We start from the raw sequence: 69,828 nt of genomic DNA, 5'->3' as shown, positions 1-69,828 counted from the left end.
GATCAGTCTGTGGTCTCAACTGCCGCTGCTTTGTCTTTTGAGCAGCAAAAGGAGTTGTTACTCTTACAAATGGAGAAAGACCGTGTAAGGTATTCTTTAGAAAAGGAAAAGTTGGAGTTAGAGCAGTATCGGTTAGACCTAATCAAAGCGGGCAAGTTATCAGGTGGTGTTGAGGCTAAAGAGTCTTCTCCACAAGGAGTTGAAACTTTTGATGTCGTGCGTAATTTGCGCTTGGTGCCGAAATTTGATGAAAGAGAGCCAGATGCCTTTTTCTCCCTTTTTGAACGCATTGCTGATTTGAGAGGATGGCCAGCAGCTGACTGTGTGATTATGTTACAGTCTGTGTTGACTGGAAAGGCTCAGGAAGCTTATTCAGCACTCAGTGCAGTTGATTGTCAGAGTTTTGCTACTGTTAAAGATGCAGTTCTGAAGGCATATGAGTTGGTACCAGAAGCTTACCGTCAACGTTTCAGATCATGGAGGAAGTCTGATAAGCAGTCGCATATAGAGTTTGCGAGGGATTTAACTAAACACTTCAACAGATGGTGTTCGGCACTGGGAGTGACAACTTTCCAGGATTTATGTGAGTTGATGGTATTGGAGCAGTTTAAAGAGTGTGTTCCTCCTGTGGTTGCCACTTATATTGCCGAACGGGAAGTGACAACCGTTTCTGACGCTGCTAAATTGGCAGATGAATATGTCTTGGCACATAAGGGGCAGGTTGGTAGAAACTGTTTTCCAGTTGGTGCTCCCGCTAGAGCTTTTTGTCAAACTAAGTTTATGTCATCGGACCCTGCGAAGGCCATTGGTGGTGTGAAGCCCAGTAAGTTTGGTCAAGCATGCAACTACTGCCATGGCGATGGACACTGGAAAGCAGAATGTCCCTTGTTGAAAAGCAAGTTGGCACGTACAGGTAAACAGGTTAAGCCTGCGGCTCTTACCATTCCTGCTCGGGAAATTTCAGTAGTCTCTCGGGAGACGCCAGTTTCGACTAAGTCTGACTCAGAGAGCTATTCGGGGTTTGAGGATTTTGTGTCAGATGGGTTTGTATCACTCCCGGGTGATGATCATAAAGTTCCTGTAAAGATTTTGCGTGACACAGGCGCGAAGGATTCTTTTATCTTAGCCTCCGTGTTGCCATTTTCACAGGTTACTGATACTGGTGAGTGTGTGCTTGTTCAAGGCATGGGTTTAACCACTATCTGTGCCCCATTGCATAAAGTCAGGCTGTCATGCAGTTTTGTGGATGATGATATCTGCCTTGGTGTTCGTCCTGCTTTGCCACTTGAGGGTGTACATGTGATTTTGGGGAATGATTTGGCTGGAAATCGAGTCTGGGCTGACAATTCTTTACCTGTTAAATCTAGAGTTCTGAATGAGTCCCATGAGTGTGAACAGGGTTTTTCTGACTTTGCAGCTTGTGCTGTTACGAGGGCTGCAGCTAAAAGGGATGCAGAGCCTGTAACTCAAGCAGAAGAGTGTCAGGTTGAACCAGATTTGATTGTTCCTGAACATTTGTCAGTTTCCCAGCAAGAGTTAATTCACGCACAGCGTGCTGATGCTTCACTGACTGAGCTGTTTCACAAAGTGCAACCTAGTGATGACGCTAGAAGTGCGGCCTCTGGTTATTTTCTGCAGAAGGAGGTGCTAGTCCGTAGGTGGATTCCGCAAGGGTTGGACTGTGTTGGGAGTCCAGTTGTCCAGATTGTGGTTCCAACTAAATACCGTGACGAGGTGTTGAAGTGTTCTCATGACAAATCTGGGCATTTGGGAGTGACGAAGACTTATAATTACATCTTGCGCTACTTCTTTTGGCCACGTCTTAAGCGTGATGTTTCAGCTTACATTAAGACCTGCCATACTTGCCAAATTGTAGGTAAGCCAAATCAGTCTATTAAACCTGTTCCACTTTGTCCCATCCCTGCTGTGAGTAACCCATTTGAACATTTGATCATTGACTGTGTGGGCCCTCTTCCTCGATCAAAATCTGGTTCGGAGTATCTGTTAACTGTAATGTGCCAGGTTACGCGTTATCCTGCTGCATATCCGTTGCGTACCATCACAGCTAAGTCTGTGGTGAAGGCTTTGGCACAGTTTATTTCTGTATTTGGCATACCGAAGATTATTCAGAGTGACCAGGGATCAAACTTTTCGTCACATCTTTTTGCACACGTTCTTAAGCTGTTGAATATTGTGCATAATAAAGCCTCTCCTTATCATCCACAGAGCCAAGGTGCTTTAGAGCGCTTCCACCAAACACTGAAGTCCTTGTTACGTGCCTATTGCACCGAAATGAGGAGTGACTGGGAGGAAGGTTTACCGTGGCTTCTGTTGGCAGCGCGTGAAGTGTGCCAGGAGAGTACTGGGTTTAGCCCAAATGACTTGGTCTTTGGTCACAAAGTTCGGGGACCGTTGACAGCGCTGTGCGATAAGTGGTTGTCAGGTGAACCACCAGTGAACTTGATAGATTATGTTAATGGTTTTCGGCACAGACTGTATGTGGCAGGTCAGTTGGCCAAACAAAACCTTAAAAAGGCTCAGGTCAAGATGAAATATTTTTATGACCGGCGTTCGGGAGAGCAGCAGTTTAGTACAGGTGACCAGGTTTTGGCTTTACTGCCGATTGCAGGGTCACCGTTCCAGGCACGGTTTGCTGGGCCTTACACTGTGGTACAAAAACTGTCTGAACAGAATTATCTGATTGATACCCCGGATCGCCGGAAAAGAAATCAACTTTGCCATATTAATTTGTTGAAACCCTATCATGTTCGTCCCTTATCCGTCGGTCTGTCGGGCTCTTTCGTTTCTCCTTCTACATCGAGTCCAGGGTTGTCGGCTTGTACAGTGGCGAAGTCAGTTTGTGGGGGGGAGGATGTGGCAGCACCTGATGATCCCTTATTGCTTGGCCGTCTGAAGAATTCAGAATCTCTTCAGAACTTGGATGTGCTATTGGGCCATTTGCCTGCTGACAAATGTGCAGAATTGTCTGCATTAATTACAAGGTATCCAACCTTGTTTGGAGACACACCTTCTAAAACAACTTTGATAGAGCATGATATTGATGTGGGTGATGCAAAACCAATACGGCAGAGGTTCTACAGGGTCTCTGAGGAAAAGAGGAAAATAATTGATAAGGAAGTTCATTACATGTTGGACAACAACATTGCAGTGCCGTCGTCATCAAGCTGGGCTTCCCCTTGTTTGTTGGTCATAAAAGCTTTACTGTGCTCAGAACCTGTGCTCTTAGTACCTCGTCTGGATCAGCCCTTCAAGCTGTATGTGGACGCAAGCCACATTGGTGCAGGTGCTGTTCTAGTCCAAGCTGACAAGCAAGGTACGGAACATCCAGTTGGTTTCTATTCCAAGAAGTTCAACTCCCATCAGCTGAATTATTCGGTCATTGAGAAGGAAGCTTTGGCATTAGTCTTGGCCTTGCAGCATTTTAGGGTATATTTAGATTCTGCTCGGCCAATTGAGGTATTTTCTGACCATAACCCTCTCACTTTCTTGAACACATTGCAGAACCCAAATCAGAGGCTCATGCGGTGGGCTCTCTTTCTGCAGCCTTACAATTTGGATATCCAGCACATTAAGGGCAAAGATAATGTCTTGGCAGATGCTTTGTCCCGTGCCCCTTTGTAACCAGCAGCTTCACTCCTCATATGCTTGAAGTATGTCCTCTCCAGTATCGTTTTCCTTCCTCTTAAATTGCTCCTAGGTACCAAGGTTGCTGAGGTTGGAGTTGAACTGAAGATGATTTTTGAGCATACAAAAGGTGTTGAAAGTGAGGGTGCGTGTGTGTGTGTGTATATGTTATGAATTTAAAATATGTTAGTTCTTCTAGCTGCAAATTCATAATGTAAATGTGTTTGCCAATTCAGGGTGAGACGCTGTTCTTTGGGGGGAAGTGTGACGGCCAGTGGGCTGGCCTTGTGTTTTTCTTTTTCCTTTTCCTGTTTCTTGCAGGTAGGTGGAGCTGACCCAATTATTGATGCAGCACACCTGAGAGGCCAGTCCCAGTGTATATAAAGACACCTTGACTGAACCAGGGTGGCTGGCTTTTTGGCTCTCTCTGGCACGTGTTATGTTTATTTGGAAGTTTCAGTTATGGCTGTTATGTCCTTTAACTTGTGTTTAAGTTGCTTTACCTTATTTTCATTAAATGTGTCTTACAGTCTTTAAAAGCCTGTGTGTGGTCTCCCATTTGTTTGTCACTTCCTATGAGCCGGGTTGTGACACCACGCATCTGGGACTCTCCTCAGCTCTCTCTGGGATAGTGGCGCGTTTGCCCCTCTGTTGGTTTTCCTTGGTCTCTTGTGTTCTGAGGGCCTCTGGATGTCTGGAGTCTTGATCTCCTCCATACCTGCTTCATGCCCTGGAGGACGGGGCTGTGGCCCCCCCACACCCTCTAGCAGATCATTACATGAAGGAACCTTTTAAAAACAAGCGCGTCCATGCTCACAGGTGTACACACGGGTGATCACACCCACAAACTACACCCTTTTTGGCTCCTACCTCAAAGCACACTGTGTGCTGTCGATATTATGTGCTGCACAATAATGTTTAATATTTAGTATTTACTGTTATATTCCCATATATCATTGTGATGTTGTTTATTGTATTGCTCTCATTTTCTTCTGCTTGTTTTCTTTTTTCTTTCTCAACAGGTGATCCAGGTGATTGATATATGTATTTTTTGTCTGCTTATTTAGTTGGTTTTTGTTTTCTTGCCCTTTATCCCCGTCCCTCTTCTCCGCAGTTTTTTCCCCCCTTCCTTTCTCCCTTTTCTTTTCCTCATTCACGTCTGTCCCGTATCTAGCAAGCAAAAATAAAAAATAAATAAAAGAAACAAGAAAAGGTGAATCAAATAGACCATCACGGCAAGACTGGGATGGTCAATTTGGTAAAGTAAATCGGTTGAGCATCTTTCTTCGCCTTTAGACAATAATTCTGATGGCAAAAGAACCAAACGGGACAGGCAAAAAAAAAAAAAAAAAAAAAAAAAGAATAAAAAAGAATAAAAAACATGCAAATTAAGAAAATATCTTTAAAACTTTGGTAAATAATAAATGCTATTCTATATAAAAAAAAAATAGAGGTTCCTGACAAAGTCAAAAAGCCTTGATACAATAAACACATTTATGTGATTCTTTTATGCATTTAAAATTTAAAACGGGTCAGTGCCGACCCTAACACAAGAGGAAGGGTAAATGTAGTACAATGTAAAACTGTAGCTCTTTCTCTGTCCACTAGGTGGAGATGTGGGCTCAATTTCATCACCCACTATGTTAAAAACAGGTGGTGATCAGGTGGTAATCAGCCACCTGTTTTTCTCTGCGAAAAAATGCGGCTGAGTGAAAGAGCAACTAGACACTTCAAAATAGTGTACGTGAGTGCTGATGAGAAGAAAGCATTGATACCTCAAACCAAAGTTCTTTTTTGGCTGATTATGTGTTTGTTTATTAAATATTTTTTGTGTTATCCTGATATATCATATCACGTTGTTTAAGCATTACACATGCTGTATGCTTTATAGTTTTGTTGATCTTTTTTGATTAACCTCAGATGTGAGGTTTTTATACTTTTTTAAACACCTGGATCACCTGTTGAGAAAAAAAAAGAAAACAAGCAGAAGAAAACGAGAGTAATAGAATAAACAACATCACAATGATATATGAGAATATGACAGTAAATACTAAGTCTTAAACATTATTGTGCAGCACGTAATATCAACAGCACACAGTGTGCTTTAAGGTAGGAGCCAAAAAGGGTGTAGTTTGTGTGTGTGATCACCCGTGTGTACACCTGTGAGCATGGACGTGCTTGTTTTTTTCAAAAGGTTCCTTCATGTAATTTGGTAAAGTAGCCGCGCCACTGTCCTAGAAAGAGCTGAGGAGAGTCCCAGATGAGGGGTCACTCAGCAGCCGCAGAGCAGAAGCCGGGGGGGGGGGTGCATTTAAAACCCAGGAGGGCATGGAGCTACCTGCCAGATAGCAGCAGATAAGCGCATGGTCCCTCCTGCTAGCCCTCAATGTCTACGTGTATTTAAAATTGAGAGGTGGGCAACGACGCCAGGGGTGAGGTGTACACCCTGATGGTAATTTGGATTCCGTGTTTCGTGCCCACCCCCAAGATCCTATATGTATGTGTAATGAGAGTGTGGGTAATGTGGATGTCTAAGTTGTGGGATAAAATTGAGGCAGAGGCGGCCAGAAGGGGACAGAGGGGGGGATGCCTCCTCTGCACCCTGGTGACACACCTTTACTCCAAGGCCCTGCATGTGTGGGTGGTTGTGGTGGAGCGGGAAGAGGGAGGCAGCTGGAGATGGGGAGGGAAGGAAGGGAGGGGCAAGTGACCCCTCCCTGGGGCCATCTCCCCCGCTGACCCCAGTAGGCACCCCCATACTCCGCGACCCGCCAGATGGGCCTGGGCCCAGTGCAGCAGCGCCTCCCGGCCCCACAGAGCCCGGGACAGTCCACCCAACCCCACCACAGAGAAAACTGCACCCACCCCATCATCCACTCATCTTCCAGACTACATAAGACAATAGACGCCCAGGCTGAGATCTTCCTCCACCTCTCCTGTATCTCCCCCTCCTGCAGAGAGAGTTCCTGAAGAGAGGAAAGCTCCTGCAAGATGTGACAACCTCCCTCACCAGTTGAAGAGCCCCCCAGGTGGCTCGACGCACCGGCGGCACCCTGCGCCAGGGCTGGGCCCCCATACACCCACCCGCCTACAACCCCGGCAACACACCAACCAAGACCAAAGCCCCCAAGGCCCAGCCAGGGGCTTTTTTAAACTCTGAATTCACAAAGAGATTCAGTCCAGCACATTTTTTCCCCTCAGAGTGATGTTTACAATAAATAAAGTCCCAGACTGAGAATCAGTTTTAAGCATAGTAAGCAAGCAAGATCAAAAGATTTGTTGTCATTGTAATGATGCATGAACACATGTTATGTATGCCACAAAATGGCCTCTGTGAGATGCACTTCACCCACGTACACACACACACACACACACACACAAACACAGTTTGTTACTGCCAGATGCAACGTTTATTCTGAGTTTTTATTCGTTTTGACAGTCCACCGTCTGGACAGCTCCCGTCTCAGCTGATCCCCACTTCCCCTCCGCTCCTCTCCCGTCTCACAAAAAAGGAGAAGGAAACCGTCATCAGCCCAAACTCCATCAACTGTGTTCTCACCTGCTTCTCCAGCACCACCCTGTTGAGCTCACTGCACCACTCCTTCCCTGCAGCCGCGCCCAGGGCCACACCTCCGCCACAGCCTCCTTACAAGAATGTGTTAAGTTCTAATAGTGACCAGTAGGAAACCACCACACACACTGAAAATGGAGTAACGCAAGGTTTATTTTTCCTCTAAAGCAGACTAGTGGCTGAAGACAAAGTTCTGGACTGCAATCAAAGGCCCAAAGCTGCCATGGTTAGAAATGTTAGACTGGCTACACACAGGAAAAAGTGGTACGTCAAGGGAAAGAGCAGCCAAACACATATCAATCTTGCATTTTTCTGAGAAAGGCTTTCCATCCACCTTATCAGGGCTTCTGTTATTAAGGAGTAGGTTTCCACACCAGATCCTGGGACTTCAGCTCTCAAACTTCAGAAGTTTGAGAGCTGAAGTCTTTACCAACTTCCTCTCATTGGTTCCTTTTTAATTCCAGAGTAGGCTATTCCTCCATGAACTCAGCACACCGAGCATCTCCACTCCAGTAATTTTATCACAGCAAATCCACAGGAATCCTGATTAAAACGAGTCCTCCCTCCAGTGTCATTTGATTATTTTAAAAGCAAAAACTTCCAGGTTAGGTTAAAAATAATTTCCTTTGAAATGTGCACTTTTCTCATGTCTCATGTCAACTGGCTTCCATGCTGTAACAGTGCACTCCAAAGAGCTGGCAGCTGGACTAGAGTAGAATCTCCACTCCACATGGTTGTGGCCCACACCTCACAGCTCACACAAAAACACAGCATGCGATTATTAAAATGAAAAATAATACCAACCCAATGCTTAGTGGGGGATTTTCTCAATTTTCCACCATGCCACATTCTGCAACACACACAAATCAAGTGAATCCACCCTAAAGATTGTTCATTAGCTCAGCAACCCTCTGCTGAGGTTTCATTGAAATGAATTACACTGAATTATAAGTGTGGTTGGGTGGGTTGTGCTCTCTGCTTTGATTCTTCTCTCTCCTTCTCTGGAGGATGATGTTAGCTGTCAGTAGTTTGTGGTGGTAAACTCAGGTGGTTTGATTGTGTTTCACAACAGCTACAGGTAAGCTGCATGTCTGCACCTTATTGTAGGTTACCCACAGTTTGGTTTATAGTGTAACCGCCTCTTAATTCCAGCTGCTGTGTAGGAAACATCATTCCTACAGTTGCAATCATTAAATGCAGAATAATAGGACTATTTTATTTTTAGCACTCTGTCTCCAGTGGCAGCTGGTGTTGATGCCTTTTGGCATTCTGGCCACACTTAAAATTAAGAGTTTACAACCTGCAGCGGTCTGTTCTCAGATCTGCTGTCTTGCCTGCATTGTCCTCTCTGGAAAAGAGCAGCTAGGGGTGGGACTTTTCTCCCAGAGATTTCCTGGGGCCTGGGTTCTGGTTGCCATTTTCTATTATAGAGTGATTGTTTTGCCAGAGCTATCGCGGGTGAAACTGATGCTACACAGTTCAGGTGGCAGCCTTGTAGGGTTTTATTTCTCACCTCTGAGCCCCTGTTGGACAGCACAGCATGGCGAAGATGATGTCACATCCTATGGTGTGATCATGTCAGTTTTTATAGCCATTTTAATGACATTCCAGAAGCTGAGAAATATTAAAATATACAAAGGGAGATGAAAAGAGGAAAAAAAGATTCTTCTCCTGCTATATCAGCGCTTATGTGGTGGTACTCTCTGAGTGGCAACACCTATCGTTCAGGAGAATATTGTAGTGGCTATTCAGCTCTCTTGGTTGCTGTGGGCGGCCGGCGTCTCCTTTAGTACATTCTGCTACTAACACTCACACACATCCTCTCTCTCTCTCTGTCTGTAACGCTCTCTCTCTCTCTCTCTCTCTCTCTCTCTCTCTCTCACACACACACACACACACACACACAGCAAAATTGTATATTTGTCTACAGAAAGTATACGGTGCTCCTTTAGGGAAACCAAATATGTCTGGCACAACAAAACATTCAGACCATAATTTTGCCTGTTACAACTGGCAGGACATGTTTAAACAAACAAACAAACAAACAAACAAACAAACAAACAAACAAGCAAGCAAGCAAGCAAGCAAGCAAGCAAACAAACAAACAAACAAACAAACAAACCTGTGTGGCCTTTGGATATTTTAGCTTGTGGATATGGACAATACTTTTATTTTTATTGCACAAAAGGATGAGAGTATGAAGTGGAGACTGCTCCAGGACAGAAACAACTGCAGTATACTGTTAACACAACTTTGGCTTCTCGCCTCCACTTGCTAATGCTAAGTTAGCCAAGAACCCAGAATTATTTTGTTTTGTAAAAGTTGTAAAGGTGAAATATTCTTTTTGGGAAGACCAGAGAGCAGGGCATTACAGTAATCAATGCGACTGGTAATAAAAGCATGCATCAGCATCTCCGTGTTGGCCCGAGAGAGAATAGGGTGGACTCTGGCTATATTTTTTAGATGATAAAATCCAAATTTGGTTACATGTTTAATATGTGGGATAAAACCAAGCTCAGAGTCGAAAATAACACCCAGGCATTTTCACTTGTAGTGAAGGACATAGTGAAAATGCCTGTAATTTAGACAAGAGTTTCTCTTTCTGAGCCTCAGGACCGATGATTAAAATTTCAGTTTTTGCCCTGGTTAAGCTGCAAAAAGTTTTCTGCCATTTTATATCTAGAATACAGTTAATACAGTGTTGAATACAGTGTTGTCGGCTTTGTTTTCATACCTAAGTACTAAGAGAAAAATCATGTGTGTCCTCATTATTATAGGGATTTGTGTTGTTGTGTGGGGCTGGAGCCTCAGGTATATACTGTCAAATAGTAATTATGAGTGTGGTTCAGGTTTTTTGTTTTTTTTAAGCAATATGAAAGTAATGTAACAGGTAGTATAATGAATGTCTTTCTCCTGGGTGTAATTAAGTGCATTACTTTTAAGAAAAATGTTTTGTGTAGGAACCTTTTTACTTTACTTTACTGAGTAATGTCCCAACACTGATCGCAACAAAGAGGGACATACCTCCAACATGCACAAATATTTGACCACACAGAATTAATTTGCATGAATGTAAGTAATGTCTTTGATATTCTGCTTAGTGGTGGTGGTGACTCTCAAAGTGGAGTCAGTGAGAATCAATAAGGAATCCAGTCGATAAATGATATCAATAATGGAATCAGAATCGCTAAATTCTTATTAATTTCGTCCTTACTGCTAGTATTTACTAATATCTTAGGACTCCACGCCTTCATCTAAATATGACAAAAGCAATCTGCAATAAAACGAGGATTTTGACTGGGTCAGTGTTTATATTCCATCTTTTACATACAGAAAACAGTTCAGAAAGAGATCAAATTATCATCATTTATGTCAGGCAAGCTTAAAAATCAGTTGATATAAACAGGGCCTAAGTATAGTTCACACAGAAAAATAACATAGTAAGCTCCTTCTTCACCCTTTAAATCATGTATTCACAGGCAGAAATTTCTAAGAATTTTAAATGAAACATCATAAAGTTATGCATTCATGTCTGTCTATATCTGTGTTAAATCTCTATGATCTCTAAAAATGATATAGATAGCTATTAATTTTCCTATTTCAAAGTAGGTACACTTTTTATGGATTCATGCAATACACTGCAATAAGACAAAAATATTGATTATATAAAGCTTGTATTGAAACAAAATTGAGAATTAAAAACCAGAGAAGTGCAAAGGAGACCTTATTTCTTAAAGCCCTTCTCACCCTAGCAGCTTTCTATCTACGTATTTACCTTTTCATTATCAAAGAGAGAAACAGCTTTAAAATTATGATTAAAAAAGTAGAAATCATTATAAATCAGAAACACTCTTTCCACTGATATATTTTCTAATTATGAAACATAAAACCTGAAACATAAAACCTGGTCATTGTATTAACTCAGAAGAATATTTTAGAAATTGCTGGTAAACTAAAGTTAAATCAATAGAATGAGTTTCAGGCAGAGCTCAAACTTCACTTTCTTTTCTGTTTTTGTTACTGAACTAAAGGAAGAGAAGCTGCCTTCTAATATTCAAATGGACACACTGTTTTCAGTCACGTCAGGATCCAAGTATGTGTATGGCAGGTCCAACACTGAGTTTCTGGCTTTGATCTCTGCACTCAGCCTTTTGAGCTCTACTTGGAAATCCTTTATTTTTTGGCAGGGAACCTCCTCAGTGAAATGCTCCTCTGGGTACTGGCCAAGAAAGATCTGATGAGATAGATATGAGATCACTGGCATGTTTTGCTTCTTCCACTCAAAATGCATAGTTGTATGACTTTTGAATTTGACATTTTGATGTACATTACATAACTTGAACACTTACAGAGTCAGAGGACTGCTTGCTGAGTAGCCACATGACGGCCATGCCATGAACTGTTGTTTGAATATTGGGGAATGTATCTATCATGCTTTTTTCACTTGCTTTCCCCTTTTTAGTTGGTGGGGGAAGCTGCAAGGTGACAGGACTATTGGGCATCCAGGCCCCAAAGTCGTACTGTATTGAAGGAGTAAAGGAAAGGTCATTAATAGGCTCTGAAGCACATAGCAGTGTGATATTGGTGTTTGGTCAAGCCTGGAGAGTCAAGGGGTGTAATACACATTAGGCTCTAACTTGATTAAGGACAAACATGAAGGAAAAGAGTGCATCCTTAAATTGCTGACCCAAAAACTAGAAATATTTGATGAAGAGATCTTTAAGAGCTTGAATGAAGGTGACTGGACTAGAAAGGGATCTCAAGATTGCATTGTAGGTAGCCAACACCACCCCTGTTTATTGGTCATTCAGTGGACATTGATGGCTTCTTTCACTCCTCTTTCAAACCATCTCTGTCTTCTCTGTCCAAAATGTGAATACCATCAACCCTAACTCTTTTGATCTCTACAGCCACTTCATAAACACATGGGACAACATAGAAGAGTCACGTCGACAGGCAAGACGTTCAAGATGTTCCTCTGCATCTGAACAACAAAGGTCACTCTTTTGAGGATGCCAATGTTCGCATTTTGGACAGAGAAGACAGATGAGTAATGAAAGAATTCATCTTTGTCCACTGTGGATGATCATCCTTGAACAGAGGTGGTGGTTTATGACACCAACTGTCTGCCATCTATAATCCAATTTTGAGATTCCTTCCCAGACACTTTAACCATCTTAAATTGGTCAGAGTGGGCACGCTCCATTTTGCTTAACTATTTTTAAATCCCTGTAGAACTGGAAACACGTAAGCTACCGCAAAATTTTTTTTTTGCATATGAAACCGGAGGAGTTGTGCTTACATTTTATGCCATCAGCTTGTCCTAGGTTACGATTTCCTTCCACATATAGCAAACGCTCTGTGTCCACACTACCGTTTTCAGTAGTTTTCAAAGAGTTGTGCATCCACATTGAAATGGCCAAAAACGCCTATATTCAAGCACAAAAGCGAGTGAGAATTAAACAATTTGAAGAAAAGCTATCTGGAGCATGTAAATACTGATATTAATCTTTAATAGGGCTGTTAAAATTGAGAGCAATCAAAACAACTGCTGTATAATGCCCTTTGTTCAATTGGTCACATGACTGCATTACATGACTAAAATGCGTCATCGTTTTAGAAAGTCTGCGTTTTCCAGCGCCCACACTGCGACAGGACACCTCCAGTTTGAAATGTATCCATTTTCGAGAGCATTTCCAAAACACTGTGTTTTTCCTTGAGGAAAATGCCGGCTCAGTCTGGAAAACGATGCATTTTCGTTTGAAAACGCATTCGTGTGGACATAGCCTTAGGTCAAATGGCCCAGGATGTGAGTGGGCACTGGTTCTTATGTAGCACTTGCTACTCTCCTGGAGACTCAAAGCACATTTTCCTATGTCTCCATAAGTGCTTTCTAACATTCACACTCCACTGGATGCATCATAGAGTTACTTAGGGTTAGCATCTTGCCCAAGGATATTTGGCATACAAACTCGAACTCGACAGGGTTTGAACCACCAAAATTCCAACTAGTACGGAGCCTGCTCTACCACCTGAGCTTCAGCCATCACTAAAAATTTAATGTGAAAAGCAAGATGGACCTGAGATCATCAGTCAAGCCAGACTCTAAAATTAATATTCTCTTAGGACTTAAGTATACTTACCTTTTATAAATTATCCTGCCACTAACAAAGGAACACTTGTTAACTGAAGTGTTTTCCCAAATTGAGAGAAAAGTATTCATGGAGTTGGCAATAATTTATTTTGCTAACTAAACAATGCTCCTTTGCCTTTAATGTCTTGAATAATGCTATATCATCCAGGTAAGTAAATTGAGGTTGATTCTGTTCATCTAGATGTAGCATTTTCAGTGGAAGAAACATTTCGTCACTCATCCAAGTGACTTCTTCAGTCTCAGCTGACTGCAGGTTTCCCCAACCTTTACGCAATTACTGACACTAGTGCAACTGAAAGGGATGTGAGGTCAGTTCGTTTATCATGAATATGCAAACTGTCATGACCTTTGATCAAAGGCAACTTTTCAAAGCCCACTGATCTAAGACCATTGATCAATGGCCATGAGCACTATTTAATGAGAGTTGGGGAATGGCTTCAATCACAGCATTGTAAGGCGGTGAAAGATGTACCCTTAGGCCTCCTTCTCGATTCAGAGATGTTTTTTCCCTTCTTGTGTAAATGGCCTCCTTGACTCCCTGTGTTCCTCCCTGTCCAGGATGTGTTCAGGTAGCGGAGACTGAAGTCACTTGGAGTAGTGACGTTTCTCCACTGAAAACTTTACGTCCAGATGAACAGAATGAACCTTTTGGGGCTTAGCAATTGAAATTTGTAAAGTGATTGTAGTTTATTTCTGATATATTGTAAGGTGGTTAATCTTACCACTTTAAGGTCTTGAAGGTTCTTGCATGGCCTTAAACTATTACAACCTAAATAAATGAAATTAAATGATGTTAGAAGGTTTCACCTGCCCAGAGTTGACAGCTGAGTGCTGGGCAGAGCAAGTGAAGATCACCATGGTGACGAACTTGACCATCTCATCCACAGTGCTGAATTTCTGTGGAATTCCTGATGATCAGAACAAAAAGAAATGGCATTACTTCAATACACTGGGGAAACCAAAGTAAAGTTGTATCAAAATTACAATATTGTAGGTGCACATAAAGTTCTATTATCATAATAAAGTCTCACATCATGCTTTGGTCAGTGTATATAATATATAGGTAGTCCAAATATGCCAAAAACTTTAAACTGCTCTAAATGCTCAGATTCACACATTTTTTAGGATGGGGTAAAGTGTCCAATAGTAGGGATCACTACTAAACTAAACACTACTTACACTTTTTTTAATGCTAAAGTGGGAGTAGCACAAAGGTAATCCACAGGCAGTAACAGACTGCCCATCTACCTGCATCTACCTGTTGTTTTCAAGGAAGTAGGGTACTCCTGATTTTGCTGTTGTTGATCTTTTAGCCAGTGGAAGAGACAAGTGAAGTTATGACATACAAAATGCTGAAGTGGATCAAAATGTTAAAAAAAATGTTTCCACCACAGCCAGTGTCTGTATTGTTCATTCTATATTTTTAGTCTTTGATTTTTCTTCTACATTTCTGCTGTCTCCCCCTTCTGTTTCCCAGCCCCTTGTGAACCAATCAGAATTTGACCATGGCCATTCATGCTCAGCAAACTGCTTATGGGATTTTGGTTGACTGCATGGGAGCTTATTTGCAGTGGTTTCTAAACTGAAACATGTACGCAGACGGACACATTTGTGGGACCGTAAATCACGTTGGGTTTTCACCCAAATTCTGCTCAATGTCAAGGTCATCTTCTTGTCATTTTTACAGGCAGTTTTTCACATTCACTAAAATCTGTACTGATAAAAGTTCTAGTTTGGACTGTGATGTTCAGAAAATGAATGCATTCTTGCACCCCTTTACCACTGAAACATAAATGCCATCATTAAGTTTAGTTATGGTATAAAAATGTAAGATAGTTTAGAGCTGGTCAAAAACTTGGGCCACACCATTGACAAAGTATATCTTAGTGGTCAATAATAGTTGGTGAATGAGAACCAGTTGTCCTAAATTGATTTACAGGATTTTATTTCTCATTAGTTTGTGCATTATAGCCAGTGAATGACAGAAAAAAAGCTATAACTTTGCTTCTGTACTTTGATGTTATTTTTTTGGTAGGTATTACAATAACCTGTGAACTCGAATAGATCATGGACCAAACGACTTGGATCTATATATTTGAACTGCAAATCAGGCATTTAAATTCTAGTAGAGTTAAAATCTAAAATCACAGAGCTTTAAATGAGCAGAGTAAGTCCAAAATAAAGCTCACCTGTGCTTGCTTGTGAAAGGAATCCATGTTCATAAATGTCCTGAATCCACTTCTGCAGTTCAGAGTCTTTCTGGACTTCAGCATCAGTCTTGTAGTAGGAGGTGAGAATTTCTTTCACAAACCTTTGAAATATAGAGCCATAAGCAATGAAGCACAATCCCAATTTAAATACAGATTTCTTAAACACACTAGACCATAAAATTTGTTAATGTGTATAAAATGTGCTATTTTTTCCCCAACCTTTGGATCTTTTTTATATGAAAACTTTTATTTTCTACATAGTAATGGATGACAGTAAAGGAGGCAGGGTATGAATTTTTTAAGGTTGTTTTCAAGAAAACCAAGCCATGGGAGTACCTCAAGTCTACTAGACCCTAACCTTAACCTAAAAACAAAAGTCTTATAAGAACCCTCGTGAAGCTGATTCTGATCATCTTCTTGTGACGTTTTTAGTGGGAGAATCGCTCTGTCACTCATCCAAACAATAATTGTGCATAGTGACCGAAACTTGTACCACTGACTATCACATGTGTTGGGGGCTGTCAGGTCACTTTCATGATCATTAAGAAGTAAAGTGACATTGCCATTGATCAATGGTAGTGTGAAAGGACTCTAACTATTTTTTGGAGGTCTGAAAAGGTTACTCAGGGCGTTTTAGACTCCAATGATTTAATTGTCATCTATTTTGGAGCAGTTGTTTTGGTGCTGCCACAGGCCTGAAAAACAGCCTGGCTATTCCTGTTTATCAAACTCCCTTAACTCTAGAACAGTGGTTCTTAACCTGGGTTCGATCGAACCATAGGGGTTCGGTGAGTCGGTCTCAGGGCTTCGGCAGAGCCTCCACCGCGGGGTCCGGACACACCCGAATTATCGTGTAAATTTGTGATGACACGGCCCCTTTTGGCCATCACTGGCTGCAGATGATCATGCTACACTGCTTGGCGGAATTTAGCGCGCAGTAGTCAACGTGTGACTGTCGTGGTAGTAGTTCGTGTGATTTTTTTGTTAATATTTTAATCCATACTAACTATGTCGGGAAAAAGAAGAAAGTGGTTGGACGAATATGTACAATATGGATTCACATGTATCACGGAACGTGATGGGAGTGAGCGTCCTCTCTGCATGATTTGCAACGCCAAGTTGAACAACTCTAGTCTCGCACCAGCAAAACTAAAGGAACACTTCTTGAAGCTGCAAGGAGACATTGAATACAAGAACACAACACTTGCTGAATTCAAGGATGAAGAGAGACAGATTCGATGAAAGGCCCACTCTGCCTGCTCTTGAATTTTGTATCTGTTAACAAACCGATCCTCACAGCATCGTACGAAGTTGCTTACTTGATCGCAAAGCAGGGCAAGCCACACACCATTGGTGAAACACTCGTGAAACCAGCTGCATTAAAGATGTCGAATCTGATACTCTGAACAGCGGCCGAAGGTAAATGATTCCAAATTCCTCTTTCAAATGACACCATCAGCAACAGAATAGAAGACATGAGTAAAGACATCTTGGCTCAAGTATTCGCAGATCTGATTTCAAGCCCAGCAAAATTCAGCCATCAACTCGATGAGAGCACAGATGTTGCTAATCTAAGCCGGATTAGCTTTTCAAAAAAAGCTACCGTTATGGAAACGACGAACAGAGAACAACAACTTCGCAAACTTCCCCCTTCTGGACAACTGTGTAAGTAAGATCGAAGATGTGTCTGGAATCGGAGATATTTCTGTATTCACGGAACTGAAGCAAACTATTGCAACGCACTTAGATGAGCTTGCAATGTCTCTCGACAGATATTTTCCTACGAGAGAGTCATATCCAGCATGGGTGAGACAGCCATTCACTTTTGCTGATTAGACAGCAGATGTCAATGATAAATACCTTGACGAAATCATTAAATTTCAGCAGAGCCAGGTTCAACAGCAACTCTTCAGAACAACAACGCTCTCAAAGTTTTAGTGTCAACAAATGGACAAGTATCCAGTTATTGCTAAGTAAGCCCTGGATTTTTTTATGCCATTTGTTACAACATATCTTTGCGAGCAATCCTTTTCGAGGATGCTGGACATAAAAACAAAGAAAAGGAACAGACTTTGCTGTGAAAATGACATGAGACTGGCACTTGCCAAGGTAAAGCCACGCATATCTGAACTGGTCTCTCAAAGGCAACAGCAGAAGTCACACTGATTTGCAGGTATGTAATTTGTTGTAAGTTTGTTCATTGTGTTGGTATTGTTCTTTGAACAAGGTGATGTTCATGCACGGATCATTGTGTGCACCAGTAAAAAAACACATCTATGTCTTGAATTTGAAAAAAAAAATCAGATTTTATTTTTCACTAAAGAGGGGTTTGGTGAATGCACATACAAAACTGGTGGGGTTTGATACCTCCAACAAGGTTAAGAACCACTTCTCTAGAAGGATAGAAAGAAATTAGTTTTCTAATTATAACTTCAATAACCATACTTGCTCATCTATCTTCTTCTTGATTTAAAAAATGTAATAAAAAGTGTATCAGAATCTCCTGAGGGATTTTTTAATGCATGCCAGTGAACCCATTCTCAACCACAACAAATAGATTTGAGTTCTATTTTTTCTTCTTTTTTCCAAAATGTTGCTCTACATCCAGTTACACAGCCACAAATAAAAAACACAAAGGGAGATTGAGTCTGAATGCAGTCCCAAATGGACGGTCTGGAGGAGGAATAATGTGAGAGACAGTTCTGGGGACTGGCCTTAAGGAGGAGTAGCAAAGGAGAACCTCTCTGGAGGTTGAGAAGGAGACCAGCTAAGGTGGGGAAGCCACACTAGAGGCTTGCAATAATAGACACAGTCCTTGTGGATGGCCTCGAGACAAGAGACCAGAAGAGAAGATGGAACCCCTCCTGTGGCTTGATAGGGGGCTAGTGACGGTCAAGGAGACTGGACCCCTCCAGAGGTTTGGCAATGGCTAGTTGCAGAGGCTTCACAGGTGGTCTAAAAGCCAGTGGGTGGAGTGGGACAGTTTATCATGGTGGCCAGCAACAACAAGGCAGGAAAAACCAGGAACCAGCTGTTGAGGCATACTCCATGCAGTGGCCAAGGAAGAGGCTGGTGATCAGAAAGCAGGGCATTAGACTACAAGATGGCCTTCAGAGAAGGAATGGAACGGTTCTTGAGCCAAAGCATCTGCCAAACATTTTCTGCTCTTGCTCTTGACGAAGGCGGTCGCACTTTTCTCCTCTCCTCCTCTCCCTTAGCTTCCCTGCTTAGCCTCTTATGTCCTTGTCTAGTCTCGTGTTTTTTGTATTACTTTTCCCTGGAACACTCTCACAGTCTGTTCTCTAAAACCTAAAAGTGGAATCATGGATTTGATCAACTGGTCCCTAAATGCAATTGACACCCCTTTCTCAATGAGAAGTTTGGGCTTGGGTGCGCCTGAGTGCTGAAGATATCTACCTATTCGGAACCATGATAACAGGGTTCTTGCTGATCGGAGCTGGTTTGGCCCTGACTTATCGAAGAATTAAGAAAGCGGAACCGGTTGTTCAAACCCCCACAAGGCTGCAGGCTGGGATTGAAACGATGGGAAGAGGTGTGAGTTTCTCAAAATGGGCTCATTGAGTGCAGCATGGATAAGATCTTGGAGAAGCTTACGGCTGCCGTGAATACTCACAATAAGATCTCTGAGTGCAAACTGGATTACATCTTGAAGAAGCTCACTGTGGTCGTGAGTTCTCAGAATGGGCTCTTTGAGCACAAGAATGACAACATCAAGGAGAGCAAGTTTGATAACATCATAGAGAAGCTCATGGCTCTCCAACGGGAGATTGAGAGACCAGTGTTGGACTGTTAGAACAGCTTTGAAATTCATATGAGTTGTTCGCACTAAAGTAAAAAACACCATCACTTCATGCGGATACCCTTTCGGCGCCAGCTGCAGTCTCAAGGCTGGAGCCAAACAAAAACACCCTGATAATGACTGTGTTTAGACTGTTCCTTCCCAGTCCACGCAAGGCCACCTGGGCTGGCTGGAAGACTGTTTACTTAGCCTAACAGGGCGAAGGACACTGTCTCAGCTGAACTCTGCACGTGGCGAATAAAGCCTTGATTGATTGATTGATTGATTGATTGATTGATTGATTGATTGATTGATTGATTGATTGATTGATTGATTGATTGATTGATTGATTGATTGATTGATTGACAGCGTTGTAGCATGGGCATTTATGGGTGCCAACCAGGGTTTTAATAGTTTTGCAATTTTCATTAGTTTTTAATTTTATTTAGTTTTGACTTCAGATTTTCAATTTTATATCAGTTTTAATTAGTTTTTACCAATTGTTCGCTAGATTCGTTTTTTTTTTAATCCTTAGTTTCAGTTTAGTTTTGATTAGTTTCAGTTATAGTTTTAGCTGTGTTTGCAATAATTAAGTGAAACAAAATCCCAGTTTCATCATATCAGTCATGCTCTTCTGCTTATCCTTGGGTATGTTGCTATTCCAGCTACCATACCCTGCACCCTGGACAGGTCGCCTGTCTGTCGCAGGGCTAACACTCAGAGACAGACAACTCACATTCCCACCTATGGGTTCTTTAAATAAATAAATAAATAAATTAGGGCAGATGAACAACCATTGATACCAGGCAACTTGTTTATATTATTGTATTTTGCACAACTCTGTTGCTTGTGAAGCTCGCACACAAGAATTTCACTCACATGTGCTGTACCAATGTACCTGCACATGTGATGTGACAATAAAAGTGATTTGATTTGATTTGAACTATAAAAGGTATATCTTTATGGAACGCCAGGACTGCCATAAGGAATTAATTAAATACACCATTAAATAATTAATTAAATGTGGCAATAATTAATTAAAATTGGAATTAATTAATTAAATAAATAGTTATGACACATGTAATTAATTAATTATTGACACATTTAATTAATTATTTATGTATTTCACATTTTAATTAATTATTGACACATTTAATTAATTAATTATTGACACATTTAATTAATTATTTATGTATTTCACATTTTAATTAATTGTTGACACATTTCATTAATTATTGACACATTTAATTAATTATTTAATGATATATTTATTTATTTCATTTTGGCAGTCCTGACGCCTGGCTCTCATCATGAAATAATTTTATCTGTCAGCCTCACCCATCAAACTCAGGGGGCGGGGTTAACGCTGATCGAGTCAAAACCATTGCTTTGGCCTGGTGGCCATTGTTTCTTGCACACAACAACCGGCATGTGGAAGCTAACAGAACTGAGCTTTGAAAAACCCTGTTTGTGTGTTACCAAATACCGTTTTAATATTTTTTTAGCCGAGAATGTAGTGGTTTAATCTTCATGTGTCTGGTCGGTTTGTCAAGATACAGCCTCTTTGCAAAAGTGCTTCGATGATTTCGGAGATGTCTGCCCAGTCTCACGGCAAAGCGTGGGATAGACCCGCTCGCCTCGCAAGCAATCCCACCGACAAAGCGCAGGCCCCGGTACACAGCTGTAGTAACCCCCGCTGACTTCTTTTACTGAGGTTATATTTATCGATGTTTTATTTCCTGATGTTCTTATGTGTCCTACGTGTTTCAGTCGCCAATTCTGAATTATAACTAACATTAAAAACATGTTTAAGGAGGAGAGAGAGCAAATAAATCTGTTTAACATCTGATCTTTGGGTTTTTGTTCAGTAATCAGCGTGACCTGTGTATAAACACATAAAAGAGATAACGTTGGTGTTTCCGTCATGTAGTAACTGCTGGCTTTAACTGTACAAAGGTTGTTCGACACTATGAAACACATACAGACTTCATGACGTTCGGCTAATATTTTTATTGTGAATATTAATCATGCTGACCTCGCTCTGTACACCACGCAGCGAGGTCAGCATATCCACGATATCCTCAGCTCCATGAGTTAACACAAAGTTTCCCAGCTGACTATCTAACTGCCAACTATTCCAAAGACGTGAAAATATACAGCATAAAGAAAAGTGTAAGAGACTCAGCAGCAGATTAGAATAACAGTTATACATTTAATAAATCACCAAATGAATCCAAGAAACGAGCAAACCTGTTCCGACAATTTGAATTTGTGTTCCCTCAGCTGCAGACTCGCTGCTGTTTAAATGTTTGAAAAGGAAGATTAGATATAAAAAACGTCAAACATAGACTCAGTCTGCCTTCACATTTGATATGAGGCCAGCACGTATAGTGGCCTCAGCAGGCTATTACTGAAATACACGTGCTATATCATAAACTATGATATAAACAGGGAGGTCCTATTAACATGTTTAGTTTTAAAGGACACCTTCCTGCCTTTAGTCTCATTCATGAGCAGTATTAGTTTTCTTCTAACATCCAGAAGTCTGCACAATGTGTTTCATAGTTTGTAACAAGCCTTTGACAGGTAAACATAACATGACCGAAAAAGCAAAAAAAAAAGAAAAAAAAAAGAGAGAGAGTGTTGACATAAGAAGAGAAAATGCTCTCAATTATGGAGACAGACAAATGGTTCATTTATGTTTGATGTGTGTTTATTCCTCCCTAAATATCGTCGGTGAAGTTTGCCATGCACGTAAGATTTTCCTGCGCATTTTTATACCTCTGCCAACAGAGAGAGAGAAAAAAAATCACATTCTAACAGACAGCTGGTGCTTAGAATACAGTTGAATAACTATTAAAAAACAGATGATATTTAGATGATAGTTCAGTCTAACACATGTGCCAGTGAACCATTAAACGTCTGTGAAACTATGCAGTTATGAAACGTAACTTTAACCTCAGCCAAACCGATTTGCTCAGTTGTAAATAAAACAGCGAAGTAAATGTGACCCGACAGACAGAACCTGAGTGAATGAAGTCCAGCGTTTAACCACTGAGAGCTAAAACTCAGCTGAGGTTTGAAAGCTGTGTGCCGGTGATTGGACATCAGCCGCTGATAAAGCTGTTCGCCTATAAAGTGCTCTGTAAGGAAACGAGCTCCAGCAGCTCTGCGCTCGGGGAAAATACTATATTTACTTATCTTGTGCAGAAAAATGCGCTGACATTGCGTTATATCGAGCACCGGCTGCCCAGTTAAACTGTGACTATCACCAGGTAACGTAGGCGTGTTTCTTGAATTAGCAGCAGGTGTTAAACAGCTGACAGATGAGGAGGAGGATGCATGCAGGTAAACTGAGGGTCTGTTGAGCTGATCGCTGGTTTCGTGAGAAAAATGTCAGCTCGTTCTTTATGTTACAGAAGCACAGAGACACAAGACCAGGCGGAAAGAGACGATCGTTCGGTGAAAATGAGAATCTGCGAATGCAACATGTGGAACACGGAGAGTGGAATATGTAAACAAACCGGTTAACGTAACCCCCTCGGTGCACTCTGCATGCTAATTGTTAGCAGAGCTAGTGAAATCTCTGAAAACATCTGAGCACTTTTGCAAACATGTTCTATGTTGACAACCTGACCAGACATACGTCGCGACTTTCGCGGCTAAAACACTGTTAAAAGTGTAGCTGGTGACAGAAAAACGGGGTATTTTAAAACTACACCACCACCATTGCTGCCTGTGATTTGATCTGCATTCTGGGATAACTGGCTGCCCCAAGTCTACACAAGCAATCGATTTTCTAGGATCGACCTGTTTTGACTTACTTTGCACGGCAACCAATCAAATGTTAGAGAAGCTGCATGGGCAGCGTTAACCCCGCACCCTGAGTTTGATGGGTGAGGCTGACAGATAAAATTATTTCATGACGAGAGCCAGGCGTCAGGACTGCCAAAATGAAATAAATAAATATATCATTAAATAATTAATTAAATGTGTCAATAATTAATTAAATGTGTCAATAATTAATTAAAATGTGAAATACATCAATAATTAATTAAATGTGTCAATAATTAATTAATTAAATGTGTCAATAATTAATTAAAATGTGAAATACATAAATAATTAATTAAATGTGTCAATAATTAATTAATTACATGTGTCATAACTATTTATTTAATTAATTAATTCCAATTTTAATTAATTATTGCCACATTTAATTAATTATTTAATGGTGTATTTAATTAATTCATTATGGCAGTCCTGGCGTTCCATATATCTTAGCCCGAATGAGACTATTAACTCTTGCAGCACCGGGTGTTCATATTTTGGTTCAAGTGAATTGATAAACTTCTTGAAGGCTCACACAGTTGTGTAGATATCCCCGTCCTGTTGTCTCGGGATGCATCACACTGCCTGGCCTGGGGTTAGATTCTGTTTCTGGGGATTAGGGTTGAGTGTGCTCCCTTACCTTCTCAAGGTAAGCTAGGTTAGCCTTCTTGTGCGAGCTTTTCAAGTGCAGTTTAAGGATTGTGGGATTTTTTTCCTTATAGAAATGTCCCTCATAATTAGGGATGGGTATCGTTTAGGTTTTATCCGATACCAGTGCCAAATCGGTACTTTTTAAACGGTGCCGGTGCTCAAACGGTGCTCAAACCGGTGCTTAAAGAATGGAGAACACAAAATTGGTCCAAAAACCTCTCATGTTCAGCTGTTTTTTGTAAAAAGATAACAATGTTAGCCTTTTCTGCAGCTATGGGGCACATATGGCATCACTCTTGGCTGGAAGCAGTGCTTAAACAATGGAAAAAACACAAACTTTGTCCAAAAACCTCTCATGTTTAACTGTTTTCCACTTTTTCTTTGGTCATTTTAGCCTTTTTGGCCAGGGTGAAGGGAGTATCTGCCATTAAACAAGAGGACAGCCGCATGTAGCTATGATGATGTTTGCTAGTTCACCTTACATGCATTAATGTAATAACGTGGTTAGCCTACTCAACGTAAATTACACACGAACAACATTAAGCTACTCACGCAGAGAAGAACGGCTGCTGCTGCCATCATCATCATCATCCTCATCATTTCTGCTACACTGGCAGGACTAGGGGCCAGGACTCTCCTCTTCGTGTTTTTGGGGGATGTTGCATAACAGGCAACCCACCCGCAGTAGATGTGCTCGGTGTGAGGTCTCGTAGCAAGCTATCAAATACGGCACATTTCTGGGCTTTTAAAAAAAATGCTATGCGTCGCCAGGTGTTTCATCAGATTTGAGGTGTTACCTCCTTTGACAGTATCACAGTATCACCTTAAAGCACTTGTTGCAGGCTGCTGAGTTTGCATATTTTGCTGTGAAGTACAGCCAGACTTTTGACCGCTTCGCCTTGGGCATTTTTAATCTGTAGCTCTGCTCTAAAGGAACGTACGTAACTGGCCCACCTACTATCCTCGGAAACGTAAAATGATTGGCTAGAAGTGTATCACAGCTCAGGAAAAAAAAGCACCGAAATAAAGCACCGAAATGTGCGCTGCTTTTCGGTCTGGTTACTACCGTTTATGTCAGAACCGACACCGGTACCCATCCCTACTCATAATTTGTCGCTTTCCACTACAAGACACTTGCTTTATCCAAAACACAGTCATATTCAAAGTAATCCCAAATTGGACCTCTGCGCTTTCTCCTGACTTTTCCTGACATGATTTTTATAAGACAATATTATAAAAATGTTGTTACACTCCATATATTTCTAGACATAGCTCTATATTTACCACCATACTGTAATAAACTGTTTGACCCAAATTTAACACATGAGCATCCTGATAAGGCTTTTTATTTGAAAAAAAAGTGAGTTTTTCCCCACTGCTCCACAAACTGACCAATTAGGCCTAACCTGATAGTTAGACTAATACCTCTTTTCCCCTTTTACCGACTTGATTCTACTCTGTCTTGGTCATTTTCCTTCGCAAATGAGTACAGTGTGTGAGTGGATGGGTGGGTGGGGGGGTGGGGGGGGGTGGGGGGGGGGGGTGGGGGGGGGGGGGGGGTTGAGCAATGTGGCAGAAGCTCCCATTATGTAATATGTATTCAACACAAACAAAGCAATGGAGGATGTCAAGGCGATGGTATACTGCCCCTCTGACTTTTCTTTTTGTCAGACTGAGGAAACCACGGTGTTGGGTTTTGTGTTGCCCTTTCCCTCATTTCCAGGTTTCAAATATGGAAGTTTTGATTTTTGCAGTCTACTGATGTCACATTTTTAGATCAACTCAGGTTGCTTGGAACGCCAGCCGAGTAGGTACTAAACAAAGTATCTGGTATACCACCTAATGGAAAACGCTAAAAATAAAGTTGACCCGAGTAAGCACTCAGAGGGAGAATTAGAGAACCTGAAGATGATTTCCCAAAGCTTCAATCCATCATCCCTGTAGTAGAAATTTGGTACATCTTTCAGCCCACGTTCTGCAATATCATCTGGGATACAGAGGGAGCTGTAGGTCAGGGAGGATAACGATTTCTGCAGGATTGTGATTACACCCTTTCCACCAGAAGCTGCATACTAGAGAACAGATACAACAAATACAAGTGAGAAGCAAATACTGTACACAATAGTAAAAAAGAAAATGTTGTTTAGGTTTTGGTCTGTTCAGTGTGTTGGTCTTTTCGTACCCGAGTCAAAACTCCCGTCTTAGATATTAGAAGTTGCCGAGCTAAGATGTTAATCTGAAGTGTGTAGCGAGTGTGAGGCATCAGAAGCTGGCAGAAAGGGAGAAATTTATTAGTAAGAAAATTACTTTTTCCTTGCTTATTTGATGATTTCAACGCAGTCATGTGAAAAAGAATTTTTAAACAGGTTTCTATGCAGTCTTGTGAAATTCTTACTACACTGTTACCTCTTAATAAGAGGGCCAGTGGCACCCAGTTGCTGCTGATGAAATGCACAAAGCCAAGAGGTTTTGAGAGATGTTTTTGAATTTTGTTTAAGCATTGTATTTTGGATTATCTTTGTTTTAGGATTCTGGTCTCAGTATAGTCGCAATTCTTTTTAGTTCAGTCCTTTATTACAGCTCTGTGTTTCCTGTTTGTTTTCTCTGGACTTCTCAGTTTTGTTATCCAGGTCTTAGTTTTGTTTATATTCGATCTCATATTTCTGTTATAATGCCTCCCGTGTTCCTTGTGCATTCTTGTGAAGTCACTCTCGTCTCAGTGTTTGTTTACCTTTCTGTTTTTGTTTCAAGTCTATGTTTCTGTTCATGCATTCGGTTTTTTCCCATTTTATTTTGGTGGTCTTTTGTCTCTGGTGCCTTGTGTTCTCTCTCTGGCTGTTTGAGAGTTCCTGATTTTTTTTTTCTCAACTTGAGTTATTTTTATAATGTTCTTTGGACAAATGAGACTAAAGTAAAGATGTTTGATGACAATGCACAGCACCACATTTGACAAAATGTGGTGCTGTGCATTGTCAGCACAAAGACCTTGTACTAACTGTTAAGCAGAGTGATGGAGAAGTGATGAGCCAGAGGAACTGGACACTACATTAGTGCTGCTGCATTGACTTTCCACATCTTTTCCTTTTTGAGAAATTGACTGGCACTAGTTAGTGCTATATTCAACTCCAAGGCACAAAAGACTTAGACTTAGCCTCAGTTACAGTGGGGCAAAAAAGTATTTAGTCAGCCACCGATTGTGCAAGTTCCCCCACTTAAAATGATGACAGAGGTCAGTAATTTGCACCAGAGGTACACTTCAACTGTGAGAGTCAGAATGTGAAAAAAAAATCCATGAATTCACATGGTAGGATTTGTAAATAATTTATACGTAAATTAGGGTGGAAAATAAGTATTTGGTCACCTCAAACATGGAAAATCTCTGGCTCTCACAGACCTGTTGTCAGGCGCAGTGGCCCGTGGAAATGGAATGAACTCAAGTGCAGATTCAAACCCGGAGGCCAGGGGTGAAGTGTAACGAAACGAGATTTTATTTTACAATGTTCAAAAGCTAACAGAAAGTGCAGACTAGAATCAATGAACATAAACTAGATGTCTGAGGCGAGAGAAAATACTGTGATAATAACTAGATGGCAGGGATATGGAGTGCAGGTACTGGGCAGGGGAAACTGTGGCGGGCCAGGGCACTGAAACAGAGGAGAGAGCAGTCAGGGGAATCCCACAGAAGGTTGCGAGTGAGTCTTAGGATAGTGCACTGATCTTTCTTACAAACTTGCAGGTGAGGGTTGCGTGGAGAGGGGAGGCAGGAGAGGTCCAGGTGGGTGCTGCATGCAATGCAGGGAGGCAGGCAGGAAAGAGTGGCAGCTCCGAGAGTGATTTCCGGCGGCAGCAAACTGGTATCCAGGAGAGCTTGGTAGGTGGGGTTCCGAGGCTGACGAGAAAAACAGAGATACGATTAATACGTATGATGAGTCACCAATGAATTGACGTGAGGCCGAGAACTGACTAAAGTTGGCAGATAATCTGGCGACGACCAGTTGAGTGCGCCGGTCATAAATACTGCTGGTATGATTGCCATCAGGTGAGGAACAACAAAGACTCCACCCAGTGGGGAGGAGCTGATGCTGTGGAAAACCACCCAGACCACGACACTACCCCCCCATCAAGGGTCGACCCCCGGCGACCGAGCCCCCCGCGGCCCGCGGCGAGCCCTGTAAAAAGCAGAAAGCAAAGCAGGATCCAAAATCAAGGAACGAGACACCCAGGACCGCTCCTCAGGCCCATAACCCTCCCAGTCCACCAAGAACTGCCGGACCCGCCCCCGCCGACGGACGTCCAGAATGCGCCGGACCGTGAAGGCAGGATGCCCACCCACGAGCCGGGCGGGAGGAGGGGGAGCGGAAGGAGGGCACAACGGACTCACGACCACCGGCTTGACCTGGGAGACGTGGAAGGTCGGGTGAATGCGCAGTGAGGAAGGCAGCTTCAACCGCAGCGCAGAAGGGCTGAGGACCCGCTCCACCTCGAAGGGTCCAATGAAACGCGGGGCCAGCTTACGAGACGCCACCTTGAGGGGAACGTCCTTAGCAGACAACCACACCTTCTGCCCAGGGGAGTAGGCAGGGGCTGCCCTGCGGCGACGATCCGCGTACAGGGACTGGCGAGCAACGGACCGGCACAACGACCGACGGGTCAACCTCCACGCCCGCTGACAACGTCTGAGATGGTGTTGGACCGAGGGAACCTCGAGGTCGGCCTCCTGGTCGGGGAAGAGAGGCGGCTGGTAACCTATGGAGGCTTCGAAAGGCGAGAGGCCAGTAGCAGACGACGTAAGCGAATTGTGAGCGTATTCTGCCCACGGCAGCAACGAGGACCATGAGGCGGGGTTGGAGGCAGCGACACAACGGAGGGTGGCCTCCAGTTCCTGGTTGAGCCGTTCGGCCTGCCCATTCGTCTGAGGATGAAATCCTGAGCTCAAGCAGGGTTTTGCCCCGAGAGCGGTGCAGAACGACCTCCATACCCGTGAAATGAACTGAGGGCCCCTATCCGACACGATCTCGAGAGGTATGCCGTGGAGTCTGAAGATCTGCTCGGTCATAATCTTGGCGGTCTCTGTTGCGGTGGGGAGTTTGTTTAGGGCGACGAAGTGCGCAGCTTTAGAGAATCTGTCTACTACTGTGAGTATGGTGGTTTTACCCGAGGAGGCGGGAAGGCCAGTGACGAAATCCAATGCAATGTGAGACCAGGGGCGATGCGGTATAGTGAGGGGTTGCAAAAGTCCAGCTGGGCGTAGTGAGCTCGTTTTGTTGCGTGCGCAGACAGGACAGGCAGCTACATATTCTTTGACGTCTTTATCGATAGTCTCCCACCAGAAATACCTTTTAAGGAGTGAGCCTGTCCTCCCCCCACCCGGATGGCACGCAAATTTGCCCTTGTGGACCCAATCGATCACCTTAGGGCGAGCCCCGGTGGGGACATAGCGTCGGTTCGGAGGGCCCGTGCCGGGGTCTGGCTCCGTCTCCAGCGCACGGCGGATGTCCTCCTCCACGTCCCAGGCGACAGAACCGATCCTGACTCCTGCTGGCAGGACGGTGGGTGCATCAGACGGGTCACACACAGGGTCGAACTGGCGGGACAGGGCATCCGGCTTAGTGTTGCGGGTGCCTGGTCGGTAAGAGATGGAAAAGTTAAATCGAGTAAAGAACAGGGACCATCGAGCTTGACGTGAGTTGAGCCTTTTGGCTGTGCGTAAGTAGGTTAAGTTCTTATGATCAGTCCAAATGGTGAATGGATGCTCTGCTCCCTCAAGTAAATGCCGCCATTCCTCCAGCGCCAGCTTTACAGCAAGCAGCTCCCTGTCTCCAACGTCATAATTCCTCTCCGCAGGTGAGAGGCGGCGGGAGAAAAAGGCGCAGGGCCGAAGCTTAGCAGATGGACCTGAACGCTGGGACAACACCGCCCCGACCCCAACGCCTGACGCGTCTACTTCCACGATGAAGGGTTTACTATGATCAGGATGGATTAAGACCGGCGCAGAGGTAAACAGTTCTTTCAACCGGGAGAAGGCGGCGTCGGCCTCCGGATTCCAATGGTAAGGCAGCTTAGAGGAAGTTAGACGAGTTAGGGGAGCGGCTACCTGACTGTAATTCCTGATGAAGCGGCGGTAGAAGTTCGCGAAGCCCAAAAACCCCTGTAAGTGTTTTCGTGAGGTTGGTAGTGGCCACTCCGCTACTGCCTTCACTTTAGCCGGATCTGTCTTCACCTGCCCCCCTGCAAGAACGTAACCCAGAAATGACACAGACGGTGAGTGGAATTCGCATTTCTCGGCTTTGACGTATAACTTGTTCTCCAACAACCGCTGGAGTACGGTCCGGACATGGACTCTGTGTTCCTTGAGGTCTTTGGAAAAAATCAGGATGTCATCGAGGTAAACGAAGACAAAACGGTCCAGAAAATCCCTGAGGACATCATTCACTAGGGTTTGAGAAACTGCAGGTGCGTTAGTGAGGCCAAATGGCATGACTAGATACTCGAAATGTCCTAAGTGTGTGTTAAACGCTGTTTTCCACTCATCCCCCTCCCTGATTCTGACTAGGTGATATGCGTTCCTGAGATCCAGTTTGGTAAAAATGGTGGCCCCATGGAGGGGCTCAAAAGCGGAGCTGATGAGCGGTAATGGGTATTTGTTTTTAACTGTGATGTCATTAAGGGGCCGAAAATCGATGCATGGACGGAGTGTGCCATCTTTCTTACCCACGAAGAAGAAGCCAGCACCCACGGGGGAAGTTGAAGGTCTGATGAGTCCAGCCGCCAGTGAGTCTCTGATGTATTCTTCCATGGCAGCCCGTTCAGGGCGTGACAAGTTGTAGAGGCGACTGGAAGGCAACGTGGAGCCGGAAAACAGGGTAATGGCACAATCGTAAGGGCGATGGGGTGGCAGGGACAGTGCCTTGTCTTTATTAAAAACTTCGGATATGTCATGGTATTCGGGGGGGACCGCAGAGAGGTCAGGGGTGCGGTTCTCCTTGCTAGAGGGCTCGGTGGCCCCTGGTGGGGCAGCTGAGACGAGACAGTTAGCGTGACAATATGAGCTCCAACTCACGACCCTCTGTCCCACCCAATCCAGGTGAGGATTATGATGCCTTAGCCATGGGAAACCTAAAATGATGGGCGTGTCAGGGGATTGTGAGGTGTAAAAGATCAGTGTTTCTCTGTGGTTGCCGGAAGTGATCAGGGTAACCGGTGCAGTGCGATGAGTAATGTGAGAAAAAACCTGATCGTTTAATGCCCTAACTGGAATGGACGGATTTAACTCAAAAAGAGGGATCTGAAGCTGTTCAGCAAATCCCCTGTCAATCAAACTCTGCTCGGCCCCTGAATCAACCAGCGCTGATGAGACGTGGGCTCCCTGACCGAGTAAGAGTGTCACAGAAAGCAAAAATCGGGGCTTAGCGTTAACCCTGGTACCGCCCACCCGTACCCCCGGATCTACCGGCGGGCGGTCTCTTTTCCCTTCCGAGGGCAGGAAGAAATCAAATGCTCACCGGAGCCACAATAAAAGCAAGAGTGTGAACGGCGGCGCCTCTCTCTCTCTTCCACCGTCAGCTGGTAACGCCCGATCTGCATGGGTTCCGGTTCCGGCTCACCACCCCCTGTGCCAGTAATGGGAGCGGACGGCTGAACCGGAAGCGGTGGCGGGTGAGAAACGACCGGAGATGACCGCCGCAAAGGCCGACGGGAACTGTAGTCCCTCTCCCACTCTCGCTCCCGCAACCTGCTGTCGATGCGAAGCGTGAGGGAAACCAGCTCCTCGAAATTAGCGGGCTCGTCCCGGGAGGCCAGGTGGTCCTTCATCTCATCATTGAGAGAGTGAAAATACACCCCATGCAGAGCCTGATCAGACCAGCCCGCCTCAGCGGCGGCGATGCGGAAATCGATCAGGAAGTCCGCAATGCTCCGCCGTCCCTGACGAAGATGCAACAGCTTCCGCGCCGAACTGCGTTCAGAGGTCGGGCGAGCGAAAGTTTTCTTAAACTCACTCAGAAAATCGTCATAACGACAAGTCGGTAACGGATGTCTAGCTAAATACGCCTCTGCCCATGTAAGGGCGCGCTCGCGCAGTTTCCCGACTAAATACGAAATCCGCACGGTTTCAGAAACAAACGAGCGGGGTGAGCGCCCGAATGCTAGCTCGCACTGAAGGAGGAAACCGCTACATCCTTCCCGGCCGCCAGAAAAAGGTTCCGGCTCCGGGGAGGCGGCATCGCGGAACATCGGCGTCTGCAGGGGCTCAGGATCCGCAGCGGGCTGAGGCGGCGGCGGCGCGGATACCGATGCCGACGTACCGGGAACGGGTTCGGGCTCCGGGGCAGTGGCTGACTGCAGGGTCTGAACCGCGGACTGCATCTTCTCTTGCTCGTCGGTGAGTAAGTTAACCTTCGCCAGGAGAAACTGGAGCGCGTCCTCGTGAGAGCCAAGAATGGCGCCCTGTTTTGAGACGGCTGTCCGGATTTGATCCGCTGAGTCCATACACTGGCCAGATTATACTGTCAGGCGCAGTGGCCCGTGGAAATGGAATGAACTCAAGTGCAGATTCAAACCCGGAGGCCAGGGGTGAAGTGTAACGAAACGAGATTTTATTTTACAATGTTCAAAAGCTAACAGAAAGTGCAGACTAGAATCAATGAACATAAACTAGATGTCTGAGGCGAGAGAAAATACTGTGATAATAACTAGATGGCAGGGATATGGAGTGCAGGTACTGGGCAGGGGAAACTGTGGCGGGCCAGGGCACTGAAACAGAGGAGAGAGCAGTCAGGGGAATCCCACAGAAGGTTGCGAGTGAGTCTTAGGATAGTGCACTGATCTTTCTTACAAACTTGCAGGTGAGGGTTGCGTGGAGAGGGGAGGCAGGAGAGGTCCAGGTGGGTGCTGCATGCAATGCAGGGAGGCAGGCAGGAAAGAGTGGCAGCTCCGACACGGAGAGTGATTTCCGGCGGCAGCAAACTGGTATCCAGGAGAGCTTGGTAGGTGGGGTTCCGAGGCTGACGAGAAAAACAGAGATACGATTAATACGTATGATGAGTCACCAATGAATTGACGTGAGGCCGAGAACTGACTAAAGTTGGCAGATAATCTGGCGACGACCAGTTGAGTGCGCCGGTCATAAATACTGCTGGTATGATTGCCATCAGGTGAGGAACAACAAAGACTCCACCCAGTGGGGAGGAGCTGATGCTGTGGAAAACCACCCAGACCACGACACCTGTAACGTCTTCTGTAAGAAGCTTTTCTGTCCCCCACTCGTTACCTGTATGAATGGCACCTGTTTGAACTCATCATCTGTATAAAAGACACCTGTCCACAGCCTCAAACAGTCAGACTCCAAACTCCGCCATGGCCAAGACCAAAGAGCTTTCGAAGGACACCAGGAAAAGTATTGTAGACCTGCACCAGACTGGGAAGAGTGAATCTACAATAGGCAAGCAGCTTGGTGTGAAAAAATCAACTGTGGGAGCAATCATCAGAAAATGGAAGACATACAAGACCACTGATAATCTCCCTCGATCTGGGGCTCCACGCAAGATCTCATCCCGTGGGGTCAAAATGATCATGAGAACGGTGAGCAAAGATCCCAGAACCACACGGGGGGACCTGGTGAATGACCTGCAGAGAGCTGGGACCAAAGTAACAAAGGTCACCATCAGTAACACACTACAACGGCAGGGAATCAAATCCCGCAGTGCCAGACGTGTTCCGCTGCTGAAGCCAGTGCATGTCCAGGCCCGTCTGAAGTTTGCCAGAGAGCACATGGATGATACAGCAGAGGATTGGGAGAATGTCATGTGGTCAGATGAAACCAAAGTAGAACTTTTTGGTATAAACTCAACTCGTCGTGTTTGGAGGAAGAAGAATACTGAGTTGCATCCCAAGAACACCATACCTACTGTGAAGCATGGGGGTGGAAACATCATGCTATGGGGCTGTTTTTCTGCCAAGGGGACAGGACGACTGATCCGTGTTAAGGACAGAATGAATGGGGCCATGTATCGTGAGATTTTGAGCCAAAACCTCCTTCCATCAGTGAGAACTTTGAAGATGAAACGAGGCTGGGTCTTCCAACATGACAATGATCCAAAACACACCGCCCGGGCAACAAAGGAGTGGCTCCGTAAGAAGCATTTGAAAGTCCTGGAGTGGCCTAGCCAGTCTCCAGACCTCAACCCCATAGAAAATCTGTGGCGGGAGTTGAAAGTCCGTGTTGCTCGGCGACAGCCCCAAAACATCACTGCTCTCGAGAAGATCTGCATGGAGGAATGGGCCAAAATACCAGCTACTGTGTGTGCAAACCTGGTAAAGACCTATAGTAAACGTTTGACCTCTGTTATTGCCAACAAAGGTTATGTTACAAATTATTGAGTTGTATTTTTGTTATTGACCAAATACTTATTTTCCACCCTGATTTACCAATAAATTCTTTACAAATCCTACCATGTGGATTCATGGATTTTTTTTTTTCACATTCTGTCTCTCACAGTTGAAGTGTACCTCTGGTGCAAATTACTGACCTCTGTCATCATTTTAGGTGGGGGAACTTGCACAATCGGTGGCTGACTAAATACTTTTTTGCCCCACTGTACCTTGTACAGTGGATGCACCATGGGCAGGTTACGCAGCAGTGAGACTGTAAAAACCTCAGCCAGCAGGTGTTACGGCTGTGGCCATAAGAACACTGTGTGGGCTGTTTGTTCTGTGTCTCTTTACTGTGCTTAAGACTCTCTACAGGTACCTCCCCTAATGAAGAGTAGTGAGCTGATTGGACCATGGAACAGGTGACCACATTCAAAAAGCCGCTCTGACAGCTCCAGAGAGAGAGAGAGAGAGTGTGGAACGAGCGAGTAGCCTGACAGCCGTCGCAGTCCTGACCCTGGTTTTCCCAGCCTGCGTTTATCTTGTGTATTTGTGGGAGTGTGAATTGTAAGCTTAGGCACTCGTGGGCTGAAGCGGAAGGGGTGAGCTGCCTTTTCTTTTGGAATCGTTTTCTCCTGTTTTCTTGGTCAGGGAGCGAGGGATAGCGCTGTCATTTGTTTGTTCTTTTTTCTTTCTTAGGGTTTAGTTAGTCTTTTCTGGTGGGACTTAGTTGGTTTTGTTTATTATTTTGGCCTGGGCTCACCCCGGAGCTATGCTTCTTGTCCTTAAATAAAATCACTTTTTTTACTTACAACTGGTTTGGATGTTTGGCTTGGGAACCAGGGCGGGGATTTGGTCTCTCTCTCCTCCAACCTTATGTGCGTCCCTACCCGCCTAGACTAGGGGCGTAACAGCAGGTGTGTGCGTAGCAGGTGAACACTGACTTCATAGAAGTTGAAATCTGCACTTCTCACAAAGATTTTGGCCATCAACCAGTCATACTCAGAATCAGTAGGAAGGAAGATTGGGTTGTCCTTTGCTGGTTTCTGCTTTAGCTGAAGAAGAAGGAAGAGATATGCTTTTAATTCATTGCATTTGATCTATTATCCTCATTATTTGATGAATAACCATATTTTGGTTACTTATTTAGGTGAGTTTTGTCATGTTCCTGGGTCTTGACTCAGAGGGTTAAGTGTTTTTGTCTGTGTCCCGCTCCGGACGCTTGGCATATGTCCATATGATAGTTAAACTCATCCCATACTGTTTGAGTTTAGCAGAATTAATTTTTCGTTTAATAATGTATTGCTGATTGCTTTTTTGATGGCCAATTAAATTATGCAGTCACATTATAAATAGCTGCTATCTGAGCATCCCTCTCTTACTTACCTGTTGCCCTATACATCCAGGTCTCTGCTCATGTGGCTTCCGTAGCTGTCACAGGTAGGAGTCATGTTTACGCCGCTGCTTCCTCAGTCTGTATTGGTTACACTGTAGCTGATTGATTCTGCTCATGCTTTTGTAGAAACTTCCTGCGGATGCTTATATTCTCAGAAATATGTGTCTCAGTAAGATGTGGTGTTTATCCCCTTGATTCTGTAAGTTTCCCTACTTCTGGGCCCAAGGTCTTAATGCATTCATTCAGGCTGCTCTTTTTAATGTGCTGTAACACTTTGTATCTTGTTTTATTTAATATAATGAAGCCTCATCATTGGGGTAATTGGCAACCTCTCTGGTTTTTTATTAGCATCATTTATATGCAGCACATGTTCAAGCTCAGTTTTTAAAACCTTATGATGTAACTACAGTCAATGGGCTAACAGTTTACCAATACACCAAATATCTGAATGCTTCAGAGAAGAGTCAGAGCTCAGGATCAGCAATTTTTCAATTTCTCATAGTGATCATCCAAAATATGTAGTAGTTAGATATTACTGGCTAACCTTGGATTGGGCATGGATAATCTCAGATGTTCTCTTGACTCAAATTTAGGCAATGTTCAGTATCTTCTCCCAGCAGGGAAATCGGGGACCCTCACATTGTCTTTTTTTGTTTTGTTTTTTTTGTTTTTTTGCTTTTTTTGGGGGGGGGGGGGGGGGGGGGGGGGGCTGATGCTCATCCTCCATCCTCAATGTGCTATTGTTTATATTTTTCTAACCATAGGTCTATAGGTAGCCACCACGTAGCAAACCATTATATGCCAGCTAGCCCAATTTCAATAATGCTACAAACATTGCTGCTGTTTCGTTTTCTGCCGTGTGTTCTGTTTCTTTTTAGAAATCCATTTGTGTTCTTTTTTGCTTTGCCTTTTATGGGTTTTTTTGCATCTTAAGAAGAAAGTGTGCCCTCTTGATGCATGCTAAATCATTCAGGTCTGAAAAAACATTTCATCACTCATCCAAGTGACTTCTTCAGTCACTGCAGGTTTCCCCAACTTTATAAACAGTACATTTGCACAATAACTGAAACTAGCACCACTGAATGAACAATTGGCTGACTCAGTTCCTTGATCATGATCATTACTATGCAAATTGTCATGACCACTTAATGAACAGTCGCGGTGCAAAAGTACTGTTTATAAGTTTGTGGAAATCTGCAGTCAGCTGAGCCTGAAGAAGTCACTTGGATGGGTGATGAAACATTTCTCCCACTGAAAACGCTACGTCCAGATGAACAGAATCAACTTTTTGATCCTACCTAAAGACAACATAGTGCCCAGAAATCTCCGATGACACAGGGACAATTGGGGATTTCCCTGAAGGAAGTTTTTTGATCTCCAAAAACCTTTGTCTGTTCTTAAAAAACTTCTAGCTGCAACAAACACTAAGTTGCACTGGGGTGGTCTACAGCTTAGTACAAAGGGGTTGGGCTCAGAATTGGAACTTCCAACTCTGAAACCATAGTTCACAGTCAGAAAAGGATGGATTGCACAGATCACTGCATTAAGATGAAGATAGAGGTAACTTCAAAATCACATGCAAAGAAACGCACAGAGGATTAACAGCAGATGATCCAGCAAAGTCTACAGGGAGGTCAGGCCTATTTATGCACAAGCACACACATAAACACACATAACAAGTGAAAACTAACACAAAGCATATGCAGGAAGTCAAACTGATGTTGGACACAAATGAAAACAAAATAAAAAAAAGGAACAACCCAAACCTGAATTCAGATGGCCAAACATCAAGTACAGAATAAAATAAACATGAAGAGTCTGAGGATGAACAGAAGGCAGAGGAGGGGCGGATAATAACACACTGAGGGAGCTGAACACTCAAAAGATTACAAACTCAAACAATAAACTGTGGTTTAATACAAATGTAGCCAAGTGTACAAGTATACAGATAATAATATTTTCTACTTTAGTTTAAAAAAATATCAGTTTAAGGTGAAAAAAGAGCTCTAAAAATTTCTTTGAATGCATGTTCTTTGTTTATATTTATGTTAAAACAAAAATGTTATTGAGTAGTTTAATTTCATTGTTTACACAGTTTCCTGTTTTCTGCATGTAGTGTGCACTTTAATTTGTTCATTTTGGTGATTTGTGTCATTGCATATTTTGGTCACCAGGGGGCAGTGCTTAAGAGTTTACTGCAGTTTTACCAAAACTTAGAAAAAATGCATCTTGGGAATTACTGTTTTTTACAAAAAGGTGATATCATTGGCAAGAAATCAATGATGCAAAGGACCTGCACGTGCACCTTAGGGCGGCTATTTTCTGTGTGTAGGGGATAAGTTGTGATATCATATGTGTTCTCCAGTATCCAGGTGAGCTGAAATATTGCTGTGGAATCCAGAGGCCACTGCCATATTTCTTCTTTGTATATATTTCATTTATTTTACCTCTTTTATTTCTCTGGTCCATTTTTGATTATTCTGTCTTCACCGAAAACAAAAGACTGCACATTAAGAACCCCAGTAATTGTGTCCTGTGAGGTTATTCATTTCTCAGGCTATACAAATAAGGAATTCAAAACTAATATTTTAACAGTAGAGCAATCTAGGTTTGTACTCAAAGCTCATTTTAAACTGAACTGTGAACAGGAAGTCAAAAAATACAACAAGAACTAATGCTCAGATTTACTTGTATGATAAAAGCACAACTGAAAAAGACTAAAAATGATCAAAACGTTCAAACACTAGAATAATAAACAGGAAACTGACATACATTGACTAAGAGTCCAAAAATCAACACAAGAAACAGACTAGAAACCATTCTTGTTTTTAAGTGTAGTTGAATATATTTGATTTCCGGTGTACTCACCGGTACATTTTTCGATTATTTGGATTTATTTGGATTAATTGGATTATTTGGATTTAGATTTGAATGAACAGGAACATTCACACTCAGGACCAGATCGATCTCTGCCAGGGATTGACTTGCAACGCTTGTCCTCAACTTTTGTTATTTCAGCTGAATGTGTTCTCACGTCTTCTTCTCAGTGAGCTGCACTAGCGTAACTGTTTGAGCTATTTTAGCCTACCTGTTCGTTGCTCCGGCCGGCTTGGCTCCTTTTCCTCCACATAATCGAAGATGTGGACCAAGATGTTCCTGAGCTGGTCGGCACTATTTTGGATTCTCCTGATGCTCGTCTACCATCCTACGGCTGGACTGCTCCGCTATACAGCCGCTGAGCTCCTGCGCCTTCGCGGGCAGCTATCGGTCCCGTCGCCGGCGGAGCTCCACTACCACCCGGCATCACTTTCCAGCCTCGCCGGAGATACATCCATCGCGGGTCCCGCAGGATTTTCCATAACTCCAATGGAACTAAATCATTCTGGTCTGCTACTCGCCGCACTCGCAGGAACCCTGATCGGGCTGTTAACCATCGATCTCTAGCCCACCTGCCCAGGGCGCCCACCGCGATTAGCAAAAAAGAAGATACTCCACTCAACTTCGGTCTTCTAAACATTCGTTCATTGACAAGTAAGGGACCTCTCACCCAAGACCTCCTATCTGACCGTAAGTTTGACTTTTTCTGCTTAACTGAAACCTGGCAACAACCTGATGACTTTTCTCAGCTAAAAGAATCTGCTCCTCTGGGGTTTGTTTACTTTTCTAAACCCCGCTGCTCAGGTTGTGGGGGTGGTCTCGCAATCCTTTTTCGCCAGCACTTGAAAGTCCTGCCAGTTAACGTTGATACCTTTAGTTCTCTAGAGGTCCTTGCATGTGAGCTGACTGGACCCATTCCCACCATCATAGCTACTGTATACCGCCCCCCCCCAAACCTAACCCTGTCTTCCTCAGTGACTTTGCTAATCTACTAACCCATCTTTCATCTCTCTCCCCAAATGTGATCTTGGTGGGAGATTTCAACATTCACATGGACAATAATGACCTTCTGCTCACCAGAGACTTTTCCTTCTGTCTCGAAGGCTCTGAATTTAAACAATTTATCGACTTTCCCACTCACTCTAAAGGACACACCCTGGACTTGGTCTGCTGTTCTGGTCTTACTCCCTTGAATCTTTCTGCTACTGAAATCCCCATAACTGACCACTTCCTCCTTTCATTTAACCTCACTCTCTGCTGCTCTTCTACCAAGCCAACCCGTCTCATCTTGTTCCGCAACATCAAGAACATTGATATGGACATTCTCACTACCAGTTTGGACAATGTTCAGATTCCGGACTTCTATTCTACTCCTTATGATTTGTTGTTATATTATAATAATTGTCTATGCACTGTCCTTGATTCTCTGGCTCCTGTAAAAACCCACTCTGTTTCCTTCGCTCGCTCTGCTCCCTGGTTTACCTCTGACCTCCGAGCTCTGAAGGCCAAAGCTCGGCAGATAGAGCGTAAATATAAGAAATCTGGTTTAACTGTTGATTCAGAAATCTATAAATACCACGTACTTCAGTATAAAGACTCCATCAACAAGGCCAAACAAAGCTTCTACTCTGGTATTATCAGTTCTTATGAGGGTAATACAAGGACTCTGTTTTCAGTTCTCAACAAACTAATTCAACCCCCCAACGCTTTACCACCACACTTCTATTCCTCTGAAACCTGCAACTCCTTGATGCTGTTCAGGACTACGAAAATCAATAACATCCACCAGCAACTCAGATCAAATGTTGTGTCTACGCCCTCTCCAGAACCTTTTCTCCTTTTTGAGCCGTTTTCCACTTTTCATCTTCCTGATTTATCTGATATTTCCGAGTTCATATGTAAATCAAAGCCTGCCACATGTCATGTTGACCCCATGCCCACAGGGCTTGTGAAATCCTGCCTCTCTTCTTTACTCCCACTCATTTCTGCTATCATTCACTCTTCTCACACCACCGGTATCGTTCCCTCCTTATTGAAGACTGCTCTAGTCACTCCTATACTGAAAAAACCTTCTTTAGATCCTAACAACTTTAGCAACCTCCGTCCGATTTCCAATCTACCCTTCATTTCTAAGATACTCGAAAAAGTGGTTGCAGCTCAACTTCATTTACACCTGGTTAATAATAACATCTACGAGAGATTTCAATCTGGTTTTCGCTCATGTCACAGTACCGAAACTGCTCTACTTAAAGTCACTAACGATCTTCTAATCGGAGCTGACTCTGGTCTTCTCACCATTCTCGTCCTTTTAGATCTGAGCTCAGCCTTTGACACCATTTCTCACTCTGTCCTTTTAAGCAGACTTTCCTCTCTCGGCATCTCTGACACACCCCTCGCCTGGTTTCAATCATGTCTCCTCGACCGTTCCCAGTTTATTCAACTAAGATCATTCCGCTCTCGTCTATTCCCCGTCACCTCTGGTGTACCCCAAGGCTCAGTTTTAGGCCCTCTTCTCTTTATAATATACATCCTCCCTCTAGGTACCGTCTTCCGCAAATTTGATCTTCAGTTTCACTGTTTTGCTGATGACACCCAGTTATATCTCTCTTGCAAACCTGATTCCTCCCTCCCACCTTCTTCCCTTACAGAGTGTCTATCCGAGTTAAAATCCTGGTGTACCTCTAATTTTCTAAAGCTCAATGAGGATAAAACTGATATCCTCCTTATTGGCACCAAATCCAACCTTTTGAAGGCAAACCATTTCTCACTTACCATCGATAACTCCACAGTTTTCCATTCTACTCAGGTTAAGAGCCTTGGTGTCATCCTAGACAGTTCACTTTCCTATAAATCTCACATCAATAATCTCACCCGTTCTGCCTACTTCCATCTACGTAACATTAACAGATTGCTTCCTTCTCTTTCCACCTAGTCTACGTCCATTCTTGTCCACAGTCTTGTTACCTCCCGTATTGACTACTGCAATTCTCTTTTGCATGGTCTCCTCCAAAAATCCCTCCATAAGCTTCAACTGGTTCAGAACTCTGCTGCTCGCATTATCACCAGAACCCCCTCTTACCAGCACATCACCCCTGTTCTTCAGGAACTTCACTGGCTGCCTGTGAAATTCCGGATAATTTTCAAACTTCTTCTGCTCACCTTCAAGGTCATTCATAACCTCGCTCATCCTTACCTTTCTGACCTGTTAACCACCACCTGTTCTGCCCGTTCACTTCGTTCTTCTTCTTCTATCCAGCTTACTGTATCTTCCTTCCGCCTCACCACCATGGGAAGCAGAGCTTTCAGCTGCTCTGCTCCCAGGCTGTGGAACTCTCTGCCCCCAGAAATAAGAAACATTGGTTCTCTCCCCCAGTTTAAATCCCAACTCAAAACTCATCTGTCCAAATCTGAATATTCACTGTGAATCCACTGTTTGTTAATTTCATCTTGTGCTTTTATTTTATTGTTCTTATTCTGCCATTGTTTTACTAAGTGTTTTATCCTATTGTAAAGTGTCCTTGGGTGACTTGAAAGGCGCTCATAAATAAAAATTATTATTATTATTATTATTATTATTATTATTATTATTATTATTATTATTATTATTATTATTATTATTATTATTATTATAATTATATAACATCGTGAAGTATGAGCAATGTTTGAGTGAATGAACTTCTGATGATTTGTTACCTGTTACTTGAGTTCGATGAGCGCATAAAAGATGACTAATATCATCTATGTGAGTCCAGTTTTTCTTTAACTCAGCCATTTCAATCAGTTCCAACTCTACCAGTCTAGAAAAGAAAAACATTACTTATTATGATGCTTATAATTTCATTAGATGTGTAGAGATAAAAAGAGATGTGTAACAGGACATGAATACTTCACCCTGTGACTGCAGTGTATTTCATCTCTGCTGTCTTGGTCAAGGAAAAATGGACATCATAGGGCAGAGACTGAATGCTGTTTCCCTTAATGCAGTGCGGTATCCCCTGTGCATATACATCCCAGCTGGGCACGATAGCGATAACAGAGTGGTGAGTGGAGAGCCTAATTACCAATGTATCTGCAGTCTCAATGAAGATTATATATAAACCTAACACACTTAAATTTTACATGATATTTTTTATAAATCCTGGTGGATTTTATGTGATATTTATTTGTTTCCATATTTCATTAATATACACCAAATTTTGATTTCAGGCAACTTAATGTTAAGATGCAAAATGTAAAAATACTCTAATTTCTTACCAAAAGACTTTCTGTCGCTGCTTAAGTTCCTGCTGCCGACTGCACCCACCAAGATGACTGTTGCTGTCATCAAAGATTCTGAGAGCTTCATAAAAGATTTGAAAAAGATAAAAAATAGTATATTATCATCTTTTAAAATACAGTATCATTGCAGTTTTGCTTGATCACCTTTATTGCCTCTTTATTGGTTATCTTTTTGGGTGTCATTGAAACGTATAAATAAGACAAGCACATTTCCACAAACCTGTCCCCTCTCTGAAGCAATAGACCTCACTGTCAGTAATCCAGTGGTAGATGGGGAAGTGGTAGGTTTTGTTTGTAGGGGATTTCACTTCCACCTTGGCAGGATACCAAGAGTCTTGGAGAAACCTTTTCTGTTTGTCTAACTTTATCATCACCAGCTTTCCAAGGGATTTGGGGCAGGACACAATAAAATGAGATACCTGGAAAAAACAAAACAAAAATAAAAACAAAAGATCCACATCACATGTAGTTTTAAATAGTTTTAATATGCAGAGGGGTTTCAGACTCACTTGCCCTCTGAAGAAAGATGGTTTCCAGCTTGTGAGATCAATGCGTTTGCTCTCTCCATCTGTCCCGACCAGTGTAATGTAGACGTTATTGAAAGTGGAGGCCAAGGCCAGATTGCCAGTGAACACGGTCACTTCATAGTTAATCATTGTCACCCTTAAAGTAGAAAAACCCAGATGAAGAGAGAATTTTAATAACCATTCTCAGCATCATTTGACCGAACATTTAATTCAAATTAGTACTTTATTCCATCATAAGTTGCAGTCCAATTATTGCAGATTGAAATAGTTTCATAAATAATCTGCCTTATCTCAGCAAATGAGACCAAGAACATCCTCTGAAGAAATGTTGATATGAAAAAAGTCACCGCTAATATCTTTATGTTTTATAGGACTGCTCAGTAAGCTGCATCAGTCATTGCTGATCACAAAAGTATGAACCGGCAGAACCTGCAAAAACTATGCATACTACAGAGTTAGAAGGGAATTATCGTCAAGGACTGTTTTATTAAATTAGAATGAATTATGCATTTTATCCTTGTCTCTTTTCTCTCCTTCTTCCCCTCTCATCTCTCCACTGGTTGCTGCAGATGGCTGCTCCTTCCTGAGTCCTGTTAGAGGTCCCTTTCATTTAAGTTAGTTTTTATTCCCTTCATCTTTACGTTGATCTGTATTTTGAAATATTGATGTTCCAGAAGGAGTTTGATAAGTAAAAATCCTGAAAAATTATTAAATCGTATTAATTTTATTCTGTAAAATCCAAATGCCTGACTTCCTCTTCTTATTGAGTTCATTATGGCTCCAAGAGACATTTCTGAACAACTTGGGATGTTCAATATGGTAACTGCACTTGTGAATGTAGCTGAACAACAGTGAAAGTCTTAATTTATTGAGCCATTTTATCTCATTCAAACCTGAGACAGATTTCAAGTTGAACAGCTTCTTTAATGATGGGATTAGGCTATGGTGGCAAGGTCAGGTTCATAGACGTATTCTTAATAGGTGAAGTCAGTGCAGTTAGATAAGTGGTGGGTGCAGGAGTCCAAGCAACCACTGAGGTGTTTCTTTTTATTTTTTAAGGAATATTTTTGTTTATTGCATTTTATTATAATTATCTTATCTCACTATCTTACTTGGCTTCTTAGACTAACATTAAGTGCAGATAAGATGTCTGCTTTAGTTGTGGGGCTGACACTCTTTATATCAGTAACAGTATGCGAGCAGGATAACAATGACAAACAAAAACATCAGCTGCATAGTTCAAGTGTGGTGCTGATATGATCAGTTCTGTCACTTATACTATTGTCGTTTAGCGATAGACAACACGTTCTCACTCTCAAAGCGTCACATTTTACGCTAGGTGACAAATCGTCAACATATCACCAGTTTAAAAAGGTTGTGTGTGTGTGTGTGTGTGTGTGTGTGTGTGTGTGTGTGTGTGTGTGTGTGTGTGTGTGTGTATGTATATATATATATATATGTATGTATATATATATACATATATATATATGTGTGTGTGTGTGTGTATGTATATATATATATATATATATATATATATATATACATACACACACACACACACATATATATATATATACATATATATATATATATGTGTGTGTGTGTGTATGTATATATATATATATATATGTGTGTGTGTGTGTGTGTATATATATATGTATATCTCTAAATATACGAAAAGTAAGTTTTTGTTCCATATGATCGGGTTAAACAGTCTGACTCACAGAAATAACATATTGAGACATTTATATTTGACCAGGTGCACAGAAAACATCCCTGAATCGACAAAACTCGGTCATCTTATCGTTAGACACCGTCAAAGTTAGTTCACAAACGCATACATTTGCTCAATGCTAATTATATTTTGTTGTCACTGGGAACAGAAAGAGAAAACGTTCAGACATTTTTGAACACACACTGAATAAGGCTCTGTGTGATGCATTTCACACAGAGCCTTATGTGTTCAAAAATGTGCGCACTCAACATTACTGTCATATTCATTGGGGGTATCCCCGGGACTGTTTTGTTCTTTCCACGTTCGATCCATTATTCTAAATCAGCAGCCTCCTGCACTCTACCTGCAATCTGCACACTGCCGTGCCTCGACTTCTCTGTGAAGGAAACCAGCTTACCTGGAGGGGGAGCGGAGAAAGCTGCGAGGAATTCAGAGAGATGTCTGCACAGCCAAAGCGAAAACGCACAAGAAAATCCGACTGAAAAAATCCTGGGTGATTACTTTTATAGTGTCGGAGAAGGTCACACGAGGAGGAGGGGAATATTTGTGGAGGAAGTTTCAAAAGTCGGGGGGCGGCGGGGGTGAGCTGAGTTAAATATTGGAGGTGCTGAATAGATGACTTAATAAAAGTGGACATTAAACATTAAAGAAAGAAAGAAAGAAAACAAGAGCGGAGCAAAGAGCACCTTTTGTGTCAAAAGAAAATCCGAAACTCACTGGAGTTTTGAGAAATAGCCAGCGTCTGCAGGATAGTGTCAAGAAAACAAACTGTTAGTGAGAATATCCAGCAAGAATGCAACATTTAATGAAAGTTAAGATAATGAATAAAAAAAAATCACACCAATCTGTTGGTTTATTTTGTTTTTAAGTCAAAAGGTTATGCGCTATATAACAGCACAACTTTTCAGGATGATTTTCAAGAATAGGTGCCACCACAGCTTAACAGACACAGACTGAAGTCTACCACTAATGATAGTCAGCACAGTCATTCTCACAATGTCAAAAATACCCAGCAGGAGTGTGAGAGACACAATAATGGGGCATTGTTCCTCGATTTTAAACTGAAACTAAAACACGATGAGTTTCGTTTTTAGTCATTTTCCTGGAAATGTGCTAGGCGCCCCTGTGAACAAAAGGTCATCAGCGCATTTCATGGCAAAAGGATTACAGGAATCTTTTGCCATTGCTTGGTATTTGACTCATTCCGTCAGCCATTAGATTATATATTTAGACTGCTTAGCTAGGCATAATGATGTTTCAGTATATTATCTGCTAACTGTTTTGCTTAGAAGGATGAAACTTCCTGGAAAAAGATAGTGGGAATTGCTCTCTGCCCAGCCACAGCCCGTGGGACAGAAACCTGTTGTAACTAAAAGATACAGAGAGTTGTGTGTGGGGAGGAGGTATAAAAGAGGAGCTGAGACGTCCCAAGGGCAGAGCTGGTGAACTGTGATGTTTGATATGTGTGTTGGCTCTCCTGTGCAGTAATAAGTAGCTTGATCACAGCTGTTTCCGTGTTGCAGACTTTATTTACAAAATTCCACGACAGGAATTAAGCACTTACTGATACCTTACTAATGCTTAATAGTGTGACATTATTATAAAGTGTTACCTTTTATTTCAGTAGTGACAGATTACTTTAGTGATGGAAATAATTATTTGATATCTTTGGAACACATTGTGTGTTAGTTTGTGAAAAAAATGTTTTGTTCAATTTACTACATTTTTTTATGACAAGTGGTTGCACGAAATAAATTTGTTTGAATCCAGAAATATTTTTTAAGTACACAGAATTTAATTTAAGCGAGTAAAGCCAACATATATTTTTAAGCTACTTTAACTTAACTGTTGTGGATACGACTTAGTCAAATAATATTAGTAATTCCAACTAACGTCGTGTTAAGTGTACCAGAATAATTTGTTTCCTTTAAACTTATGTCCCAAAGTTATATTCAAATCAATCAAATTGTTAATTTCTCTCTATTTCAATTAAGTAAATTTTACTTAAAAAATATTGCTTACCCTGATTTGTAGTTCTTTTTAATAACGTCAATAATGAAAACTACAAAATTCTTTCACATCTTTTATTAATGCAAAATTTTTTGCAAACAGAATAAGAATCCACATCTAAGGGAAATTGATGTAATTTGTATAATACAAATTACAAAACTTTTGCCTATGAACTAATAGCTTTAAAAAGCTCTATTCAAATAAAACAGAAACAACAGACAAGAGAAATGTTAACCAATGTTTCTCTTCCTCTAACAAAGAATAAAACACTGCCAGCGGTATAAAGTATCACAATTAGAACCCTGCATCCACAAAAGTAACCAAAGTTTCAGACTTGCTGTTCTGCGATCCATATTTAGAAATTGCATTATTCACAAGAGCACCAGTCATTGGTAATTTACATAACAGCATTTTCTGGATGTGTGGTTTTAGAAATCTTCCTATCCAGTAGCAATTTTGTTCTTCAGCCCAAGGACTTTGGGGGAGAGCTTTTCCCCATCCAATCCCATCAACACTTTCTGAATGAATTCATAATAGTGCCTCAATTCCTTGGGGTAGGCTAGGTTTAGTGCATAGATTACTCCAAGCATCAATGCACAAGCTTGGGCCCGAGATCCAATGTTGTCCATGACTATCTCCCCTTCAACAAATATTCCAATGTCATCATAATGTCCATTTTGTCCATCCTCCTTGTTGATGACATAAATGCCCATGGTGTGCTTCTTTAGGTCTGTCTGGATGTCATCTCCCTCAATGTCCTAAACATTTAATAAAAAGGTAAAAGAAAAACAATTAACTCTACAATTAAATTCCAATCTAGTCGTTTGTGTGTGTGTGTGTGTGTGTGTGTGTGTGTGTGTGTGTGTGTGTGTGTGTGTGTGTGTGTGTGTGTGTGTGTGTGTGAATATCTATCTAAAAAGTGTGTGTATAGATGACTTGCTAACAATGACTTCAGCCTGTTTAAAGAGAGTTGATTAAACCAATTTGGAAAAAAACAACAACGATGTCTGACATTCGCAATAAGTAAATTTTATCATAAGTCAGTTCAAACATAGTAAATAAAATTTATATATGAAAATTTCAAAATTTAGATTGCTTTGCCGGTCACCTAAAATAGCTTATTTGACTCACCAGTTACCTGCCACTTAAGACAAATGAAATCCAAATAGAATTAGCAATATTCAGATTTACCTCTTGCATGATCTGCAAGTGGTGGCAAGTTTCTGCCCAGAAACACCGCCCTTCTTCTGGAAAACTGTCATCAGCTGAGGTGTAATTTTGTCTAACTGTGCCGCGAAGGTCGTCTCCAGTTGAAGTGTTGTAATACGCTGGAATTCAGCATTTACCTGTATGACACACACAGAGAAAAAAAGAAGACTGGTGCTTAATCATTGGTATGATTATTTTATTTATTATTTCTTCATTAAATGCTACAATGCAATTGCCATCACTTCATAAAGCATGATTAGCATATGGGTTAGTATACAGTGCATGAAGGATGTTACTACTGTTAATCAAAGAAGAAATGAATGGCATCAGTCCATTTAGTGGGTTTAAAGGGTTTTAAAAATCAGATATTTTTCTGTTTTAGGTGGTTGGCAACACATTTTCCTGTGCTCTTTGTCCGCTGGTGGGAGTGTCTCACCTGTGAGGTCAGCACCTCTTGGCGGTGAGAGGTCTTAGGGGTTTTAGCTTGACCCATTTATTTTTTATCTTATGAGCAACAAAGTTTGTTCGTCACATTTTTAATTTACATTTGTTTAGCACATGCTTTTAACAATCTGAGGCTAACTAAAAACTAATAGCTAAATAAAAGGTTTTAGGTTAATTCAGAATTGATAATCTGATTTCACTCTATTAATTATTGAGATGATTAATCAATCATTTCAATAATCAAACTCACTATAAAATAGTTTGGGCCCTATATGTAGTGCAAACTTACTTAAACAATCCAATATTTTTTTTATTTATAAGAAAAATCAAAAATTAATTTTATTCATGTTTCTACACTTTAAGTCACTTATGTTTTTCATACACAACTTGTATTTTAAGTGCTGCTCAAATAAATACTCTGTACGGTACACAGGTCAAGCATTTAACAACAACAGCTATAAATGCGAGCTTTATACCTATATTTGGGATCATCTTAATCCAAGTGGCCCAGATTAATTAATGTATAACATAAGGAATTACTGAAAAGAACACTCAGCAAAAAAAAAGCATGCCTTTACCTCATTAATCTGGAAAAGTGCAGGCCACCTAGCTTTAAACTCCCCAGCAGTTGGACTTCCCTGCACCACCTCTTGTCTACGGTAGGAAAATGTTCTTGACATCTTCTGTCTTACATCTGAGGCACTGTTTCTTCGTCTGACGTCGGTCAAAAGCTCAACCCTGATGTTTTCTAGACTGTCATCCGTTTCGCCAGCTGGGTGTAATGCTGTCTCTCGGCTTGATTTATTTGTTTGATTTTTTGATGACAAAATAATTAGGAAACATTGAAGCATACAACCCGTTGAGGGGAGAGATAGGGTTCGGCAATTGAAAGGTATTGTTTTGTTGAGTAAAATCTCTTTTGTTATATTTTAACTTTTAACATGAAACACTCCTCTCTGGAGCTTTTCTCCTTAGGGTACCCGAGGAAAAACCCTTATCCATAGAGACTATGCCAGCTTCCAAACAGACAAAAACAAACTAAAAGCTAGAAATAAACAACTTAAACATAAACAAGCATAAACAGTGAAATGTGGATTATTAAATAGTAGGTCTCTCTATGTTGCAGGGCGCATTTTGTGAATCGGTCGGATGCGGATGCCAGTCCAGCACAGCACTTCCTGAGACAATAGTTGCTAAAACGGGATCAGTGAAAAGACTAAAGCGCGAGGTGTCAGGTAAAGGTGATGAGTGTCTCAGCACATACAACGGCATAGAATTAAATTATGTTAAAGGGTCCACCAGCTCATTCACGTTTGATTTGTGTGATGTCATTAAGTGTGCAGGAGCTAGTAGCAGCTGGAGAACATATGATGTGTGGGTCTGTAATCACCCTATGATATGCTCCAGTCATGCTTATTGGAGCCCCTTCAGGGGCAAACACATCCATACATACACAGCAGGTCAGTGGGGCTCCTGGGAAAATGAGGTAGGTTGGACAGGAGTAGGATGGCAGCCAAATGTGCGTTAAGGCCTGCAAGGAATAGTAATTCAAAGGGTTTATTCTGTTTCTCATAAACCTGTCACCATCTTCTTAGGTCCATGGAACATACTGCCTAAAGCCAAGAGCCCGGGAGGCGTATTCTATCTGGTAATCGGGGTGGACGTGTCAGGGACAGATTCGTTTGGGGTAATTAGGGTACACTTAGTTTACCCCAAAGCCTGAGCCACACTTAAAAACTCAATGATAAATCTAACTGATAAACTAATAATCTCGCACCAAACACGATAGGGCAAGCGGAGAATGCCAATTCATTTATGCCAAAACAAGATAACTATACATGTTTCAGGTTTTCTACAGATAATGTAAAGTACCACGTGGGAGAAATCGACCCTACTTGGTGTGCTGTCACACCCACGGGAAGAACCACGAATAATGTGAGTGACCCGAGCACATTAATTGGAACATGGGCAAGAAGTGGGTTGTATTATTATTGTGGGCAAAGCACCCTTTTGGTTCGTGTCCCAAGGGGAAGCGTAGGGACATGTGCAATGGTGCCACTGGGAGCTCCACTCATACTGATTGGAAATCAGGTAAAGGCTATTCAGCAACACAACACAGGTACCTTAGCAGCCAGACATAAGAGACACATTTTGGCAAAAAGAGGGACCCAGGGTATACATGCATATGACCCTCGGTTAAACTCTCCGACTAGGATAGACTCCATAGGAGTGCCCAGGGGAGTTCCAAACGAGTATAAGCTGGCAGACCCAGTAGCTTCAGGGTTTGAAAGTATATTCCTTTGGATAACGCCTAATAAGAATGATGACCGCATTAACTACGTTCATTACAACTTGCTGAGACTCTCTAGCCTTACCAGGGACGCCATGGAACAACAATACTGCCCCAGATGGCTCAGTAACCCGAGCTCTGGAGGGCCGGAAAATTTGTCTAAAACCATGCATGAGCACTCAGGTATTGAAAACCCGTTGGCATCCTGGATGACATCCGTGTTTGGACAATGGAAAGGTGTGGCTATATCAGTGATGTGCTCACTGGCTGTATTTTTGGGAATAGTGGTTATCGCTGGTTGTTGTATCATTCCTTGTGTCAGAGGATTGTTGGTAAAGATAGTGGCGAGGGTTGCGAACCCTGGCTGGGTTGAGGGCATCTACCAGATGAACCTGGAACCCATAGAGTGGGGCAGGGAGTGATACAACATGAAGTATGGTGACATTCCTGTTGGAATGTCAAAAGAGGGAATGTTGGGATTCAGAGATTCTTTTATTGCTACCATATAATCTGCCTTATGAAGAATGTATTAATAATATGTTTCACAGTATCATTTATCAGTAATATTTCCTACAGGGTTTATATTGCATTGAATATGTCTGTCATCACATTGACCTTTCTATTTTTATAGGTTGAGTTCATTTTATACACAATGCATAAATGTGCTTGGTTAGAGTTGATGTTCCATTCTAGAAGGTTTTAAGCTTCACTGGTGAGTGTCCAGATGATACATGCTGAGGGGAGATGAGAACATAGCAGGTTAATTGCATGCACGCTTACGATACACATATTAATCTAGTAGCAGGTCTGAGCAAAGGCCTAAGCGTCTTCTGCTTCAGTTTGAGACTGGCTGCAAAGTACTCTACTTAGTAATTAATGACGAGGGTCCATTATTAGCTCTCAGAGATGCTAAGACCTGAAGTTATTACCTTAAAAGGCAAGTAATGTAGAAAGGAGAAGTTATATGTCGGTGTAAGGTTATATGTACGTGATGTACCCTTGTCTGCACGAATTGAACTTTTGCCGGTCTGTCACCATGTATTTTTGAACTGTATTGACGTAGGTGTGATATTTTGTCCTATAAAACCAGAACCCAATGTATTCTTGTCAGAGCAAAACAATCCGTATGCTGACGGTTGGTTGTTCTCCTGTGATAATAAAACTCATCGTTTGATTGCACTTCTCCGGAGCCTCCGTCGTTTTTGTTGTCTGGTCTAAAGTTGATCGATCTCGCAACACTTCATACTGGTTTTTTTGCATACATCAGCCAGAATCCTCAAAAAGTGTCACTTTGCTTTTAGTGGTATGTGTTGCAATTCATCCTTTATCAAAATGTTTTGAGCATCATCAATGATGTTATTTTTAAGACATATGACAACATGAGGCATGTTTGGCCAAAAGAACTCAAATGTAATGGAAAAAAAATATTACCCTTGTGGGAAGTATCCAATCTTTATTAAAAATAAGCTAAACATTTGTGGTACCCCTCCTGTTGCCATGAAGATAACTGCAACTGAACACATGCAACTGAACACATGCAATTGAAGACAACCTTTACTACCTTCTATATGAATGAATCTTTTAAGTATGACCATTCGCCGGCCTCCAATCCTGTAATCTGCCAAGGGGTACTGGTCTACCAAGGCACCAAGATCAACGAGGGAGATGTGTGATGTGGGAAAAAGTTCAAAACCTCTAAAATGCTCCCCATACCAGGCACCCATCTCTTTGACAATGAAGCTCAGGTTTTCCTCCACAACAACCACTTGGACAACTTCTGCAAATTCAGGCAATCCAGCAGAGGAGCCATAAACTACAATCATGCCAGGCCTGTAGTTTGTTCCATTCACAGAAGCATTCTTTGTGAGCTGAATATGGGTAATATCAGGGAATTTAATCTTCAAGTCTCGCTGTACATCATGATGCAGAATGTCAACAGAGACAGTAGAAACAGCTGAGACAGTTAGGCTCGGCCTTACAGTTGTGACAGACTCCAAGTGGTATGCCATCATGAACTGATGTTTCACTGCCAGTGACAGTAGCATATTTTTAAAGCACCGTGTGTGACGAACAACCTGTTTGAAAAAACTGTGCTTTGCCTCGAACCTCATGGTCCACATGGCAACAAGTGGCCCAAAGAATTTAATCATCTGTGGATAATGCTCCACAAAATGATGTTTTTGTAACAGCTTCAGTCCTGGAAACAGCTTTTTCAACCTACATCTGTGGTCAGAGATTCTAGACTCAAGGAAAGCAATTGATTGTTCTGTGTGTACTGGTGCAACAACTAGTTCAACAATGTCCTTTAGGTCCAAAATTACCTGCCAAGCTGTTTCATCTGGAGGTACCAAGTGTCCTACCAACAATGGAAGGAATCGTAAGAGACTCCAATTTTCATGAGCATTTCCTCCAATGCTTTTGTTCTGCATGAAAGTCCTGGGAATAGCATGAGGGCGATTACTCTTGTCTGCCCATTTGTAGGGAAATGTCCGAATGGACTCATTGAGGCTGTCAAAGAAGTTTTGCTTCATTTTGTGTCAGTATTTCCACAAACTTTGAAGTTTAGGGTCCCTTTTTTTCCATCACATGTGCTCTACAAGTAACACCTGGCTTATTGGATTACCTGGAGCCTGGAATTAATTTTGTCTTCTAAGAATTTAAATTGGTGATCAAGAAACATGACAACTAAGAGGCTAACAGAAGATACTGTATTGAAGAAGTTAAGAAGTCTCTTAACTTCATGTCAGAGGAATTGAGTAAGGTGGTGAAACAGCAAGCAGGACTACTGGGCTTAATTGAAGAAGTAAGACAACTGAAGATTGTGATTAAGGAAAAACACAAGAAGATTGAAGAGCTGGAAAAAAGAGTTGAAGATTTGGAGCAGTATACAAGAATGGAAGATGTGATTATTTCTGGACTGAAGACAAATCACTACACCTATGCACGGAGTACAGCAGGTGACAAGGAGGGGGAAGATGCACCAAGAGCTGAAAAGGATTTGCTTGAGCAGCAAGTTATTCAGTTTTTCAAAGACAAAGACATTCTTTTGGATAGCAAAAACATAGCTGCATGTCATACTGTTCCACAAAAACATACCAAGATGCCAACTATCATACTACGATTTGTGAACAGGAAATATTAAGTTGAACTGTTAAAGATGGGAAAGAAGTTAAAGGGAACCAGCGTATATGTGAATGAGCATCTCACCAAGAGAAATGCTGAAATTGCACGACAGGCAAGACTATTGAAGAAGGAAAGGCACATCCAAGATACCTGGACCAGGAACTGTAAGGTATTCATAAGACTTAATGGGACACCAGCACAAGCTAAAGTAATTGTTGTCAGAGACATTGCAGATCTTGAGAGATTTAAACAAAAGAAATAGAGTTCAATGTAGAAAAGAATTGTGTTGCTGACTGTGATATGAACAATATCTGATAAGTGTGAGAAAAATAACTATGCATGTGAATGTGTGAACAAAAAAAGGCAAAAAATGGAATAGTTTGGATCTCATGATTATAAATTTTATGAGTTGGACAACAGTATTGATCCAGATATCCACCTCTATCAGAATGTTGATATGACATGTGAATATTATAATGGGGAAGAGTTGGATCCCAAGATAAAAGGTTTTTCATTAATCCACTTTAACAGTCGGAGTCGTTACAGTAATTTTTCTAAAATCAAAGCGTATCTTGATCAATTTCAAAATAAGTTTGCAGTGGTAGCAATTTCAGAAACATGGTTGAATGACGACAAAGAATTGCAAGATGGACTAGAGGGCTATGAAATGTTTTGGCAAAATAGGAAGAATAGAAGAGGAGGAGGTGTTGCTATGTTTGTTTTTTCACATCTTAAATGTAAAGTTGTTAACAATATGACTGCTGTGATTGATGGAATGTTTAACCATTGAAATTCAGGTTGAAAGCTCAAAAAACATATTAGTTAGCTGCATTTATCGTACACCTGCATCCTGTATAGATCAGTTTACTAAAGAAATTTCTGTAATATTGGAAAAACACAAGGAGAAGGTGACTTTTTTTTTTGTGGTGATTTTAACATCGATCTATTGAAGGCAAACGACCATAATAAGACTTCAGAATTTATTGTGGAATCCAAAATGTTTCGTTTTGGATTCCATCCGTTGATTCTAAAGCCGAGCAGAATAATGATGGATAGTGCCACTTTGATCGACAATATTTTTGTCAATAAGATAAACAGCAAGATACATAGTGGACTGTTAGTCACAGATGTAAGTGATCACTTGCCTGTCTTTTCAGTGATTGAAATGAACAATCAACTTCATTTTCAAGAGGAAAAGCAAATGGATTACAGTGGTAGAATAAAAACACCAGAACAAATTGCGGCTTTTAAAACAGACTTAGAAAATTATGACTGGCAAAAAGTTTATGTGGAAGACACTAATGATGCATACAATGCGTTTTTGGATATATTTTTGTCAATCTATGACAGCCATTGTCCAATTAAAAAGTTTTCTAAAAATTATAAAAAGAAAAAACCATGGTTTACACAAGGTCTGGAAAGAGCCTGTAAAAAAAAAAAAAGGTTATACAGGATTTTTTTTGGCACATAGAACAAAGGAAAATGAAGACAAAAATAAAAAATATCGAAATAAATTAACATCTATTATGCGATATGAAAAGAAAAGATATTATGAACAGCTGCTTCAAAAACATAAAAGTAATATTAAGGCTACCTGGAGTGTATTAAATGGGATAATAAAAAATCAACATAATACATGTTCTCCAACACGTATTGTAACAAGAGGTAATGTAGTGATTGAGAATACTGAGAGCAAAGATAATGAATTTAATGATTACTTTGTTAATGTAGGTCCCAACTTGGCAAAATAAATTTCTGTACCAGGAGGAAATTATGATAAAGTAGATTCTACTTCTTGTAAATGTAACTCAATGTTTCTTGGTGGAGTCTGTGAGACTGACATTGTAGAAGTGGTGAGTAAATTCAAGAGTAAAAAATCCATGGATTGTGACGACCTTGACATGTCACTAATTAAAGAAGTTCTTCATAGTGTCCTTCAGCCGTTAACATATATTTGTAACAAATCATTTCAAACTGGAATTTTTCCAGATAAAATGAAAATTGCCAAAGTGATCCCACTATATAAAACTGGTGATAAACAGATTGTGTCAAACTATAGACCAGTATCTTTACTGCCTCAGTTTTCAAAGATTCTTGAAAAACTATTTGCAAACAAACTAGATTCTTTTATTGATAAATATGATTTATTGAATGATCATCAGTATGGGTTCAGAAGAAATCGCTCAACATCTCTAGCTGTGATGGAATTTATTGAAAATATTGCAACGGCTGTGGATGAAAAACAGTTTCGAATAGGTGTGTTCATTGATTTACGTAAAGCCTTTGATACAATAGATCATTCTTTACTTTTACGGAAGTGTGAAAGGTATGGTTTAAGAGGTGTTGTACAATTTTGGTTAAATAGTTACTTGAATAATAGGTTCCAATATATGAGTATTAATAACATGAAATCTAAACTTAGAAAAGTAACTTGTGGAGTTCCACAAGGATCTGTTTTGGGACCTAAGTTATTTTTACTTTATATAAATGATATTTGTACAGCCAGTGATACTTTAAAATTTGTGATGTTTGCTGATGATACAAACTTATTTTGCTCTGGAAAAGACATAAAGTGTCACAACAGGACTGAACGGACTCACGCGCAGGCTCTAGGTCTTGAAAGCACAAGAGTCTTTATTATGATACACCAGGTGATTATTTACAAAAGTGAGGGGAAAGCCGGGCTCCGGGGGTCCACACACGAACGGGAAAGACGCCGATAGTCACACACACACACACTCCGTCCACTCCTCTTCACACTCCACTCACTCGGGTAACACAGGGGTAGGTAGGTCCAGGGAATCTGTACACAGAGACACGAAGGGATAGTAAGGTAAATCGCTGTGAAAACACTTCAGAAGTAATTGAGCTGGGGTTACACTGACGAGGGTCGGCAACGGTCCAGCGACGAGAAACACGGGGCTGCCATCTTATAAAGGAGCTGGATCACTCGTGATGAGCCACAGGTGCGTGGGCCAAGGGCAGGAGCCCACAGGTGAGCTCCGCCCAGGCAGAGGGAGGAGGGAAAGAGGGGAAGGGAGAGAGCAGGGAAAAAATAAAAAAAGAATACAAAACATATGTAGCCATACTGAGCCGACCGGGTAGGCAGAGGAACCCTGACATAAAGAAATTACTGAAAACAGTGGAAACAGAACTCATGAAGTTAAATAGATGGTTTGTATTTAATAAACTATCATTGAATGAAAGTAAAACAAAATTTATGTTATTTGGAGGTAGTAAAAGTAATATTAAAGTAAAATTGAGACAAAATTTTTAGGAGTAATTATTGATGATAAACTTTGTTGGAAGCCCCACATAGAACATGTGAAACGAAAATTATCCAAGTCTATTTCTATTCTTTATAAAACAAGAGATTTTTTGAATAAGAACTGCCTTTATTTATTGTATACTTCCCTTTGTTTGCCTTATATGACCTACTGTGCAGAAATTTGGGGGAACACATACAAAACATATTTGGATTCAATACTTAAATTGCAAAAAAGAGCTATTAGAATAATAAATAAAGTTGGATATAGGGAGTCCACCAACCAGTTTTTTGTAGGATCATCTATGTTAAAATTCATGGACATTATATATTCTAAAACTTTAGAAATTATATATCGTGTGATGAAAAAGAATGTTCCAATTTGTATTTTAAGTATATTTCAACTAAGAGATGGAACATATGATTTAAGGGGGTCTTATAAGCAGTGTTGGGACTAACGCGTTATTAAGTAACGCGTTACAGTAACTACGTTATTATTGTGGTAACGAGCACGGTAACTAGTTATTATGCCAAAATCAGGAACGCGTTAGTCGTTACTGGGATTTAGATAGGCTCGTTACTCGTTACTTCGTGTGGTGGCTATCGCGGAGCTTCCACAGATTCAATAACATTAGCAAGTGGTGGAAGCCAGCAGGTGGATGAAGGAAAAGGGACGCAGAAGGAAAAGAGCAGAGGTGGGACCAAGTCATTGTTTTGCAAGTCTCAAGTAAGTCTCAAGTCTTTATCCTCAAGTCTCAAGTCAAGTCTCAAGTAATGTCAGGCAAGTCAGAGTCGAGTCTCAAGTCACTGGTGTAAAAGTCCGAGTCAAGTCACAAGTCTGAAACTTTGAATTTCAAGTCCTTTCGAGTCTTTAAAAAAAACAAACGAAAAAATAATGTTGCAGTTATGCTAAATGTAAATATTAGACCATGTAATTTTTAAATCTGTGTTTTTCTCAACACATGACAAAATAGTGAACTTAGAAAATATACACAAATTGTGAAATTGCACCTCTTTAAAATGCAGCTCAATTAAACCTAGCTCCAAGAATAATTTTCACCGACAGTTCTGAGATAAGCTGCATGTCATTCTTGGATGCGCTTGTAGGACCGGCTTTAAAATCGCATGACAAAAATATCATACACATTAAAAAAAAACTGCATCACCAACGTAGCCTGGACAACATTTGCTAGTTAGATGAAGTCAGCTATCTCATCGTAGCATATTTATATGCATATTTATAATCATACGGTTCTTGGAGTGAGTGCATACACTCATGAAGTTTAGTAACTTCAGGTCACTGCAACAAGCCCAGGTACAGTTTACCGACGGATGGGTGCAGGACCTTGAAACGCACAGTGTAGAACGAAAGACCATCATACGTATCATAAGTTTACCAGTCTCACAAACTGTCGTCATAAATACACATTCGTTAACCGTTTATTAATAGGACCTTTGAGCTCAACGATAATTAATTAGTAGTGGAAATAATTTCTGGTAGCATCACAGAAATGTAGCAGTGACAATAATATTGTATGCTGTAATCGTACTGGGCAATTAGTGATACAAAAAAACCCTTTTTATCCTGTGAATAAAAGTATGTTTTTGTCAATGTACCATAATAACAGAAGCGAAACGCAATATTGTGTCAGGACAATTCACTATTTATGCACAATAAACAAAGGAGCATAGCGCGACAATTTCTGTTCAGCGCCAGACTTGCTTGTAACCTATATCACCAATTATGTTAAGAAAAATGACGTATTAACTACTAAAAAACACTGACCTTCGTGTAAATGCTTGGAGCATTAACCTGTGAGCTGGAGTGTTCTGGGACGTTATATTTGGTCTTTGAATGGCTGCAATCCAGGCCATCCGTCGCGTCTTTGTTACTTCGGAAACATGGCTCGAACAATTTCTCTTCAACGACGTAATCCGATAACAACCGATCTCTTTACCCGTCGGCTTCCCGTGGCTGTCATGCGACCGGCTATTGCAGTTAATAATACAACAGCTTCTTGACATTTTTGTGTTTCTTTTTATCGCTGTATAACTGATTTCAATTGAAAGTCTGTGTGCGCTAGTACCTCTTGCCACGAGTTCCCAGAATCCTTTGCGGTTCTACCCGTGAATGACGTCACATTTTCAATCTCTATATAATATGCATGTTAAATTTTATATTTGGGGTAAAATATCAAGTCTTTTCAAGTAAACCGGTTCAAGTCCAATTCAAGTCCCAAGTCATTGGTGTAAAAGTCCAAGTCAAGTCACAAGTCTTAGAACATTTTTTCAAGTCAAGTCTAAAGTCATAAAATTAATGACTCGAGTCTGACTCGAGTCCAAGTCATGTGACTCGAGTCCACACCTCTGGAAAAGAGACCCGAGGCAGCCGCCGGTCCAAGTGTGAACTGAACTTCAGGTAAGAAGTTATGACCTGCAGTCTCTCTGGGTCAGATATGAACCAAGTTTAGGTGGAGTTTATTTTCGTTATTATGACTTTTTCCGTACTGCGTGCTAGCTAGCATGACGGAGTTTCTATACAGCTGGGTGGGTGCTATGAAGTTAATGATGTTTTAACTTTATTTTGTTCATAAGTTATTAGAGTTGCCAACCGTCCCGTCTGGTATTCAGAGAAAATATTACGCGTTTCTTATTGAGGTGAAAAGGAACAGTTTGTCCCGTAATTCAGCTACAATGAAAAAGACACAAAGCTGGAGTTACTCTGTGTCTTTACGCTGCACAGCTGCCTCTTCTTCTCTCATTCTCCCCCCTCCCTCTCCCGTTTCTACTTTAATCATGAAAACTGATCAGTGATCAGCTGATCGGCTCTCTTGTTTGTTTATCGCTCACTTTGCGCCGAAAGAGGAAACCAGCGGATGTCGCGCTAAACAACAGCAGCACGTTTAAGCTTGATCAGCTGTTGTTAGAATTTATTTAATATTAATTTCTAGTATCAGCTGATGTTTGCTGGAGCCACAGCTGCAAAAAAACTGCTGGTCATGATATGGTTTGGTTATCTGGTGAGAGGGAAACATGAAGATGAAACCAGGAGATGTCCTTACTGAATCATCAGAGCTGTGATGGAGAAACAGGTTTACCTTTTAGGTGACATGAATGAGTTGAAGGGAAGTTATGAACTGTTTCTGAGAGACAAATAACCCCAGGATCCTTTTTTAGGTAGCTGACAGCTGGTAACTGTGCAGGGGCGGATCTAGCAAAGTGTTGCCAGGGGGCCAGGTAGGGCATTAACAGGGAAAGGGGGGCACAAAGAAATACTTTTCTTTCTTATTCGCATTTAAAATGTCTAGCTTTTAAAAAATAATTATCTGAATCTTACAACAAACGATTGATAGATTGATGCATATATACCATCAAAACAGTGTACATCACTGTCACAACAGCGTTTGTTTTCATTCAAAGGCTTTATGATTTTTCCTATAATGGTGCCCCTCTAGTCAAAATGCCCAGGACGATTTTTTTGTCCCAGTCCAGTCCTGTATGCAGCTCATCTGCAGTCTGGTGTTACCTACATCTTCCTATTCAGAAGGCAGAATTTCCAAGTTCTGAGTACAATCGAAAGCACCACGACTGCAGTTTTTGTGTTGGATGTAAAAGGCGCACATGACTCTGTGACGTAGGCTAGAATCATGGCAGCAGTCAATGACGGTCCAGGCGTGGGATTTCTCTCGTGGAAATATGCACATTATCTTTTCCTTTCTATTGGTAGGTGGCACAGTGCACTTGTGGCAAGTAAGCAAGCTAGAAGACTGGCAAAGTTATGGAAGAAACACATTAACAAGAGAATTCTGAGTAAAACCAAAGTTACTTTCCCTAGTAACTAGTTACTTTGAAAGTAACGAGTAACTTGAAGTAACTGAGTTACTTTTGAGAGAAGTAACTAAGTTACTATTTTAAAGTAACTTACCCAACACTGCTTATAAGTTTGAAAGGCCTAAAGTGAGAACCAATGTTAAGTATAGATGTGTGTCAGTTTTGGGAGTGAAATTATGGAATGGACTTAATGATGAACTGAAGATGTGTTTTTCTTTGTCATTCTTCAGGAAGATTTTAAAAATTAGTATTATACAAGGTTATAGAAATTTGGTTTGTTAAAATTTTTTTGTGTTGATTTAATTTCTTGATTTATCATTGATTTCTTTTCAAACTGTTAAACAACTTATTTATCAATGCTATTTATTTTCTTGGTTAAGGATTTGATTATTTCTATGGGGGTAAGGGATAGGATAAGTATAAGCCATAAGGCTTCAGCCTATTCCTTTTTCGGTTTCTGTTTGAGTACTTTTATGTAAAATTATAATCTGTTGTTGTTGTTGTTGACTGAAATAAATTTCAATTCCTTCATTCATTCATTCATTCATTCAAGTGTAAAATATTTTTTCAAAATTAAGATATTCAGGCAGTATGCCAACTCAACTGGTAATATGCCCTCAAATATGTCATGTGCAATATCTGGAGGATATCCACTGCAAACACTGAAATGGGAGAGATGTGCAGAGAAAACACACCGTCTTTTAACACCGTGACATGGTTTTGCATTACTCTGTGCAGAACTTACATGCATTTCATGTGTCTCTTTGCTTCTCAGAGTAAACGCACCTGAACTAACCTCTGTTTCTTGAATATCAGATCTTTTGGCCTCACAAAATTTGCAAAAGTATTCACCTGAAAAACTCTCAATAAATCCAGAAATACTGTGTGCTCCCAAATTATCTGCTATGACACACTGTATTGTGCCCCTGAGAAATTCTCCAAGATGTGCAATAAAAATCCCTTGACTTTCCAAAGTAACAAGATCACTCAACAACGGCTCTAGAATCTTTTCATATCCATATGTCTTTACATCTTCAGACTTGCAGAGTAAAGCCAGATAAATGGAAGTCAGTGATGAATGGCAAGCAGGTGGTAAATTGCTAAGAGTCCAATATATGGCACAAATTTTGTGCTTTTTACGGGAAGTTCCAAGTGGATTGCAAATCTCAAAATCGTCAATATACAAATTCAGTAAAACTCGCAATTCACCTGCTGATAAAAAACTGTTTTCTTTGAAAAACAACCCCTCCCTAAAAGACCTGTAAATCACTTCTGCCCCACTTTGTTCTGTTATGCGACTACCATCCAAAACCTTAGCAAGAAGGTGGCAATCACTGAAAAGCTGCCATAAAACCTTTAAAACTGGAACATACTGAAATGTTCTTTTATTTTTTTTCATCCAACACATACTCTACAGGCTCTACAACTTTAAAATTTTCCTTGCCCCCGCCCAACTATTCCTTAATGCCAATGTTGTGGCGGGAGGGACGATTTCACAATTTAAAACTGCAGGCTGTCTGTACAGTGAACTTTACAGCTAACTACAACAGAGAAATTGCCTCGTTTCATAATTTGTTAGTACAAAGTGTGCCACCAGAACTAAGCTAAAAATATATGACAATTTAACATAGCAGTTTTCATCAATACAATTACTCTTTTAATAGAGCAGTAGCTAATAGAGCACATAGCTAGCTTAAGTCAAATCACGACAAAGTTCAGAGGTGTACAACTGCTTAGACTTCTTTCTCCATGTGCACACGTCTTAAAGAGTCAACATGCTTTGACTGAGGTAAAAAAAAATAAAACAAAAACGACCGTAAAAGCTTTACTTACCGAAGCTAGACCACCTTTACACGAAGTTGTGTGATTAACTTGAACCTGCTTGCAGCCACCAAAGCGTCGGCTTTTTCAGTCCGCGCGCAAAATGGTGGCCTGTCCTAACGCATGCGCAAAATGGCCCAGCAGGATGCTATGAAAAACATACTTAAGCATTTTGAGCTACATTTAATTAACTAAAATTAATTGGATTAAAACGCAGGGAATGTATTCTGGAGTTACTCGAATTATATAGACAGGAATTACTCATTTGAATTAAAAAGATATACCAAAATAAAATATGCTATAGCTAAAAGGAGCCAATATCACTTTTTTCAGTGTTGGTGGACTAACTTTTGCTGCTACTCATACATTTCTTTAAGTCAGTCCAGAGGCGATTTTAGCCCATTTTTGGGGTGCTTCCCCCCCCCCCCCAAGGTGTCTCAATTTTTCAAATTTTTTAATAATATTTTGTACATTTCAAGGTCTTTTGTATTTTTGGAGTGTATTTTTTATGTATCTGTATTATAATATACATACACATTAAAAGTGAATCTCTGTCCAAAAAATTCACTCTTTACTCACTATGAGCATCATTCATTATTCTCCCGCAGTAATTAAGGTTAGTATATGTTTTTTTTTTTTGTTTGTTTTTTTAAATTAATTTTTTTTTTTAAATTTAAAAAAATATATATTTTTAAATTAAATTTTTTTAAAAAAAAATTTAAATTCCAATCCATTCTTCTTTGGCAGCATTTAAATAACCTTTATCGGATTTGATGGTTTTGACTCACTCACTGGCCTGCACCAGTTACCAGTCACTTTGTGGAGCATTGGACTGCCATTACCTCATAAGACTTTGTTGTTATACTATCTCTTACCGTATATTACTAAATCTCCATTTGCACTATTTGCCTATTTGCACTACTCTGCCTGGTTTACACTCAATGTCATTTACCCTTACCTGAATATTGTATATTGTATATTGCATAGCTTTCTTGTTAAATTGTATTGTATTTATTTAAATTTTTACTTTTTAATTATTTTATTTCCATTTTTTAATCACTCTCTTATATTTAAATGTTCATTTGCTATTTCATCTAGGGTTTGAGAGTAACGAAATTTCTATTCTCTGTATGTCCTGTACATGTGACAGAATTGACAAATAAAGTTGACTTTGACTTTTGACTTTGACTTTGTTACAGACTTTTCAAAAAAGTGTTTTGCTTTTCTTTCACAAATGTGGGGATTCAATTGTGTTGAAATGTACAAAACAGTGATGTCATGTTTTGAGACGAGGACCCAGGCACAGAGAGACTTGATGAATTTAAGAATCTTATGATTTAATAAAAAAATTTGCAGACTTGCACAGAGAGGGTAAAATTATGATGACTGATAATGGAGATGAAGACAACAGACGATGAGGACAGGGAGGATGCAGGGGTTTAAATGCACCAAGGAGACAGTCAGAGGGAACTCGGGACAACTGGAGACATTTAAGGATGCAGGGACTGACAGAGACAGGGAAGACGTCTCATCGTGACGAGTAAAGTTTACCTTGCCTGGATGGGCAGCTCTCTGGGTGCACAGCACCCCCAAAGCTCTGATCCTAGAATTGCCCCTGAGTCAGTCACCAGGTTTGTGCACAACTCAGCAGGTATTTTTAACCACTAATCTTTGAAGATGTTCTTGATCTAATGAACGTCTTCCTGTGCTGCTCCTACTGTGCTGTGCCTAGTTAGTTTTTCAGTCAACAGTCCATTTCTTACATCAATATTTGATATGTCTGTGAAGGTTCTCAGTCATCCAGGTCATCGTAGTCTAAGGAGCTTGGAAAGAAAAGTGTCTGGACTTCTTTAAGTTGCTTGAAAACTTAAGTTTGGAAACCATGTGAACCAGTTCACTCCTCCAGGAAAAAAAAAGCACACAAAAAACAAAATGAAAACACTCCCTTCAAGTAATACATCAATATTACAAGTTCTTCTTATATGAACAGATTAAATATTTAATTATAGAAAGCTAATGATGAATAATATGTCCTTCCTTCCATTGCAGAAAAAAATACTCCATTATGATCACATGCTACAGGTTGAACAGCTCTGTGAGTGTCTCTGTTTTTACATTTGGCAGTTTGTGGCAGTGTCAGTTAGAGCGAGCCAGTGTACCCATAGTGCTGATCTGAAGCTCAGATAAATGAATAGGATTGTGTTAGGAATTAAACATGTAGATCACCCAAGAAGGAGGCAGAAGTGTGGAGGTAAGAGTATAGACTTTAATATGGAGAGAAATTTACCTTAAAAGTGTTAGAAATGCGTACGATGTGATCTACAAGCGTTTGTAACTTTTGAGGATTCACAAACATGTGCTCCAATCCACACACAAATACAACGCAACCTGACCACACGTAAAATAATTTCACAAATGCGTACATCCAAGCCTGAATAAATACTCATCATTTACTCAAAACCTTTTAAGTTTAGTCTCACAAATCTGAACATTTTTCTCTTTAAAAGGATTTCCTTGCAGAAAATACTGTCAAGTTTTTTCTTTTTCTTTAATTAATACAGTAATCATTAATTAGCTGATTACTTTCCTTTAAAAGTAATGTGAAGAAAGAAACATCCAGCAAGTACCTACATTGCTAACAAAATGCTTCATATTAATAATATTGTCATTCTCTTATACACATTACTTGATGGATAACAAGAATGGCCACTGGAGGGCGATGTGCTATCATGATGGAGCATTTAAAATTGTGTTCTGACTTAGAGTCCATTCACATGTAGGATTTCAGTAGTGATAGCAATAGTCTCTCAGAGCAAAACATATTCAGGATATCTGAGCCTGCTTTTTTGAACTTCCTCATTTCACTTTCTACAATGAGCCTTAGTAGGATAGTTAGTGTTCGCTAATATTAACCAAAAGAAAGACAGCCGAGGTTCAGATTTGATCCATAAACCAAAATGATCCCTCCATGATTCAAATGTCTTTGAGTCCAATTTCTCAGTCTTCTGTCTTAGTTCTATATAATCAGTCTTCAGCAAATTTGCACAAACCTGTCCCCTCTCTGAAGAGGTCCACGTCATTGTCAATGATGCAGTGGTACACAGGGAGGTGTCTCCTTCGGGAGAGGTCGCTTCCACTTTGGCAGGATACTAAGAATCTTTATGAAACTTTTTCTGTTTGTCTAACTCTATGAGCACCAGCTTTCCAAGGGAGGTTGGACATGATATGCTAAAGTGTGACACCTGAAATAATGACAAAAGCTCTGAAAATACAGAGAGGAGCTTCAAATGTGTATGATAATCACAACACAGTTACTGCAGAGGTGAGCACAGTTTAGAAATGGAGTTGGGTTTCACACTCACTGCGCCTCTGTAAAAAGATGGTGCAGCTTTTTGAGATGTGTACGTTTGCTCTCTCGAGCTGTACCAAACAGCTTCATGTAGATCAGGGGTGGGCAATTCCAGGCCCCGAGGGCCGGTGTCCCTGCAGGTTTTAGATGTGTCCTTGAACAAACACAGCTGATTTAAATGGCTAAATTAGCTCCTCAACATTTCCCGATGTTCTCCAGAGGCCTGGTAACAAACTAATCATGTGATTCAGGTGTGTTGACCCAAAGTGAGATCTAAAACCTGCAGGGACACTGGCCCTCGGGGCCTGGAATTGCCCACCTCTGATGTAGATGTTGTTAAAAGTGGTGGCAAAGGCTAGTTTGCCAGTGAAAATCAAAAAATTCCTGATGAATAGAGAATGATATTAACCCAAAGATATCATGAGAAATCATTTCAAATTTCAGTAGCATTTGTACTACAGTAATAATGTGGTAATGCTGGAATAATAAGGTGGAAAAAAGATGCTAATGGTATTGACCATAAACCAATAACCTTAAAAATGTTTCTCAGTATTGTTTACCAGATAAAACAAAATGGATATTCAACCTTGTGCTACATGAACCAGCAATGATAATAAGCCCAAAACCATGTAAAGTTCCTGACACAGGGACACAGGTTGGCTTAGTTTGTCTGGTACAGATTGTTGTTCTTACAGGCTCTCTCCTCCCATGTGGGCGGATCCTGGGGTTTCCTGCTCTTCAGCTGGACATGCCTGATTGTTATCTCATTCATCAGAGCCAGTATGAAAGAACCAGCCAAACCATCCAGTTTGTGCCAGCTAGTCTGCCTCTCATAGGTGATGACAGGGAACTTATATGTTTTTTTATTTGTTTCCTGTATTCATCCTGCTGAATAAAAAAATGAAGGAACACTAAAAACTGCACATGAACAATATTTGTTATTCAATGAAGTTCAGCTCACAAAAGAGGAGTCTCAGCAAAAGAATGACATCCGTGTATGATTTTAGTTTTAAACTTCAAAATGTTAATCTAGGGACCTTTGCAATCATCCAACCATGATCCACGTTCCCTGGTATTCCTTTAGGTTTTGCTTTGTTTCTGAAAAATACTCCTTCCTGTCACATTTACAGTTTGAAATAAGCATTTCAAATCATTGAACTGTTATTTGACCTCTGTATATTGTGTTCACATTGATATGAGTAGTGTCAGCCACCGATTGTGCAAGTTCCCCCACCTAAAATGATGACAGAGGTCAGTAATTTGCACCAGAGGTACACTTCAACTGTGAGAGACAGAATGTGAAAAAAAAAAAAATCCATGAATTCACATGGTAGGATTTGTAAAGAATTTATTCGTAAATTAGGGTGGAAAATACAGCAGCAGTTTGTATCTACAATGAAGAAAGTAGTAAAAATAAAGAAATAAGAAGGTAGAAGAATATTAGTGCTGGCTTTGCACGTGCCTGAGCATGAATGTGCACGTGTACTACCCATCATTGGAATCATTCTCCTATTGCCTGACCCAGTTCCAGCCAAGCTTTATAATTACCTCAAGATACTTTGGTATGCAGAGAAATTTATAGTCAACTTAATGACTGCAAGATGCAGCAAATTGCGAAAATGTCTTCTTTTAGCGGTGATTACCTCCAGATAATCAGTTAGTCAAAATGATTTGATTACCTGACTTTCCCTCTTAATTCCTATGTACGTAGTTAGAGTGTACTTCTCGAATTCTGTAAAACATTTTTTTCAAAAGGAATACAAGACGGCCTGTTTTAGATGTAAAAAAAGCCTCATAGCAGTGAAAGTAACCATATGGTTCCCTCACCACTGCTTATAAAGACAAAAATAATTGCTTAACTGCACATTAATCTTTATTTAATATCTTTATTGACTTGAGACAACTTTTAAATTATGTATAGTCCAGTATTTACTTGACATGTCACACAACTACATTAGGAAAATAACACATATAACAAGACGTTATGATTTTTCTGGTTTGCATTAATCTGTCATCATTGTATAATCTAACAGTATGAAAACATCTCATCACTATTTCTCACCTTTTCAATGTACTGACTATATTAACTGATATATTTGTAACATGCATCATGAATGAAGGTACAATTATTCTAACTCAAAAACCTTTAACTGGTAGTGTAAAGTGTTGGTCAGGTTCCCATTGTTCTTGGAATTTCTAATTTTGGACTCACTCATATACCTGAGTAACGGTTCATTTTTGTTTAACCCTGTCTGTGGAGTCTGCTTTGGATTATTTCTCCTGTTTACTTTGACACACATGTATCTAAGTGTCATAAGATGGAAAGGTAAGTACAGATATATCAAATTTTTACTTAAGTACAGTACTTAATTCATTTTGGAACAGAGAAAGTTCCTTTTCTGCTGGCAGTTTCTTATGCCGTAGGGTGAACTACCATTCTTCTCGAGGACGCCACAAAGGCCCTCGGTTGGGCATTTTGGGATATCCTCATATTGCATTTCTTCTCCACCCACCCACAGCCACTCACCAGCCAGGTTACACAGGCCTGTCCACACCTGCCAACAGTAAACAAAGAGAAACAAACAAAGTTACAGTAAGTATAGTTATGAGTCTCTCACCAACACAAACGCATGCAGAAAACTGCCCAACCTCATCAGTGGTAGCCTCTTTTGCGGTCTCTCGTGCAGTGGTGTAGTCATCTGGAGTGATCAGGGAGGCCAGGTCATAGCCGTGGTTCCTGTATGAAGAGGCTGGATCTTCTGTGACCACTCCATCCAGAGACCTGCAGTGTTCTAATGCCTCCTCCCATGTTTTATTCTCCTTCACCAGAATCAGCTTTTCCTCATAACATAGGAAATCACGTTTTTCATCACACTTCTTGCTTTCCCATTTTCCGTCGCTTCTTCTGTTCACACAGTTTTCATCCTCTTTTGGTGCTGCAAGAAGTCGAAGTACAATAGAGAAAAAAAAACTGGGATAGATTCCAGAGATGTTTTAAAGGTCTATTCAACTAGATTCAGTATCAAATCATTTTACCAGTACAGTGTTTATGTGTGTAACAAACCCTCCTTGCTGAAGTTCCAGCTGAAACAGTTGGTTTGGGACTTCGCGAAACTCACTACAGTCAACACTGTGATAGACAACACTGCTCCACACTGTAAATCTGATCCTTTCTCACCACTTAAATTGTTGAATGCTCAAAATATCTCAAATCGATTTCAGGTCACAATGCAAATAAGTTTGGAATAATTACCAGTAAGTTTGGTCTTGTAAGCCAGGTAACATCTAAGGAGTAAGAAACATAGTATGAGAATTTACCGCCATCCCATGGTGTGAAGTAGGCTATTTCGTCTCCTCTGGACCATTTCCATGGACTTGTTGCATCCTTCCGGGACAAATCGATCCATCCAGAGTACTGTAAAGCTTTATTCTCTTCTGCAGTTCTCA

The 69,828-nt window shown here is 41.1% G+C and overlaps 2 protein-coding genes and 1 long non-coding RNA gene across 3 annotated transcripts in view; all 3 read right to left on the bottom strand.

The window, feature by feature from the left end:
- Positions 1 to 10,507: 10,507 nt before the first annotated feature.
- On the bottom strand, positions 10,508 to 43,720 carry LOC113016268 (polyunsaturated fatty acid lipoxygenase ALOX15B-like). Its single transcript, XM_080297159.1, has 12 exons — positions 42,998 to 43,720; positions 42,754 to 42,838; positions 42,391 to 42,513; positions 42,293 to 42,296; positions 35,148 to 35,326; positions 34,457 to 34,526; positions 26,041 to 26,127; positions 25,761 to 25,930; positions 15,560 to 15,681; positions 14,178 to 14,278; positions 11,566 to 11,736; positions 10,508 to 11,450 (listed from the first exon to the last, which is right to left on the bottom strand). Exons 1-12 carry the CDS (start codon positions 43,431 to 43,433, stop codon positions 11,271 to 11,273), a joined length of 1,728 nt encoding a protein of 575 aa, XP_080153285.1. The 5' UTR covers positions 43,434 to 43,720; the 3' UTR covers positions 10,508 to 11,270.
- On the bottom strand, positions 32,431 to 33,077 carry LOC145424347 (uncharacterized). Its single transcript, XR_013905400.1, has 2 exons — positions 32,692 to 33,077; positions 32,431 to 32,609 (listed from the first exon to the last, which is right to left on the bottom strand). It is a non-coding gene; the product is annotated as an uncharacterized LOC145424347 (long non-coding RNA).
- A 23,992-nt stretch (positions 43,721 to 67,712) lies between the features above and the next one.
- The window catches only part of LOC145424421 (macrophage mannose receptor 1-like), a 3,787-nt gene continuing 1,671 nt past the window's right edge, over positions 67,713 to 69,828 (bottom strand). Inside the window, exons 2-4 of the mRNA XM_080297732.1 lie at positions 69,700 to 69,828; positions 69,031 to 69,317; positions 67,713 to 68,936 (exon numbers count right to left, since the gene is read on the bottom strand). The exon at positions 69,700 to 69,828 is cut by the window's right edge and continues 179 nt beyond it. Coding sequence (XP_080153858.1) covers positions 68,748 to 68,936; positions 69,031 to 69,317; positions 69,700 to 69,828 — 605 coding nt within the window. The 3' untranslated portion in view covers positions 67,713 to 68,747. The remainder of the gene's footprint in view (positions 68,937 to 69,030; positions 69,318 to 69,699) is intronic.

The sequence above is a fragment of the Astatotilapia calliptera genome, chromosome 23 (assembly GCF_964374335.1).
Source record: "Astatotilapia calliptera chromosome 23, fAstCal68.1, whole genome shotgun sequence".
Lineage (NCBI taxonomy): Eukaryota > Metazoa > Chordata > Actinopteri > Cichliformes > Cichlidae > Astatotilapia > Astatotilapia calliptera.
Note: the sequence above shows the minus strand (reverse complement) of the source record. Positions and strands in the feature narration are given on the sequence as shown.

Coding starts and splice junctions, on each gene's coding strand:
- LOC113016268 (XM_080297159.1), bottom strand. CDS start 43,433: ATGATTAACTATGAAGTGACCGTGTTCACTGGCAATCTGGCCTTGGCC. Junction 42,514..42,753: donor CAGCGACAGAAAGTCTTTTG/GTAAGAAATTAG, acceptor TATCGTGCCCAG/CTGGGATGTATATGCACAGG. Junction 14,279..15,559: donor CCTTTCACAAGCAAGCACAG/GTGAGCTTTATT, acceptor TCTGATCATCAG/GAATTCCACAGAAATTCAGC.